The sequence below is a fragment of the Eleutherodactylus coqui genome, chromosome 12 (assembly GCF_035609145.1).
Source record: "Eleutherodactylus coqui strain aEleCoq1 chromosome 12, aEleCoq1.hap1, whole genome shotgun sequence".
NCBI lineage: Eukaryota > Metazoa > Chordata > Amphibia > Anura > Eleutherodactylidae > Eleutherodactylus > Eleutherodactylus coqui.
In genome coordinates this window covers 120,824,507-120,896,595 of record NC_089848.1, presented here as the reverse complement: position 1 = coordinate 120,896,595, position 72,089 = coordinate 120,824,507, and the positions used below count along the sequence as shown (strand labels likewise).

The 72,089-nt window shown below is 45.8% G+C and overlaps 2 protein-coding genes across 2 annotated transcripts in view; one reads left to right on the top strand and one right to left on the bottom strand.

The window, feature by feature from the left end:
* Positions 1-488, top strand: part of C1QL3 (complement C1q like 3) — a 67,605-nt gene extending 67,117 nt beyond the window's left edge. Inside the window, exon 2 of the mRNA XM_066584739.1 lies at positions 34-488. Within this exon, the coding sequence (XP_066440836.1) occupies positions 34-213 (180 nt within the window). The 3' untranslated portion in view covers positions 214-488. The remainder of the gene's footprint in view (positions 1-33) is intronic.
* A 15,273-nt stretch (positions 489-15,761) lies between these two features.
* PTER (phosphotriesterase related) lies at positions 15,762-48,655 on the bottom strand. Its single transcript, XM_066585559.1, has 5 exons — positions 48,592-48,655; positions 41,178-41,629; positions 26,417-26,682; positions 23,770-23,910; positions 15,762-17,758 (listed from the first exon to the last, which is right to left on the bottom strand). The coding sequence occupies exons 2-5, from the start codon at positions 41,607-41,609 to the stop codon at positions 17,548-17,550; spliced, it is 1,050 nt and encodes a 349-aa protein (XP_066441656.1). The 5' UTR covers positions 41,610-41,629; positions 48,592-48,655; the 3' UTR covers positions 15,762-17,547.
* Positions 48,656-72,089: the final 23,434 nt, after the last annotated feature.

Genomic DNA, 72,089 nt, shown 5'->3' with positions numbered 1-72,089 from the left:
TGAATGACTGATTGTTCTTCTTCTCTTGCGCAGGTCCGGGCTAGCGCCATTGCACAGGATGCTGACCAGAATTACGACTATGCCAGTAACAGCGTAGTCCTTCACCTAGAGCCTGGCGATGAAGTCTACATAAAACTGGATGGTGGCAAAGCCCATGGCGGTAACAATAACAAATACAGCACATTCTCGGGATTTATCATCTACGCCGACTGAGGATACCTCGCCTATGGCAAAGACTTGTATCTTCCCATACAGAACCCCAATTCTTTGGGCTGCAGACTCTATAGTGCCGGAAGGACACTTCTTACTATGGACCCTATACAGTACGGAGACCTACTGCTACCTGACTAACCCTCTGTACTCCTCAGAAACCTATACATAATACATATATACATATATGTCGTACAAGTTACACAGATGTGACGCCCCTTTACCACCAAAGCCGAAAATTCCCTGTCTGTGCCTGTGTGAATGAAATCCTATACAATACCGATTTTATATACACCCCCCCCCCCCCCCCGAGAAGATACAAAATATCCCCAACTATATGGTATCAATATCCTATATCCTTGCTGTTATACCCATGTGTCAGCTTTGGACTTTGTGAGTTGCCTGCCAGTGTAATGCTTGGACATCATTAGCGCTATGGCGAGGGGCGGTCCTCGTTTGTTTTACAATACGGAACAAGATGGCCACATTGGGGTAAAGGTGGAAGAGCTGGAGAGGCAGATGGGAAGAAAGATGACAAAACTGTGAAGCTCCTCTATATTCTGTTAATCACATTTTAAATGCATATACAGGGTGATTATAAATGATCCCCCCGATGTGAGACCCCCGTGACTCTGTTTAATGAAACTTAGATGCAAAAATTTGATATCAATGGAAACAGAAACTCAAAAAGTTTCATTTAGCAGAACTGTCTACCATAAGACGTCCTTGCTGCCCAACCAATCACAGCGCGGCTTTCATTTTACCTTGAGTAAGGAACGCTGCGCTGTGATTGGTTGGGCAACAAGGACATCTTACTGTTGGATGGTTTTGCTACATGAGACCCAAAAAGTTTAATTCTGCTGTTGCTAGGGAGATATGAAACAAATGGCCGCCAGCGAAGACAGAAGAGAGTTTGTGTCCTTGATTTCCACATCTGCCGGTCTGTTATTAGTGCCCACGTCATATCCGAACAAAATTTGATGAAGCTCCACCCAGCGGGCGCACAATTCGTAAGCGGTACTCCAATTTTAAGGAAAAAGGTTTATCTGCAAGCGAAAATCATCCGGTGGTCCATCAGTAAGCATGGAAACAGCGGAAAGTCCGTGGAAGTTTCACATGAAGTCCTCAGATATCCACCGTCAGAGTGAGCAGAGAATTGAACGTCCCGCCACCGCCGACTGTGTGGAAGATTCTGCGCAAATGTTTGCAATGTCATCCCTACTGATTGTAATTGTTACCGGCCCTGAAACCGGACAACAAAGCGCGGCGATGTTCTTTCTTCGATAGTATGTAGACTGTTATAGAAAGCGTTGGTTTCAGGGAGTCTTCAGTGTTTAGTGATGAAGCCTCCTTCCTACATTCGAGCAACAAACGTAATGCCAGAATGTGGGGGGATCATCTGTCCACGTGGAGCGTATGTGCGACTCCCCCAAGTTTGCGCAATAACCTGTAGAACGTTGTACGGCCCCTTCTATTTCGATGAGGAACAATCCTGGTGATTTTGTACCTGGACGTCCTACAGATATGGCGTCTGCCACAAACGGAACACGAAAAATCCCAGGTTTCCTCCTCCAACAGGCTGCCCCCCCATGTTAGAGTCTACCCACCACCCTTACCACCCAAGATACATGATCTGACACTACAACGTGTATGGCAGGAACTTGACTCCATGTGTATCCAGTGACGTAGGGGGCCGCATTCATCACCTCTGAGGACATTTTTGAAGTTGTGCACCAAAACTTTTTGAGTTTCAGTTTCCGTTAATATCAAATTTCTGTATCTGAGTGTCATTAGATGTCAATTATGGGGTTCACATCGGGGAGATGATTTGTAGGATCCCCGTACTGAAGAAATGAGACGCGTCTCCACTTGTTCATATAAAGTTTATATTTAATACTCAGAAAGCACCTTGTATTTATTCTGTAGCCGATGCCGGATTTACGGAGTCCTGAAGTCCAGAGGGGTAAATTGAAGCTGCTGGGTCCTAATGCAAAATATGTAAAGCGGCCCCCAGAGTCCGAGTGCAGCTGTGGTGGAGCTTTAAGAGTCGCAGCGAACTTAGGCTGCCTGTCCAGGGGCGTTGCGGTATCCCGCGGAGGATCTCTGCCCTCCGAGAGCAAGAGCCGGCAGACGGATCTCCACGGTCAGCCTATCTGACAGATAGGCTGACCGTGGAGAATCACGGCAATTCACAGCGTGATTCTCCGCTCGTGGAAAGGGGCCTGTGCCTTCCATAGCAATGTTATGGAAAACATGCATTGCGTTCCCCGCAGCCAGATTATCGCCACCGAGAACGCAATGTAAAAACGCCCGTGGACAGGCAGGCTTAGTATAGTAATGTCCGCCTGTGTAGTATCCATTGCAGTAACTAACCCCTTTATTGACTTGCCCAACTCGCATCTGAGTCGCATCGTGGTATACAGTAGTTGTACCACAATTGGCTTATCTCCTATCTATAGCTGAGGTGATATAAGTCTGATCAGTGCAGGTCTTGCTGCTGAGACCCCCACCAATCCCAAGAACAGGTCCCCCTCTCCTCCCTGCAGGCTCACCGCACTCCCGCAGTGATCGGAGTGGTGGTCACACATGCACAGTGCTACTCCATTCATCTTGAATGGGACTGCTGACTGCTTGTACTCCGCTATTTCCATCAGCCCCATTGAAATGAATGGAGCACCGTGACGCATGCGCGACCACCACTCTATTAAATGTGACATCACTGTGGGTGGGCGCAGTGAGCCCACAGTGATGAAAAGGGAGGTACCCCGTTCTCAGGATCGGTGAGTGTCATGGCAGTAAGACCCCCACTGATCAGACTCTTATCACTCATGCTATTGGATAAAAGCCAATTGTGTTAAACCCCTTTAAAAACAATATCCCAGACTTAAAATTGTGTAAAATAATGAAAAAATGACATGCTCACCCCCTCCAGAGGCTCCCCGCCCAGCGCTGCACCACCAGTGCCCACCGCTCGGAGGCCGGAAGAAGCGGCGGATGGTCATGTGCTGGTCATTGAGCACATGACTTTCTATCCAATCACAGGGTTCAGCGGTGATTCTTCCATGACCGATGAAGCCTTTGATTGGCTGAGCAGTCACGTGCACATCATATAACCGCCAGCCTGCTTCTTCCAGGCCCTGATTAGCAGCCATTGGGGCTCCAGTGCTGAACGGAACCTCTAAAATAGGAGAATAGGTCATTTTTTTTGTTATTTTACATAAACTGAATCTGAGAACTTTTTTTAAAATTCAGAAACAAGACTTTCTTAAAAGTTCAGGTTGGACTCTGTGTAGCCAGTCCAATTGTGGAACATCCATATCCTCAACCAATATCTACAATGGTGCAAGGAGCGTCGTCAGTTGATCAATGGAAGAACATTCTATGGAATGATGAATTACACTACTCCATCTTTAAATCAGCTGGGTGTACCTGGGTGTGGAGGAGCCTGGGAAATGCCTTTTGCCTGAGTGTGTTGTTCGAAGAGTTAACTGCAGTGAAGTTTTCGTTATGGTCTGGGAATGTGTTACGTATCATGGTGTCTGGCCGTTGGTTGTAGTGACAAGGACCATGAGCATGAAGGTGTAGTCTGACATTCAGGATAATAATGTGCTGCTGACAATGTGACAATACTCTGGGAATGGTCGGCCATACTTCCAACAAGACAACGCGCCTCGTCACAGATCCAGCGCTGTTTTACGTTGGTTTGAGGATATGAATGTTCCCAATTGGACCGGCTGCACAGAGTCCCAACCTGAACCTACTGAACATCTCTGGGATGAACTTCAAAGAGTACTTGTCACGTCTTTTGGTTGCTGACTCAATCGTAGTTTCTCTTATATTCCTATGCCGCTTTGTACCAAGTTCCTTTAGATTCTGGACCCCAATCTGTCAAGTGAGCGGCCTCCAACACTCACCGACAATGGATGACATCAGATTTGATTGGTAGAGAGCAGTAGAGACTGCCCAAAGTGCTTGGAACCAAATCTAATGGGACTTTGTATGGAGGAACCAGAGGAATAGGAACAAAAGCAAACTACAATAGAGTCAGCAGGGCCATGGCTGCATATTGTGTACCCTAAATGTCATCAGGAACCAGTAGGGAGGTGAAGAGGAGCCAACCCAGGAGCAAGGAGAGGAAGTGAATGTAGAAGTCTGCTTTAAGAGTTGAATTGATTTTGATTGATTTTGGGCCCTGAATTAATTTGAGGTTCTGGAACTTTGTGAAAATTCTGGCAAAAATACAGCACCTTGGAATGGCATGATGGCATAACAGATCCAACAGCCTTCTCATCTCTGATATGTATGGGATTATATTATGGAGATGTTCTCCCCTAGAAAACCTCTGTAATACATTACGTAATGGAGCAGCCACAATTGTTTTTTGTGAAAACTAAAAATGGATGCTAAGCGCCAAACCAGTAAAACTGACCTGATGAAGGTCCTAGTTCAGTCCTGAAACACTCAGCACTCATTTATAATTGTTCATGTGGGTGTTATTATTCATTATAGCGTACCTGAGTTTTCAATAAGTTTTCTGAAGTACACAAGGTTCTTCTTAACCTGCTCATTTGCTGCTATTTGCACCCCATTTCATGTCTGTAAATTCTGATTTTCAGGGGGTCTTCCCCATTTTTCTGCTGTTTGCAATCTACTTTCAGGTGTCAAACTCAACTTTTTAAAAGTTTGCTCATTACCAGTCAGTATAGGAGCTCACTCTTAGGCCTCATTCACATAAGTGTGTTTATGTGCATACATAGGTGCGCACAAAACCACGCACCCACTTACGTGCAAAAACATGGGTGAATGCAGCTCTATGTATCACTGCTTTCAATGGGGCCCCCACTGCTGCTGGCGGCCCCATTGAAAGTAATGGGTTGCCAGCACTCACCGCAGTGATTTTCGGGGAAGGGCTTTAAATATAAGCCCCTCCCTAAAAAATCATGTCTGGCAAAAAAAAAAAAATATATATATACTCACCTCTTTCCTGCCGTCGGGGCTCAGGCACAGCTAGCCGCTTGATCTCCCGGGGGTGGGCGCTCAGCCAATCAGATACAGCCCTTTCAGAAGACGGAGATTTTAAATCCCCACCTTCTGAAAGAACTTCACTATACTGTCAGGAGATCAAACGGCTAGCTGTGCCTAAGCCCCGACGGCGGTGGACAGGTGAGTATATATATATATATATATATATATATATATTTATTTTATTTTATTTTTATTTTACCCAAGCCAGGGATGACTTTCAGGGAAGAGTTTATATTTAAAGCCCTTTCCCGAAAATCACTGCAGGGGTGCTGGCATCCTATTCCTTTCTATGGGCAGCAGCAGCCCTATTGAAGGCAATGGGAGAACATTGCGATCCTCTGCCACAGCTATGACAGCTGTGGCAGGGGATTCTTTACTCCCCGCGGGGAGTCCCCTTGTCACTGAACATGGTGACAGTGCTGTCACAGTATTCAGCGATGAGGGGACTCCCTGGTGAGGAACATTGACGTGCAGCACAGACCCATGGCGCACGCGTGTCCTATGTTCTGCAGCTTCACGTTTGCACTCCTGTAAAATACGGACATGTGAACACACCATAGGAAACCAATGGTTCTAATAGATGCGTGGATTGTGCGCACATATGTATGCACATGCTCGACTGAATGAGGCCCTACAGATTACACCAAAGGACAACTCAGGGGTCCATCTAAGAAGGGTTTCCTGTTTTTGTGAATGTATTTGACTGAGTGGAAACCTATAAAGCAATGTCTATGAAGGAAGGTGGTGATGCCCGGGCTTTGGTGAATCATTCCTGTCTCTGCAGTACTTAGGTCGATGCCCCACTGCTCTGGTAGGAGATGCGGCAAAGTCAGAGATTACACTTCTGAAGCTACAGAGCCGATCACTTAATGCTATTATTGACATTTTAATAAGGCAAAGCAGTAGGTTGTCATATAGCCAACATCTCTCTAATTCAGTTTATTAAAGGGACGTCCACCTCAAAACTATGGCTGACCTATCCTCAGAATACATCATCGATAGTTAATTGGAAGGGGTCTATGTTACTAACCTAGGTCACTGCAATGTGAACTGAGGTGGCTGTTTCTTGCTCCATATGCACTGATAGTCGCCCAGAGAACAGCTAATCGGTGGGAATACCAGACGGCGGACTACCACTGATCAACAACTGATGGCTATCCTGAGGATAGGTAATCAGTAGTTAAAGGTGTGGCCCAATTTTAAACTATTGATGGCTTATTCAATGCACTCATGCATGATTACTGCAACAAACAAACAGCTCCATTCCCACTGCAGTGGTCAGACTTGGTATTACAATTTTCCCATTGAAGTAAATGGGAACTTAAGCTGTCATACCAAGCCTTGCCACTGCAGTAGAATGGCGCTGTCTGCCTCCTCCAGAAATCTGCCCAGTGCATGAGTGCAATGGCCTAGAGAGAATGTGATCAGCAGGGATCCCTGGTGGTGGACCCCCACCAATCTATCATTGATGGCTTATCTGAAGGATGGGACATCAACAGTTCACAACTGGGCAACCCATTTAAGAGGTGAAATTGTTCTGCATAGAAAGTGAGCCCTGGGATAACTTTCTGTAGAGACCCCACCGTGCACCAGTTTCACACCACTGGTAGAGCAAACCTAAGGATTCATTTTCTTAATTTCACTTTGCAAGTAGGATAAACAGATGACCCCTCAGATGTAGCAAGCTTTAACTTGACGTTTAACGTGTTATGATAATCCTCCTCTCCTGGACAAACCAACATGGCTGCAAAACGTCTCTGACTGCCTGGTAATGCATCAGTAGCCTAACACTCCAGACACTGCTCTGATTGGCCAGCACTGCTCATGTGAACAGTGCTGCCCAATCACAGCAGCAATTAATATCTTAGACTACCGATGTGCAGAGCACATCAGGTAGCCAGAAGCGGTGCGGCCACCTTGGTTTGTCCGGGACCAGAGGGGCGCTTTGACTTCAATATACGACAATGGTATAAAACAAGTCCTCACAATGCGGCGGGCACTTAATGATTTCTGCATCCGTGAAACTAATTAGTTTACCAGGTAATACTTTATATTCTAGTCAATTAAAAAAACAGGAATATCTCTAAGGCTCGGTTCACACGAAGGCGGAGTTGTGGCGGCATGTCCGTAATTGGCATTCCGTTGCAGATCAGCCGCGGCGAGCTTACCTCCAAACCGCACAACTTGGTGTGCATTTTGAAACAAGTTTCATTGCGTATTTCTGTGCAGGATTCACCCCCTAATGAGAAGAGGCGAATAAACTGACATTCTGTGGAATTACATTCTGCACCGCGGGTCAATTTGCCGGTTTTGGGCAGATAATTTCTGCAGCTTGTGGGTGAAATTTTCAAAATCTCATCCACTTTGCCGCTACGGTAAATTCCATGTCAAATCCACCCCGTCTGTACCCCCCCTGTAGGGGATGCAGAGGATGCAGTTGCACCTGGTCCCAGGAGCCTTAGGGGGCCCATAAGGCCTCTCTTCTCCATATATGGTGTGCAGTACTATTTGGGGGCCCTGTTACAGGTTTTGCTCTGGGGCCCAAAAGCTTCAAGTTACGCCTCTGCCCCTAAGGATGTCTGTACATACAACAAAGCCAGGTACCGCCCAGCAACCAGCGTACCATCGTAAGGCTGCTATTACACAAGCGCTATTGGCTCCCAACAACTGGCGGTCTGAACCTGCTGCAGCAAAGTAAATGGCGCTATTACATGAGCTTTAACGTGCTGGTGTAATAGCCCCATAGGGAGGAATATATCAAGGGGAGTGTTTCCTAGGCCTGCCTGATATAAGGTGGACTGGAGTGAAATGCTAATTTATTAAGAAGCACCCATAATAAATGATGCACATCTCTGCCCGACCTGTGCCAGCTGCACTACAGCGTAGGCCGGTTACAGTGGAAGTAGTAGTAGATGCGCTCGGCTGTAGAAGTTATGCTCATGGTTTGTTTTTCAAAAGTTTGCAGAAGCAAAATAAATAGACCATCAAAAAGTGGCAGATCTTTGTTCAAAAGCCTGCTTGTGCCAAAATTTCTACTTTTTCATGCCATTCTGGTAGTAATATCCCTGGTGGTCTAGAGTGGTGAGCAGGATTATGGTAATAGCCCTGGTGGTCAAGACTAGTCAAGGAATAAAGGGTAATAAACCTGTTTTGGAGTAATTCAGAGCACCCCACCTGATCAACATCAATGTGGTAGTCTGGGAGGCCGGTGATGTTGACCACCCTCGATCCTCGGGTCCCTGATTTGAGTTCATACTACCTCTATGACTGAAATAAACGGGTCTGAACAAATGATGACTCACACTCAGGAAAGTTCATCAATAGTCTATTGTTGGGGTCTGCCGCTCAGGCCCCTGTCCGCTAGGCCGCTGTCAGAGAGTACCGTATGTAGCTCAGAGCCGACACATTCGAGGTGGCCAAGGTTGGTAATGCAGGCACAGCTCCAACTGAGTTCAGTGGCCCACACCTCTTTAATATAGTATCCAACAATGTCATAGAACCTCTCGCTTCATGATTGTGAGAATTAAACAAATGATCATTTCTGGTTGTTTCACAGGAATATAAATAGGAGCTCATTTCCAGTTTGTCTGAATGCAGTCCCCATTGGGCCACACTCAAGGACCTATTTCCGGAGGTCCCCGTAGACTGCAGCCACACATGTAGTATTGTTACTGACCATCATCAAGTCTTATTTATCTCCTATTTCAGTCCCCGTGTTCTTCCCCATCTCCGTCCACCACAGCAATCTCATATCTGCTTCCAGGATCATGAGTATAATGCCAAAACTGTCAAAACTATAGTGACTAGAGATGAGCGAGCACGCTCGGATAAAGCAGTTACTCGAGCAAGCCTCACTCTTCTCGAGTAATTGCATTCGTGTCCGAGCGTGCTCGGGGGAGGGTAATGGGGGCGAGAGAGAGATCTCTCTTAGTCTCTCCCCCGCAGCCCCCCGCCCCCTCAGCACACTCGGACAAGAATGCAATTACTCGAGAAGAGCGAGGCTTGCTCGAGTAACTCACTTATCCAAGCATGCTCGCTCATCTCTAATAGTGGCTCAGTGGTTAGCACTGCTGCCTTCCAGCGCTGGGGTCCTGGGTTCAAATCTGACTGTGGACAACACCTGCATGGAGTTTGTATCTTCTCTCTGTGTTTGTGTTGGTTTCTTCTACATAACAATCACTTTTATTTACAGTGGATATATAAAGTCTACACACCCATGCTGTTGTCATGTAAAAAACCCGAAGAAGATGAATCTTTTCAGATTTTTTCCACCTTCCGTGCGACCCGTTATCTGTACAATTCTACTGGAAAACAAACTGAAATCTTTTAGGGTGGAAAGATTAAAAAAATAATAATAATGTGACTGCAAAAATATGCACAGCCTAAAACTAATACTTTGTTGTTGCACGCTTGGACTTTATGACATCATTCAGTCTTTTTGGGTCGGTGTCTATCAGCATGGATCATCTTAATTTGGTAATCCTTGCCCACTGTTCTGTGCAAATGCACTACAAATCCTTCAGATAGAGAGAACATCTAATGTGTAGCGCCCTCTTTAGGTCAACCTACAGATTAAATCTTCAATGGGATTCAAGTCTGAGCACTAGTTGGGCCATTCCAAAACGTTGATCTTCTGGTGAAGCTATACTTTTGGTGATTTTGAGGTCTGCTTTCGTTGTTGTCCTGAAAGGTGAAATTCCTCTTCATCTTCAGCTTTTTAGCAGAAGCCTGAAGTTTTGTGCCAAAATGGAACAAGATTCCCTCCATCTTGACTAAAGTCCAAGTTACGGCAGCAGAACAGCCCGAAAACATAAAGCTGCCTCCACCATCTTCACAGTGGGTCCGGTGTTCTTTCGGTGATGCGCAGTGTTGGCTTTACACCGAGCATACCTTTTGCCTCATCAGACCATAACAAGTTCTCCCACTTACGCCTGGCAGACTTGTAGGTTTTGGCAAAACATAGCCGGACTTGAATGTTTTTCTTTGTTATAAAAGTCTTCCGTCTTGCCCCCCCTCACCCCACAATCCAGACATATGAAGAATACAGGAGATCGCCTTGGCCGGCCAGCCTCCCACCTCACCAATCCATATTAAACGTGGCAGCTAGACTCATCCTCCTATCCAGCCACTTCTCAGATGCCTCGGCACTATGCCATTGCTGCACTGGATGCCCATACACTATAGAACTCAATTCAACCTCCTTACCCTCACCCACAAAGCCTTTCATGGCGCCGCGCCCCCATACGTCGCTTTCCCCCTGCGCACACATCACCCAGTCCATGCATTCAGATCTGCTAACACATTCAGACTAAACGCCCTCTAATCTGAACCTCATACTCCCACCTCCAGGACTTCTCCAGAGCAGCACCGGTCCTCTGGAATGCACTACCCCAAAACATCAGGACAATCCCCCACGCAATCTACCTACGGCACCCCACACTTCTCCACCTCGCCTACCATGTACACCTCCAAGCCCTGTACCTCCTGCATCACCCTCTCCATGTTGTGTATAAGCTCGTTGGAGCTGCCCCCCCTCACTTATTCCTAATAATTGATCACTACCTGTTATTGTTGTATCGTCTGTTACCTCTGTTTTAAAAATGCTGTAGAAGTTGGCGCTATATAAACACAGATTATTACCGTGTTTCCCCGAAAATAAGCTATTATTATGGTTGTCACACACACTGCACAACCTGTACTTGCCAGAAATTCTTGCAGCTCCTTTAATGTTGCTGTAGGCCACATGGCCATTTCTTGGAACAATTTTCTTCTGGACTTTTTATCAATTTTTGAGGGACATCCAGCTCCTGGTAATGTCACTGTGCTGCCAAATTTAATCCACTTCTTGATGACGTCTTCACTGTGTTCCATGGTATATGACCCCCTTGTGTGCGGCTGAGCATTATCCTGCTATAAAATGCCTCTTGGAAGCCGCCATGAGAGGAACACATGTGGTTGCAGGATGTCCTGAACATATCGCTGAGCTGTCATTGTGCCTCATACCACTACTTGGGGTGACTGAATGTCATATGCAATGGCGCCCCAGACCACCATAGCAGCAGAGGGCAGTGTCCACAGCAAAGGTAGGATTGAGGTGCTCACCCTGAGGTCTCCAGACATGAACACTGCCATCATCAGTGCCCAAACTAAACCTGGATTCATCAATAAAGTCAACTCGGTTCTATTCCGTAGCATCCAGTTTTGTCATTCAGAGCTTCCTGCATTCCAGGGGGCAAATTATTGGAATGCAAGAAGATGGATGGTCATATTGGCGAATTGCCTGCCATCTGAGTCGTTCTGACTAGACTCTTAGAAGGTGTTGGGACCGGTGGATACGTGAGGGCACACAAGGCAACCGGGGTCAGGATGTCCTCGACAGAACACCAGTAGAGAGGATCTGACAAGCACAAGCAGCTCCAACTGTCTTTTTGTCTGCCATTCAGAGACAGGTGGCGCCATCGTTACACCCCTGTTGGTTGAAACCATTTCCAGGCGCTTGGCTGAAAGACATTTGGTCCTACAGCACCCATCACATGTACTGTCTTTGAGACCCACCATAGTCTCCATTTGCAGTGGTGTGATGAACGACTAAACTGAATGCTACGGAGTGGAACCAGGTTGTCTTCAGCAACAAATCCAGGTACAGTTTGGGTGCTGACGACGGCCGTGTTTGTGTCTGTAGACCTCGGGGTGAACGCTTGCTTCCTCCGAGGTGTCCTTCCTTGAACACTGTCCTTAGTCAGTGTTTTTCTTATAGTGGACACAAGAACAGAGGTTCCTGCAGTTTTTGCTGCAGCTATTTTGCTGTTCCCCTTGGGTTCTTTCTTACAACTGCCAGTTATGCTCTTGGAGTGATGTTAACAGGACGCTCCTAAGGAGAGTAGCAACAGTTACGAATTTTCTCCATTCATAGATAATTTGTATAACCATGGATTGATGGACATTGAGATCCTTTAACAATAGTTTTGTAGCCTTTCCATCTTCATGGATCTCTACAACACATCGGAGGTCTTTGGAAAGTTGTTGACATTGAGACGTGGTTCATACTAACCAATCTTTCTTGAGAAGAACAGAAGTGCCAGTATCTAGGCTTTGTGCGCCATTACTTAATGGGCAAAGCACTTCTAAAACCTGCACTTCCAATCTCATCTCCTTAATTGAAACACCTTTTGGCAATTAGAAGTCCTTGACACAGAGGTCCACTTACTTCTCTCTCCACAGTGGATGTTTACATAATGTGCTCAATAAAGTACATAAACGGTACAACAACTGTCTCTGTGTTATTAGTTACATTGTGTTTGTCTATATTTGAGACTTAGATAACAATCAGACATTTTATTACTAATCAGTGCAGAAATCCAGGTCATTTCAAAGGGTTCACTTACTTTTTCTTGCAACAACATGATATCTACAAGGCTATGAATTTTGCAGAACATACAGACTAGGAAACAGGTACAGAAAAAAACATTGATTATATAAAGTGTTATTAGTAGAGATGAGCGAGCATACTCGGTAAGGCAATTTACTCAAGAGAGCATTGCCTTTTTCGAGTACCTGCTGGCTTGTCCCTGATGAGGGTGAGCGGGGGGCTGCGGAGGGGATCGGGAGGGAGAGAGAGATCCAGAAGCAATGGGATGAAACTGAAAGGGAGGAGACACAGATTAGATATTAGACAGTTAGGGGGATCAATGAGTGGGACAGGTTGCCACAGAAGGTGGCAGGTTCTCCTTCAATTGAAGTGTTCAAACAAAGGCTGGACAGATATCTGTCTGGGATGATTTAGTGATCCTGCACTGAGCAGGGGGTTGGACCCGATGACCCTGGAGGTCCCTTCCAACTTTACGATTGTATGATTCAGCACCATTGACGACTGCTAAGCCCTCAGATTCCCCTATATCGGTGGTGACAAACCTATGGCACACATGCTAGAGTGGGTACTCAGAGGCCTCTCTGTGGGCATGCGTGCCGTTCATTACTAGTACTACTAGAATAAGGTGAGCAAATGTCCCACTTAGGGACCCCATGTCCCTCTTTCCCATGGGTCATGACGACTGTCACTCTTTTATCCCACTTTCAGGACGTTGGGTCACCATGAAAGTCATTACTAGCTGGGGTACCATGGCTCCCCAGCTGGTATCACTTAGTGGCACTGCTATGGGGGGAAGAAATGACATCAGTGTTTGCACCCAGGTTCCTCCTCCCCTGACCTCTTGACCTTGCTTCTACAGTGGGAGAGGAGAAGGGAGGAGGCGTCCTGGAATGCACACTTCCACCTGCAGCAGCGCCGAGCAGAGGAGCATTGGTGCTTTGAAGACAAGGGGTCACTCTGCACATAGCAGCATACCTCAAGTAGACTTAGGTCGCTTTTACATAGCCAATACATAGAGGTCCGGCAGCACTCAAAGACAGCTTTGCCAAATGGGCGAGGTAGATATATGCACAGTCAGCAGTCAATGGGATCATGGACCTTCAATCCCGGGTCAATCCTTAACAGTAAGGCAGAGGCGGCAGCATCAAAGGTGTAGAATAAAGATTAAAATCCTTTTATTGCTTCCGTATAGTAAAAGGCAACGTTTCAACGACATGTCTTTTTCAAGGCTTGAATACGCCTGCTTTGGTCCCACTGCCAATGGGTTGTGTGTGGTATTGTAACTTGGCTCCATTCTTGTGAATGGGGTTGAGTTTCAGTGAACGGGGCCATTTTTTTTAGAATTCTGGACAATCCCTTTAAGTAATTTACTGTTTCTGAGTGACAGCGTGGACTAGCTTGAAATGGGCTGCTTTTTATATTTTACAAAGGCGGGCACAGACCACTGAGCGCCCTGGTGCAGGCAGGGTGGCATACTTGCAAGATACACAGATCTATAGCTTTTAATATTAAGGATGGATAATAAAACATTCACATTAATTTACTGCACATTTTACTATTATTTTTGAAGGTGACATCTGATTGCTCAGCCCATATTCACTGGAACCTTCTCTTTACAATACGGTCAAGAGGTGATCAGAATGAGCTAGTATCCCCGGGAGAAGTATCCCTGCTTTGTAGTTCCACAGGTCATAGCACCTGATCATGGGGAATTCCATCAGAGTAGTGACAGGCGTAATATTAACAAACATGGTGGTGTAGGGTAGTGAAAGGGTAAAGCCAATATCTCTGGTTGCTTAGGGTAGTGGAGGGGTTGATTATAATATCCTTAGTGATATAGGGTAGCAAGAGAGTTCATAATATAATCTTTGGTGGTCCATGGTAGTGACAGGCTGGTCTAGTGTAGTGAAAGTGTTGATTATAATATCCCTGGTGGTCTAGGGCAGGGTTCCCCAACTCCAGTCCTCAGAGGCCACCGACAGGTCATGTTTTCAGGATTTCCTCAGTGTTGCACAGGTGATGTAATTATTGTCGGTCCTCAGACATTGCCACAGGGGTTCTTACTATAGGATATCCTGAAAACATGACCTGCTGGTGGTCCCTGAGGACTGGAGTTGGGGACCCCTGGTCTAGGGCAGTTAAAAGGTAATGTCAATACATCTAGTCGTTTACGGGTAGGGAAAAAGTTGATTTTAATATTCTTGGTGGTTCAGGGTAATAAAAAGGTTGATTATAATATTTTTGGTTGTCTGTGGTAGTGACGGGCTTGATTATAATATCCCTAGTGGTCTAGGTTAGTGAAAGGTCAATGTCAATAATATCCCTGCTCTTATACTCGTAGAGTAGTGAAGAGCTTGATTATAGTATCCCTGGTGGTCTAAGGTAGCGAAAAGGTTGATTATAATATCACTGGTGATCTAGAGTAGTGAAAAAGTTGATTGTAATGTCCCTGGAAGTTTAGGGTAGTGAAAGGGTAATGCCAATATCCCTGGTGGTCTATGGTAGTGAAAGGGTTGATAATAATATCCCTGGTGGTCTGGGGTAGTGAAGGTGTCGATTATATTCCTTGGTGGTGTTTAGTAGTGAAAGGGTTAATTCTAATATCCCCTGTGTGTCTAAAGGTAGTAAAGGAGTTACAAACCCGGCAGCACCTATATTGAAGGTTAGGCTAATCACACCAATCACAAAGCAGGTAAACTAATCAAATTGGCCATGCATTTGGCTGAAGAGGAGTGTGAGCAGGGATGGGGGTGGGGGTACATTAGTAACTTCCTATAACAAGAATAGGTCCCCCTCATGCTCTGGGCCCGGTGTGGCTGGACCGGCTGCACAGACTCCGTGTCCGCCCCTGCTTTTTCATCAGTTTGAGGCGTACATATATCTCATACAGGCTTGTCCGCAGTCTTTAATTAAAAGGTAGTGTCCTAAGTTGAAGCCGGAAAGTAATTTAAATGGCTATGTTCCATATCAGGCATTAATTAAAGAACAGCGGGATAATTACAAGCATCATCAATATTACAAGGAACATCAAATTGTTCCAGAGGGGAGTCATTTAATTGGAATCACTTTACTTTTCTACAACTCGTGCATTATTATTATTACTGGCTTCAGAGTCGCTGTGATTATCACCGCCGCCTGCAGGAATTCAATTCAAGACGATTGTTTAAGTGTTTATTTCCGTGCGCCAAAGGCGTCCAAAACCTTTTTTTTGTGATTTGCACATACAGTAGTAGTTTATTGCAGGTTTCATCGACAGATGGAGGAGTAGAAAGACAAAAGGAAAAGGAATTTAGAAAGTCCCACGATAAACAATGATATAACGAAGAAGAAAACAAACCCCGATACACCCTGCAAGCTGGTCCTCAAGTCACTTACAGACTACATAACACATATATCAAATAGGACAAAATGCAACCAAATACATAAAAATCATTGATTTGTGCATTTCTCTTAAATAGTTTTCACCAGGACAATCCTTTTAAGTCCTATTCCTAGGACAGGTCATCAATAGTAGATTGGCAAGGGTCTGTCACCTGGGACCCCCACGATCAGCTATTCACGGACGCCAGCACACATGTGCACTGAGCTGATTTCTTCGGGAAGCAGACAGCTCCGTTCTCACTGCAGTGGTCAGACTTGGTATTACAGGCATTGAAATGAATTAGAAATTTGCCTGTAATACCAGGCCTGGCCACTACAGTGGGAACGGAGCTGTCTGCTTCCTTCAGAAAACAGCTCAGTGCAAGAGAGCAGCGACCCAGCGATCAGCTGAAAGGCAGGGGTCCTGGGCAATAGCCGATCTACTATAGATGACCAGTCCTGAGAATTATAAATAGTTTACAACTGGACAACCCCTTTAAGAAGCATAGTGCTTTGATCCTAAATGACCAGACATGTTTAAGCAATTTTGCACACATGGTGGATTAAAGAGGTTGTACAGTTACTGGACAAACACCCCCTTTAGTGCCCTTTATTCCTGAACTCCTGGCATCATGGCACCCAAAATGTGAGAGCTGATGCCAGGAGAATGACCAGTAAGGCGGCAGTCTCTCATTGGCTGCAGCAATCACCTGACATCTGGTGAAATCATCTGTCACAATGAATACCGGGACCATGACAGCGCAGCGCTAGATTGCAGGGTGCGTATTGCTCCTTTCCTTATTTCAGCACAGGGGGCAGTAAGGGGAGCATGCTGTCCAGTGAGCGGACAACCCCTTTAACACATACTATAGGGCTATGTTAATACTTTTAGAAACTTTTGTTATAAAAATGCTTTGGTTTCTTCCACTTATATTAGGTGTAATGCGTACAAAATGTAAATAAATATGCTTTTCCCATTAAAGAGGTGGTCCAGGACTTTGCTATTGATGACCTGTTCTCAGGATAGGTCATCAATAGATGATCAATGGGAATCCACTGCTTGGGATCCTTGATGCTCAGCTGATATTAGGCCAGCTGTCATTGAAGAAAGAGCTCTGACATCTCTTGGCCATAGTGCAGAAGCCTGGGTTGATATTGAGTTGTGTCTACCAAACTGGCCGTCACACTACAGATAGAGCGGTCTGCTTCCAAGCTCTGTCCACAATGTTAGCTGGCCCAATATCAGTTGATCGGTGGGGATCCCAAGCAATAGACCCCACCGAACAACTATTGATGAGCAACCCCGAGGATAAATAAGGCCATTGTATGACTGCGGTCAACCTGCTTCTTCACTCTATCATGGTGCCACGTTAGCCACCCCTTCGCAGAGGATTTAGGTTGGAAAACATATCGCAAAGGAGGCAGAGTAGGGGCAGCGAGCTCGATAGCACCAAATCACACATCGTCCTACTGGATATAGGAATAAACAATTTCGGTAAAAAGAGAAGTAAGTGGAGAACTTTTTAGATTTGTTCTTTCATTATCTGAAACAAAAACATTCCCAGAATTATCACCCACATCCCCTACTTGAATGTTAGCCATCTTTTGGGGTTCTCCAGTAATATCTTCTCAATGCTTTGCTGGCTTATGCCTCTCAGAAGCATTTTGGGTACAATATTGTTGAGGATGTGTGAGTATCCGTGTCCTCCATATTTCACCAGTCTGTTTTTGGTATGTATATCATGGGAAATGACGATCCTTTCATCATAGCCTTCATTAATCAAAGAGCAGATCCTGCAAAACAAAAAGACTTTAGTGGTCATATTACTTGGAAGCCTTTAGTTACCATGAAGAACGCTGCACTCAAAAAGAAGTCCAGAGGAGCAAAGAAGGATAAATCATAATAGAATATTCCAGAAAATGGTACAGAAGCCATGATCAATGTTCAAGACTCCATTGACCCTCCATTGGGAGCCAACAGAAACCTTGTAAAATCCTTCTGCTAGTGGCCACAATGGTTAAAGGAACTACTGATTCAAAAAGTTACAGTATGTCTTATAAGAACAACCAAAAGACTTCTGTCACATTTCAATAAGCTAATTGGTGTGCTAAAAGACCTACAGCTCAAAATGAAGCAATGGTTCGAACTAGTCAATACGCCTGACTCTGTTAAAAAGCACAAAAGTAAACTATTTTGGAGTTGAACTCAAAGTTTAGTTTGGAGGCAAGTCGCAAGGAATATGCTGATAGATGAAAGGTTCTCACTGTAGTGGCCAGGTTTGGTATTACAGGCAAAGTTCTCATTTATTTCAATGTACCTGTAATACCAAGACTCACCACTGCAGTGAGAACAGAGCTGTGTGCTTCCTGCAGAAATCTGCTCAGTGCAGTAGTGCAAACAGTTCATCACAGGAGGTCCTGGGTGCCGGACAACAGTCAATCTAGTATGGCTGGCCTATTCTGACAGTAGACCATCAGTAGTGTACAACTGGACAACCCTTTAACCACACACTGTTAACCATTGGGGGCTCTTCCACTCCTTTCTATTACATCACACATAAACCATCAACACTGCACCTATGACCCACCTGTCACTGGGGGTTTTGTAGCGGTCACTGTTACTAGAGATCCTGTCTAGTGATGAGTGAACTTTTGAAAAGTTCAGTTCGGCTGCCTCGACAAACTTTTGCAAAAAGTTGGGTTTGGTCCGAAATAGTTTGAACTAAACTGAAAATTCATCAAAACCACTAAAACTGGTGTATAACGCTGTCTAAAAGCCATAAAAGCCTGTTATAACACTATGAAGGTGACTGTTATACACCGGTGGTCAGGACTACTGTTGAGCGAATTCAACCAGTACAACCCTGTTTTGGGGAGACCTTTAATAAAAGCTCAGTTTGGGTTTTTGCAGAACCGAACTTTTAGCAAAGTTTCACCTGAAACAGGGTTCTACTGACTTGGTTTGCTCATCAACACCAATCCTGATATTACTTGGGGCGCCGACACGGGGATTGCTGTTTCTGGCTAAGGCGATGGTTCTCCCTAAACCACAGTGTGGGAAAAAGTCAATCACAATGAACCACAACCGAATTTTTTTGCAATGGTCACAAAGTTGCTTGCTATTTCTTGTGGAAGGGCAGCAGCTGCAATAGTTGATGCTTTGTTCCAAGTTTAGCGGGCAGAGACCTGTCAGCACTACGGCACTTTCTATAATAGCGCCTCAATGAGAGGGGGGATTACAGACGGTTTAGTGAGTAACAGCCGTTGATGAATATACAGGCGGTAGCTGCGCTGAAAGATACCAACAAGTCAATGAAAGAAGAATCCAGCCATTAATCAAGTTAATTAGCAGAATAAGTGCTGGAATTGACTGCCAGAGACTCTGTGATTGGTGAACATCTCTAAACCCTTCAATTATCCGCAGCGCTCAATACAGATAAATTACAGACACGAGTCTTCGGCCGTAAATGTTTTAAGAGGCGGCCAATCATTTCTGATCAAACAACAACAATCAATGAGAAAAGAAAAAAAAATCTGAGGAGTAAACATTGGCAAACCCGAGGCCTCTCCACAAGAGCTTACGATCTAATGGAAATGACATGAGATCCAGGAGATATTATTATACAATAATACAAACAGAATATCCCGTCTGCACCGATGAGAACATTCACAAAGGTAACGAGAAAGAGAACCTTGGCGTTTAACATAATGGCGCCAAGCCGCCAGTGGCCTAGGGCGATTACTTACATTAATCTATGGGTTACATGGGGGTAATATAAGACGTATAAAGTGCTAGTGATGTCTGACAGCGATAGGAGGTTAAGGATAAGATTAGGGGCCCTTCATCACGGGGCGATGAATTGTTTAGATTTTCAGGAATCTGAACAATTATTGTTCTGTGTAAATGCCCCGACTAAACAACGAATGAGAATTCATTCATTTCCCATTCATCATTCAGTTTCTGCATACAGAACAACTCATAGACCCGCCAACCAGGCAGTATCACTTATGAACAACTGCCTGTTTACTGTGAATAAGGCAGGCGGGCCGGAACGATCCCCACTCCTCCACCTCCATTCACTAGTGGGGTTCATTCCTGCAAAAGCTCAGGAATGATCATCAATGAGACGACCTGTCGGGCATCTACCCCCAACAAGTCATCCAATGTAAAAGGGCCCCTAGATAGAAGGAGTACCAAGTCATCATGGCAGGGAAATAGGCATCATCCCTCATATTTCCCATTCTATATACCGTGTAGAGTTGGGAAAGCAGGTCTGTACTTTTGCCTTGTTTAAATTGGTAACTAGTAATTATTAGGAAATTATATAGTACAGGTGTTTCTGGTGGCGCAAAGCGCCGCACAGCTCTGCTACATACACGTAACACGCACAGCTCTGCTACATGAACATCACATACGGCTCTGCTGCATACATTCTTCATGCAACAGGGTATTCCATCCCCTACAAACCCCCGCTGCCTCAGTTGCTATGGAATACTAATGAACACCTAGCCATGTACTTACAGGACCTTTTTATAACGTCACCGTCATGTGATTGGGCACGGATCATGTAACTCAACTCACTTGGGATGGAGAAACTTTGATGACGTCACCGTCATGTAATCAGGGTAGGAACATGTAACTCACTCACTTTTGCTGCACCCCTGATTATGCAGAGTGAGTGAGTTACATGCTCCTCCCCTAATCACATGACGGCGAGGTCATCACATGTCCTTTATCCAGAGGTCATCCTGAGTAAGTGAGTTATGCACCCCTTACAAAACCCCGCAGCCTCAGTTGCTATGGAATAGGACATGTGATGATGTCTCCGTCATGTGAAAAAGGGCAAAGCATGTGACTCCCTCACTCACGCACAGACAGACAAGTGGTTGTTAGTAGTTGGATATAAAGAGAAACATTATGGTGGTATAAGTGGGAGGACTTGCAGATTATGTCTACTTCTAGATATTGAATAGCTTCTCGACACTATTTGAGGGTGAAATGGGTTGTCCACAGAGGCATTAGTGTGGCTTTTAGCTGCAAGGCCTGACATTAATCCAAGTTTAATGAATAACCTGAGATGGAACTGATTTGTTGTATATCTTGAAGCAAGGCTTATAGATATATTTTAGGGCTGTGGCCCATTAATAGGAGATCATCTGTGAATGCCGCTGTACGCAGCTCAAAGTTACCCAACACAAAGCCTCTAATAAAAGAATCCATTTTATCTAGGTGAAACAGCAAGGGATCAATAGAAAGATTAAACAAGGGTGACAGTGGGCTGCCCTGTCCTGCTCCACAAAGAGGTCTACCAGGGGTATTATTACGTTGTTTATCATCAGGGTTGTGGTGGAATGCTTTTGGATATTTGAGAGGTGGCAGAGGCAGACCAGGCCGAACCCCTCCTAGTCAAAGTGACCGATAAAAAGGACCAAAAGGCCTTATTGAAGGCCTTTGCAGTATTTAACCTTAGGAGCATAGAAGGGAGCCTGTCTGAGTTCCCTGCTGCTATCGTAGCAGATCCTGCCCTCCCGATATTTCTAGTGCAATATCTATTAATTTAGAATCCTGACTGGGATGGGATGATAAGAGAAGGAAGAATTAGCTGGAATCTGTTTGACAGTATCTCGAATAAGTATTTATAATCCTGGTTGAGAAGAGAAATCGGTCTACCGGATTGAGGAAGGCTAGGGCCTTTCTGTGGCTTAAGAATCAAAATTGTCTTGGAGTCCACAAAAGAATCTACTTGGGAGTATTGCCAAGGAGTCAGGGCCAGGAGTTTTGCCAGATATCTGCCTCTAGTAATTCCTGTTGCTCCTTGAAGAGCCCCGGGAGAGTTAATGAATCTAGGAAAGTATTGATCTTAGCCAGATTGGTAGATTCTGCCCTGTAGTCCTCAAAATAATCGGATAAAATCTTGATAGGGTAGGGTCTTGGATTTTAAGAAGTGGGTGACATGCCAAGTTCAACTAAGTCAAGTGTGCTAAGAGTGGGCCAAATGTATTACCCCATCTGAAGTATATTCTGAGTCATTCTGATTTGGAGTTGAGCAGAGCCTTTCAGAAAGATGGGATAGTGCCTCTAGAAAGTTGGCTTAGGCATCAGGTGTTACGAGTAGAGTGTCCTGCTTGTGTTCTCAGAACATCTGCAGGGCATCCCAAAATATAAGGACAAAGAAGCAGCATCAGAGGTGGTAATGGGGCTGATTTTTGTATCCAGTATCTCATGGAATAAAGCATCTGCTGAGAGAAGTAGATCAATTCTGGAGAAGGAGAATTCCTTACTTGACAGGTTGAAGAGTCTCCAGGCATCACAGAGAGATAAATGTTGCATAAATTGGGGGTGTAGGGTGGTAAATAAACCTGACGAAGTAAAGCAATCTAATACAGTTGGGGAGCGAGATTGTAATTTCCTGCCACTTTTAAGTTAGGAAGTGGTTTTTGTAGTAAAAAGTACATGCTTAATTTAATGCCATAGTATCAAGGTCTAGAATCATTTCTGAGGCCGGCTTAACACAACCATCATAAAAGGCTTCTGAGGGATCCTTAAGGACCTATGTAAGATGGCGATACACTCGGGGTCTTCTTGCAATGACAATAATCTTTATTTCTGTAGTGCCAACATATTCCGCAGCGCTTTACACATCAGAGGAAACATAGACAAGATAATACCTTAAATACAGTATAATACCTATAAGTAGATTGGGCGATGGCCCTGCCCACAAGAACTTACAATCCATGAGAAAACAGGGTGGGAGGGGGAGGACACAAGACATATTTTCAGGAAACTCATCAATATTTGATGGGCAGGGGTCCACCACTCAGGTAACCAGCTAAAATTGGGCCAGCTGTCATTGCGGACAGAGGCAGGAGCTGACAGCTCTGTCAGTAGTGCAGTGGCCCGGGTTGGCATTGCAGGCGCAGCTGCTATTGAATTCAATGTAATACTGTAGTGGCCAAGAGCTTGGGGTCCCGTCCAGCATCTCAGAATGTATATTTTATGTTCGTGTCGTGCATTGTCTTGTCTGTGGAATGCATCAGGAGGCCAAGAGGTGGTCTACCGTTCCCACTTGGGCCTATTCTCCCCACGAAACTCCCCACCGTAACTAGCTACCAAGAGTGCAGGAGCCCGGACACAGGAAAACACACCGAGGAACCACGTGTGTCCGGAGAAGTAGAAGAACAGCCAGAGGGCGAGAAAAACAGTGACTGACTGACAAGAGCGAGAGAATTACCGGGGGAGTGAATTCCTACTGATAACTAGAGCTGTAGAGGTCCCATTACCCCGTGGATCCTGCCTGCTTCACCTCTGTAAGAACCGTTATGGGGTTACTGGCTATTTATGTTTAAGTAAGCGGTCCCGGTTCTTGTTCAGAAAAGACACTCTGTATGCGTGGACTACTTTATTTCAACTTAAAGCTTCACCGCAGAGAATGGAACATTGGCATCACGAGTGGCAAACAGAACTTCAGGTAACCACTGATACCCCTGTTAGTAACGAGGTCGGGTGCCGAGCTACCACCAGGTGACGAGATGGTAGAGCCCCGTGACAAGGTTTTCTCTCTACCCCGCTGTCTCCTTGGCTGAGGGCCAGCTCCTCGGACCCTGCAATACCAACCCGGGCTGCTACACTATGGACAGAGCTGTCTGCTTCCGGCTCCGTCCGTAAAGATCTCGGCCCCCGGGAACAGCCGATCAGCATGGATCCTGAGCGGCACACCCTTTGAGGACAGCTCGTCAACAGTAAAGTCCTGGACAACCCTAAGTGTTCGGCTTCAGGTCGCACCAGTCTAAGTGCCTCTACTTACCTTCTGATTCTGTCATTATCGCTAGGCATATCCACAGCCGTATTAAACTGGTAGTTCAGCATTTCTGTTCCAAACAAATCATATTCCAGGTACGACCCGAGTGTGGCAAACTCCAGCAGTTTCTGCTCATCAAATATCGTCCTAGGACAAAGAAGTTTTATTACTTAAATGTTGACATTCGGTATTTCCTATTAAGAAGGATTAAGTCTCTCTATATAAACAGACAGGTAGTGATTACATAGTGTGGTCACTTTCCTCACACCCAGATTAATTACACGGATGTCTTTAATCAGAATGATCAAGGCTCGTCCGGGCTCTCCATACTAAATTTCATAGGGGAGATGCAGGATATTTAATTTCCCCTGGTAGTTTTATTCATAACTGGAGGAACTGTCAGTAAAGTGTAATGAAATTTCTTTTCATTGTTAGGAACCATTAGGTGTGGGCTACATCGTCTTGTATGGCAGATCAACACACTTGCCAAGAGCACAATGGCAAAAATGTACTGGACTACAAATAGCCTGCAGGACTACAACATTGACCTGTAGACAATGGAAGGCCGGACCCTAAACTGCTTCCTGTCTTACAGTCATAAGGAGCATTGAGCGATTGGAAAGAGTCGATCCCTGTTTCAGGTCAAACTTTGCTAAACGTTTGGCTCGGTCGAATCTTCCTTCCTTCTTTCTCTTTCTTTTTCTTCCTTTTCCTTCTTCTTCTTCCTTCTTCTTCTTCCTTTTCCTTCTTCTTCTTCCTTTTCCTTCTTCTTCTTCTTCCTTTTCCTTCTTCATCATCTTCCTTTTCCTTCTTCATCATCTTCCTTTTCCTTCTTCTTCTTCCTTTTCCTTCTTCTTCTTCTTCTTCTTCCTTTTCCTTCTTCTTCTTCTTCCTTTTCCTTCTTCTTCTTCTTCCTTTTCCTTCTTCTTCTTCTTCTTCCTTTTCCTTCTTCTTCTTCTTCCTTTTCCTTCTTCTTCTTCTTCCTTTTCCTTCTTCTTCTTCCTTTTCCTTCTTCTTCTTCTTCCTTTTCCTTCTTCTTCTTCTTCCTTTTCCTTCTTCTTCTTCTTCCTTTTCCTTCTTCTTCTTATTCAGTGTTATACACCACTTTTAAGGGCATTGGTAAACTAATTCGGACGAAACCAAACTTTTTGCCCAAATTTAGAGAACTTTTGAAAAGTTTGCTCATCATCACTTAATATAAGGTTTGTCTTCAGTCACCACTTGGGTTGGGCTTTACTATATGTTCTACACTATATATGTGTGATACTGTGTGATTTCAGTTTTGGAGGTTTCATGATGTCTTCCCATTGGCTTTACCAGAATATTGTCTCCCTCATCATCTACACTTAAGACTAGCGGCACATGACATACGAGTACAAGCACTCTGTTATCTCCAGTGGTCTCATTGAATGGATCAGCATCACATCATCTGCTCCTCTTGTTTATAATGTAATGCTTCATCTAGAGTATTTATACAGAATATAGACAGCTCATGTACTATGCAGACTATTCATATGGGCCCGTTCAATGTGTGTCACTATAAGAAGCTTAACAGACTGCCAAGAACCCTAATCAGCAAGAAGGTTTTCAGGCAGCTGCATGGTTACATGTAAATCTTTCTGCTAATTGGAGCTTCAGATGTTGCTGGGATTTGCTGCTGTGAGAGAGACAGAGAGATCTGGTTCATTTAGTGTTTGGGTACAGAGCTGCCTATATGACTGCTGCCATAGAATAGAAGTTTACATGGGGTTACAAATGGTTCTCTTTTTACATAAATGTTACTATTTTTTCCATCCCAATCTCTTTAACATATGTGGAGAGGTATCAAAGGCTTTGTGCCAATTTCTTGGCATAAAAAGGTCATATGTTTTTGGCACACACTGTATGGGCACATACGATTTTTGACCTTTTTTGCCACTCTTAACACTTTTAAAAAGTGAGTGAAGTTTAAACAACCCTCCAGTCTGGGAATAAAATTCTATCCATGGACCAGATATATGACTTGTAGACGATCTTCTCTGCCATTCCTCCATCCCACTAGTTCTGGAAGCAACTGGAGTGCTGCTTTAACCAGGAAGGGGTAGGGCCATCAAAGGACTGGCGGATTTATTAGGTTTTACATCTGAAAATGGCACAAAAAGCAGCATAAATCACCTGCTTACAGTCGGAGTAGATTTCATTTTCTGGCACATGGATGCACCAAATTTATTAAGAGGCATACGCCTCGTTTCTGAATTTTAACGCCAACATGTTTTGGATTTAGACTGGTGTATAAGTAAATTAGAGCCATTACATAGTCTTACAATTTAAAGCCTAGGATCCCCGCTGATCAGCTGATTCTTGGTGCCACTGTCATGACAGTTAGTGCTGACTATAGCACAATGGCCTGGGATGGTAATGCAAAAGAAGCTCCTATTGATTCCAATGCAATACCAACCCTTGGCCACTGGTCTACTCTGTCTGTAGCGGTGTTGGTCCTGAGGACAGGTCATCAGTTAAAAAAAATCCAAAAAGTCCCAGACAAGCCGTCTGATTTGGGTATTTAATACTTACAGTTACTATCCTTGCCATACACAAATAATCAGACAAATGCCAAGAAGCTTATTATAAAAAGCGCGATTATCAAGAGAGCGCTCGGCTTCCACTACAATACCTATCAAGATGAGACATCACAGTCTTGGAGATATCAGCCCCGGCCTCCTGCAGAACGCGCACAATCTGGAAGGGAGACTCGCTGTTTCTGCCAGGATGAATATTCACAGGACATCCAAGCTGTGTCTGAGCCTCAGCCGTCGCCTGAAGAATTTTCTTCTCACTGTCAGTTAGTGGCCACGAGCATCCGATCTCTCCGATTATTCCACATCTTATATCCGTCCCATCTGCTCCTCGGAGAACTTCATCAACTAAAACCTCCGTCAGCTGGTAAGAAGACACATGAATACAGAGGAGAGGAAGAAAGGCAGAGAAGGCATGGAAAACAGCAGAAATAAGTCAACGTAATTATACAAGGGTAGTGGGAAATAGTAACATAGTATGAAGGCCGAGAATAGACCTGTAACCATCCAGCTCAGCCTATTACCCCCCCTGTGGATCCAGAGGAAGGCAAAAACACCAATGAGGTAGGAGCCAATTTTGCTCAATTTAGGGGAAAATAATTTCCTTCCCGACACGAATGGTGCAGATCTGGAACTAATTTCACTCTTTTAATGCGCACCAATGGTTCAGGGAATTCGATGGTTCAGGGATTTCGATGGTTCAGGGATTTCGATGGTTCAGGGATTTCGATGTAGTTTTTGGCACAGAAACAATACGGAATTTGATGTGGATTTTCCATTTCAGAAAATCTCTGCCATTTTCAGCCACATGTGAACGTACCCCAATACAAAAAAGTTCCCACCCACCATCCAATAGTCCAGAAATGTGTGAATGTCTGGAATGTCACAATTCTGAAAGTCTTTTGATTAACCCCTCGAGGGCGCAGTACGTTTTTTATTTTCATTATTGTTATCTCCTCCCACTTTGAAAAAAATCTTAACTTTTTTTTGAACACTATTTTCATCAGCATTTTAAAGGGGGGGGGGGGGCGACAACATTGCCAAAAGTTTAACTCAATTTTTCTTACGCCATTTACCATGTGAGATAACGGACATAATATTTTTATAGTACACTCATTACAAACACAGCAATATCTTTATTTTTTGTTCTATGCTGAAGGCAGTTTGCAGGGGGGACGAGTGGGGGTTTGTTTTTTTTAATAGCCTTTATTTAACGCTTTATTGCACTTTTTGTTGAAACACATTTTTTGGCCCTACAAGGGACTTGCAGATGTGATGACTGGTACACTACACCGTAATACTTATGTAGTGCAGTATAGTATACTTTTCATCAATCAGTTATCACAGAGGCAAGAAAGTCTAAATTTAATGGATGCCCTTCACAGACTAGAATTCGCTAAAACACAAATTTTATTGAATAACTATTTGTTAAAAACAGACACTATTGGGCACAGATGCCCCCCAAGAAATAAAATGGATCTGTTCTGATTCTTGGGTAAAGAATCTTGGTTTTCATCGATCAGCAATCAGACTGTGCTGGAGGCTGGCATGCCCGGCAGATCCAGAGGCCTTCGGCTGGGTTCTCACAGGGCGGATTCTCGGCGGAAATCTCGCGGTTTGGCTGCAGCGAAAAACCGTGAGATTTCCGCAGGGAGAACCGCTGCTGCAAAACCCGCAGTGGGTTGAAGCACGGCCGCAGTGAAAAAAAAAAATGGACATGCTGCGGTCGGCAAATCCGCGCCACAGTGGCGGCTTCTACCGGCTTAGCCGCAGCGGATTTGCCGTCCCGTGTGGATGAGATTTCTGAGAAATCTCATCCACATGGCTGGCTAATCCCGGGATTAGTGGCTGCATGCAGATTTGCCGCGGCGAAATTCCGCACGGAATTTCCGCGGCAAATCTGCCCCCTGAGAACCCAGCCTAAAGGGAACTTTCAAGTATGTAGATGGAAAAAGTACTTGAAAAAGACGCAAGTCGAAACGTTGTATTACCATCTGTGAAGGAAATAAAAGGAGAAACCATCTTGAAACCACCGTGTGTGCGGCCATCGCTTTATACTTCACTTCATAAAGGGAACTTTCACACGTGACAAAACTAGTGTGTTGGACATCTCAGCATCACAATGTTAGCCCAATGGGGCTTGAGCTCCGCAGCTGCTATAATCCACCCATTTTTGCTTCAAAACCGCAAGATTACATCCCGCAGTGGAAAAGCTTTCTGCTGCAGAATTAAAGGCGTCTTGTGGAATTGTTGCTGCAGATTTCTAACATACAGGAGATGCAATTCCGCAATTAAAGTTAGTGTGAAAAAATTCAAGAAATTCCACAAGACGTTCCACAGAACGTGTTCTGAAGTTAAAACCGTCACAAAATGCGCACTAATTGACAAAATCTGTTTCTGCGCTGCGTCCTGCAAACAATTCTGTCCCGCGTGGAAATATGGGAATCCATCGACACTCTGCAATCACATTGTAGTTAGCCAATGGATGAGGGAAGGAGCTACCACCCTGTCACCCACTTAGGCCTCATGCCCACGGCCATGACGGACTCCGCCAGCGGAATATCGCAGCGGAGTCCGCCATGGTGCCCCCTAAATCCACTATAGTCACCACTATGGATCCGCTGTACGTGTCCCGCCTGGCGGGCCAGCACGCATGCGGACGGCGGTGGGCGGGGACGCGTATTCACGCGATACTTCCGCTGTGCTACAGGCTTCCATTGACTACGGCAAATAGAGCATGCCATGGTTTCTTTCATGCTGCGTAATTCTGCAGCATGAACATTTTGCTATTAGGTTCAATAGAACCGAATAGCTCCAGGGTAATGCCACGGATTTCCGCCACGTGAAACGCGGCAGAAATCCATCCATAGGCACTAGCCCTTACATGCTGTGATTGATAAGGGCCAATAGGGGCTGTAAAGAAATTAATAAATGTCGCTTATCAAAAATAGTATATATGCTTATCAATCTATTTTAGCAAAAAGAATATTTTAGCAATATATTGTATGTGTAACAGAAGTCATGACTGATTTTGAGGAAGTAACCTGTGGTTTCTGTCTACACTGAAGGTCTACGTCTGATCTAAGTGGAATCAGGAAGTTCTAAGGCCAGATGTCTCGGGATGTAGCAAGACAGGGCCTAACCGCAAAGAGTTTTCATGAATCTCTGTCTAAAGTTAAATGTCTAAAAATCATATGAAATCAGCTATTTTCTTTAATGTCATTAAGTCATGTGTTTTTATCAGATGAATGTATGTATCATGAGGTTATTCCTTGTATTACCAAAGGTCGCATCCCTGCGTGGGCGATCTTCTATATAAACTGAGACGATACAGACAATAAACAGAGTCACTTGTTTCAAACCATATACTGTGTGTATAGGTCTGTGCATGGTCTCTCAAAGGAGCGCTCCTCCTGCTTAGGTCAATTCGGAACCGACAACATAACTGACCAGTCTGTTTGAACAAATTAACCCTCGACAGTTCTTGGCGCCCAACGTGGGGCGGGGCTTACCTTTACGGGACATCGCAACCAGTAGACTGAAACAAACTCCTGGCCCGTTGACGTGGATACTGGATTCGGAGACCCCAGACTGCAAACACCGGTGTAACAGGTAAGAGCTTATCTTACTATTATACAGTCTGGATTCTTTTGATCTGTGTGTCTCTAACGGACTAGAGGTATGTTGTTGCCTGTTTCCTATATTTTCTGCCCCGTCCATATTTTAGAGTGAATAAGTTCATTTAACTGTCCTAGACGGAAGAACTCACTCATTGGGACTTAAAGAGTCATGTTGTCTGTATTGGAGATTGAAATAATTGTTATTGTTATAGTCTCATTTCTGGCAGTCATATTCTTACTCTGGATCTGTTATAATATTACTAAAAGTTCCCTAAGAGGTGAAGTCTGGTCTCCCCTGAATCCTAGTGTTTGAAGTTGACCACGTTTTAGTTCTGTAAATCTATTCCGGGACAGGGAACTGTGTGTTCCCAGATAGTCTCAGTGATTATCTTAGTTTACTGTGTGAAATATACGTCCTGTATACTTAGTGAAGAATAGTCGGAAGTGGTCAAGATGGGGTCTGAACAATCTAAGATATATCAGACTCCTATTGAGATAATTAAAGATAGAGAAGGGGAGGACATTTGCAGACAAGCCTATAAAGTTTACAAACGTATAGGCCTCAAGAAGGTGGGAACATTCAATTATGAATTTTGGTCACAATATGAGGATAAGCATAGAAAGGAAATAAGAAATAAGGGTTTGGAAAAAGGCATGAAGGCTATTCTGGACTGCTCTAAAACAGCAGAAGACGAACACTGGGACTCCGAATCCCGAGGCAAGGGCATTTTAGTTTATTGTCCTATGCCCCGGCCACCAATAGACGTTCCCATGGAAACCCCTACGGTTCCATTAGTCTCTCCTGTCGTCCCGGCCGCTCCACCAATGTCTCCAAATAATCCCTTTAATTCTCTGTATCCCAATTTGCCACCCTTGCCTCCTACGTATCCACAGGCTACTGCCCAGATGGATACACCTCCATACAGCCCTCAATCAGGATCCCCGGGCCCTGAAGTAAATAGAGGTCCGGCTTGGGATTGTCCACGTTGTGGTCAACAGAATGCCTGTTTTAAAGAACTCTGTACAGTATGTGGGACTCCACGTCCCAGGGATCAGTGTAGACAACCGATTCCCTTGTTCCCAGTTACAACCTCCACTACCCATTATAGAGAACCAAACAGACCGAGTCCACCATTGGGCACGGTCAGACAAGAGGACACTGACAGACCATCGTCTTCTAATGACAGACCTACGGACGCACATAGACCAACTCCCGGGTCTACAGTCACTACATGGCGACCCTGGAGCGCCACAGACCAGATGGCACTGTGTCAGCAACTGCCCGATCCCCAGACAGAGCCAGCAGCTTTCCATAGAAAGTTGGAAGTCATACAGAAAAACTACTCTGCCACTTGGACAGATATGGAATGTCTTATGAATGTAAAATGTCCTCTGGGCCTTTACAATAGTATTGCTCAATTTTGTGGTCTTGAAGATCGCCCAGATGACCCCCAGACATTACTTAGTGGTACTCAATATGTTGACAAGGTTAAGACCTGGTTTAAGGACAAAGCCCAAGAGAGACGTACAGCCCTAACCCAGTGTAGACAGAACAAGGGCGAGTCTATTGAATGTTACTTTGGCCGTTTAGAGGAAGTTGGCAGAGATCTGGGTTTATATGATTGTCCAAAAGCAATACGTAATGCTGCTTTTTGTGAAGCCTTTATGCAAGGAATAGATAAGCGCCTGTCTGAACGCGTTAAAGCATGTACCCCCGATTGGCGACAGGCCAAACCGCGTGATCTATATAAGAAAGCTGTAGGATTTGTCATGGATACAGAAGACCACGCAAAGAGTGTTATGATTAAACATTACACCATGGAGGGGGACACAGTCCGACTTAACGACAGCAGGCGGGAGACCCGTAAGTGTTATAACTGCGGGAAGACTGGACACTTGGCCCGTAATTGTAGAGCCCCTAAACGCCCTAGACAGAACATGTCAGACGAAAGGGGGCAACAGGGAAGTACGGCCACTACCACATCATCCCGCCCACAGGGAAACAACGGGTATACCAATTACCAATGAAGGTCTGGCACTCCTTCCCCCGTGTCCCTTATAGTTACTGACGCACGTGGGCCACAAATTTTTCAGCCTCTAAAAATCCAGGGGAAGGAGGTGCCCTTTTTAATTGACACAGGGGCCACTAAATCATGTGTCAGTACCTCACAAGTCAATGACCTTAGTATTCCCCTCTCAGACTCCATAGCCATAGCCGTTGGAGTGTCCGGTGAACCAACACCCATGCGTGAGACCGAGCCCATAGAAGTCTCTTTTCAAGGGTCACGAGTCCTCACTCGCTTCCTGGTGTCACCCGCTGGGGATTGCATCATGGGAACCGATGTGATGGGACCCCTGGGGTGCTGTATTCAGCTCCATCCTTCCGGTGAGGCTCATGTCAGTACCTCTGCGGCCGACCACCAAGTATTCTGTCTCATGGCAGCAGACTTGGTCACTCCGCCTCCTTCTTGTACTGTATATGTGTTGACCCCAGAAGATACACAGGTTCTCTCAGCAGTGCCAGAGACCCTTTGGGCAAAAGGGAAGACAGACTTGGGCCATCTCCACGTACCCCCAGTCATGGTATATCTCAAAGATGGGGAAAAAGCCCCCATGATCCGCCAATATCCCCTAGCCATGGCACAGGAAGACGCAATAGCCTCCACTATTACAGAGTTATGTGCCTTGAATGCTTTAAAACCTTGCGTCTCACCCGCTAACACGCCACTCTTCCCAGTTAAAAAGAAAGGGAAGAAAGGCGAACCTGATACCTACCGGATGGTTCACGATCTAAGAGAAATCAATAAGGTGACCATCCTAGAAACACCTTTGGTCCCCAATCCTTACACTCTGTTGTCCACCATACCTTCCGGAACCTGTTGGTACACTCTGATCGATTTAGCCAATGCATTTATGTCCGTCCCGATCCACCCCGATTGCCAGTACCTGTTTGCCTTCACATTCCGAGGAAAACAGTACTGCTGGACTGTCCTACCACAAGGGGCACAAAACAGCCCAAATCAATTCACCCGATGTATGAGGCTTGTACTTGATGCATGGACGGTCCCACCAGGTGTGGCCCTGCTTCAGTATGTTGATGATCTCCTACTCTGTGCACCGGACAGACCCACCTGTGTTGCGGCTTCACTCAGCCTCCTTTGTTTTCTTGCAGACAGTGGGTGTAAAGCCAGTAAAGACAAATTACAGTTTTGCAAATCTCATGTTGTGTTTCTTGGTCACTGCCTAGGTCCTGGTACAAAACACCTCACGCCAGAACGTACCAAGGTGGTGGAGGACATGCCACTCCCTACCTCCCATGCTCAGTTGCGGACATTTCTGGGGTTAGTTTCATATTGTCGGCCGTGGATTCGCTCTGCCTCCATGACCATGCAGCCTCTGTACGACTGCCTGAGTTCTGAGCCATTTGCTTTGTCTCCGGAAGCCGAGTCAGCTTTCCATCAGCTGAAAATACAGATTACCAGTGCTCCAGCACTGGGTCTGCCTGACTATGATAAACCCTTCCAGATGTTCGTGACTGAGATGGCGGGACATGCTACTGCCGTCCTCACACAAGAGCATGGTGACAAAAAGCGCCCTGTAGCATACTACAGTGCACATCTTGATGCAGTAGCCAGGGGTTCACCCTCCTGTGTAAGAGCAGTTCTGGCTGTACAAGCACTACTTGAGAAAGCTTCTGAGGTGGTCCTAGACTACCCTCTTGTGGTCCTCACGCCCCATGACGTACATGGAATTCTGACACAAGTGAGCCGTAGACATCTTTCTCTTGCTAGACAGGTCAAAATGGAACTTGCAGTACACTCTTCATCCAATGTCTCATTTCAACGTTGCACAACTTTGAATCCGGCCACCTTACTGCCATTAGGTGACACTGATTCAAAAGGGGGAGTAAGCACAGGGGATCAACTTTTTGTCAATTCCCTAGGCGAAGAGGAAGCTTTTGACGCCGAGCACCAGCATGACTGTGCTGCTCTGATGGAGCAGGAGACAGCTGGATTTGCTCATGTCACAGATAAGCCTCTCCTGAACCCCCACCTTGAAATGTTTGTGGATGGATCACGATACCAGAATGAGATGGGCAGATTTGTGACAGGGTTTGCTGTAGTATCAATGAATGAAGTACTGATAGGCCGCGCCTTGCCCCCACATATGTCAGCACAGGAAGCGGAGCTGTGCGCTCTGACCGAGGCCTGCAAGTTAGCCCGGGGAGTCACTGCTAATATCTACACGGACTCCAGGTACGCGTTTGGCGTTGCGCATGATTATGGGCCGATTTGGCGCGCGCGGAGCTTCCTAACAGCTCAAGGCAGACCGATAAAGAATGGTGAGGCAGTAAGTAATTTAATGTCAGCTATCATGCTCCCGAAGCAGGTAGCCATAATAAAGGTAAAGGCACACACCCAAGGGGACTCCTTGGAAAGCAGAGGCAACGAGAAGTCAGACGGAGCAGCTAAGGCTGCAGCCCTGCTGGACTGGAGGGCACCCGTGTGCAGAGTTCAGACCAGGTCCTGCCCAGCGGAGGAGGATCCTGATCCCCCTGCCAAGGACCAGACCCTCTCTGTCCCACCACAGAAGGAGGTGGACCTACTCCCCTCAGGGCAAGAGCAGGAGCGCTGGGCAAGTGCAGGGGCAGTAAAAGGAAATGAAGGTTGGATGATGGGTTCCCGTATGTGTTTACCTGCGGCTGCCTATCCTAGTATGGCCCTTTTGGCTCATGGAAAGGTGCACGCTTCTCGTAATGCCATGGTAGCCCTGGTGGAGAAAATGTGGTACGCTCCGGGATTTGACAGGATGGCAAAGGCATACGTCAAGGCTTGTGAAATCTGTGCACTACACAACCCCGGTCAAGTAGTAAAGACCCCTCGGAAGTGCACTCCGCGACCTTTGTACCCCTTCCAGAGACTACAGATAGATTACATCCAGCTGCCCAGATCAGGAAGGTATGAGTATGTCCTGGTATGCATTGACCTCTTTTCCGCGTGGCCCGAGGCCTACGCGGTCACGAAGGCCACTGCCCAGGCCACTGCAAAGAAACTTGTGTCAGAGTTAGTGTGCAGATTTGGGGTACCAGAGACCATTGAGAGCGACCGTGGTACTCACTTCACTGGTGAGGTAATGAAGGAAGTCATGTCCGCCTTAGGAGTAGAGCAGGCGTTTCACACCCCCTATCATCCGCAGAGCTCCGGAAAAGTAGAAAGACTCAATGGCACCCTCAAACTTAAGATACAGAAAGCCATGGTTGAAACAGGAAAACCTTGGCCCGAGTGCCTACCTCTGGCCCTCTACTCAGTACGGACCACGCCAAATAGGAAAACAGGACTGTCTCCTTATGAGATTCTCTTTGGCTCCGTGCCCAGGTTAGGACTGTATCACCCCCAAGCTCTATCCCTGGGTCATGATAAAGTTACTTCCTTTGTGCAGGACTTATGCCAAAAGCTAAAAATAACACACGACCTAGTCTTCTCTTCTATTCCAGACCCTGATAGTTTGGAAGGATCCCACTCTCTGAATCCCGGAGATTGGGTGGTGGTAAAGAGACACGTCAGAAAGACTTTGGAACCTCGCTTTGACGGACCATACCAAGTGCTGTTAACCACTCCCACCTCGGTCAAGCTAGAAGGCAAACCCACTTGGATCCATGCCTCACACTGCAAGAAAGTTCCAACGCCTCAGCACCACGAGGGGGGTGGAGAGTAAGCCCAACCCAGGGTGGGGGAGGAGGATGGCAACCTGGACACCAGCATTGATAGTCTGGATAGGTGTATTATTTACCCTTTGTTTTCTTGGACTACTCTCTTTTCGGGACAATTCTTCATCAACTGTCGATGTAAGAAGAAGATGGACTGTTTGGGCGGAAGGACACCCCAACATGTGGGAATACTTTGCAAAAGACGTACTGAATATTTCCCACATGTGCATGCCCAACCTGCGGAGTGGGGAAGATATTTTACGGACTTGCTTACTGTCTATCCCCACTCCAATAAAGACACTTCGCGATATATATTCAATAGTGCATAATGATAGTGATGTGGAAGAAAGCAATGTTATCCAGGAAAATACCTTTCTTAATGTATATGAATATTGTTCCTATTGTGATGCGGTCAAACATACACTTTATATTTCACACAAACAAATGGTAAGAGATTTGTTTAGATACATGAAGACAATAATACATTTTAAAAAGTCAAATGTCGGCTGTGATCTTGGGACTTGTTCCGATCGCCATATTTGGGGTCAGGAAGGAATTTTTCCCTTTTATACAAGGATAATTGGCTTTTTCCTAAAAGGGTTTTCGCCTTCCTCTGGATCAACTCAGCCTCAAAATTCCCCATAATTGTCATTCCTGTGTGTGACTTCCTGATGTCCAAAATGGGGGAATGATAAGGGCCAATAGGGGCTGTAAAGAAATTAATAAATGTCGCTTATCAAAAATAGTATATATGCTTATCAATCTATTTTAGCAAAAAGAATATTTTAGCAATATATTGTATGTGTAACAGAAGTCATGACTGATTTTGAGGAAGTAACCTGTGGTTTCTGTCTACACTGAAGGTCTACGTCTGATCTAAGTGGAATCAGGAAGTTCTAAGGCCAGATGTCTCGGGATGTAGCAAGACAGGGCCTAACCGCAAAGAGTTTTCATGAATCTCTGTCTAAAGTTAAATGTCTAAAAATCATATGAAATCAGCTATTTTCTTTAATGTCATTAAGTCATGTGTTTTTATCAGATGAATGTATGTATCATGAGGTTATTCCTTGTATTACCAAAGGTCGCATCCCTGCGTGGGCGATCTTCTATATAAACTGAGACGATACAGACAATAAACAGAGTCACTTGTTTCAAACCATATACTGTGTGTATAGGTCTGTGCATGGTCTCTCAAAGGAGCGCTCCTCCTGCTTAGGTCAATTCGGAACCGACAACATAACTGACCAGTCTGTTTGAACAAATTAACCCTCGACATGATCACGATTGATCGCAGCATGTAATGGCTTAAATGGTCAGGAAAGGAGGTTTCTCCGCTCCTGGCCATTGGTGCGGGGTGCCGGCTCTTCCCTGCACAGGATTCCCACGCTGACCTTATATTAGACTGACGTAAAAAAACACGACGGCCTAAGCCAAGTCCGCTTTGGTGAAAACTCGTATGGCTGGTCAGTAAGGGGTTAATTGGACTTTTTGCACAGAACGGTCATGCTTTAAAACCATATTCATTACGTAGCCTCCTCCATTTTATTTGCTATAGCAGCGCAAAAAGCGGATCCCTCCTTTAATAGCAAGATTCTAAGGACGAGTCTTCAGAGACTCCATGGAGAAGCGTCTACGGGTGATACAATGTCGGCATGGAGACTCATTGTATTATGAAGAACAAAGAAGATCCTGTCAGCCTGAGCGAGCCCTGAAGATGACGACGTTCTGCAAATTAGAACCGTTTTAATGAACGCGTCTAAAACTTGCAATCCAAGTCTGGAGTTCTGATCGTTAACATATACGAACACTTCTGCCTATAATGAAAACAACTGGAAATTGAGTCCTTCTGGAAATGTTGGGTGACAACTAATATGACTGCCATTAGGACTCCTCCGGGGTGTCATGTAGGTGGAGCTTAGTTATAAAATAATGTGCAGTGAGTGGAAGGCAAGAAGAGAAGCGGGTGGCATCACTAAAAGGATCTGGAGAAGTATAATTTGGGGGTGTAATGAATGCCGCCTGGTTTCCTCATAAATCCCAACAACCCAAAATGTTAAGGTTTTTTTGTAAATGGGACCACAAAGAGGTGTGGCTTATGCAAATTTGCATAAAGGGGGCATTCTCTTGTGCAGCAGAGCTTACAATATCCTTCGACTTGAGATTCAAATGTTTAGGGGTTTGCGGCTTTCTTCCTTGTCTGATTGTGTTACAGCAATGATTTAAACCAAATGAATGTAAAGTTCTCACTCTAAAGTTTCCCGATTTGCCAACTCAGCTGATTCTACAGACAGTCACACTATTTTCAGCCTCCTTCAACCAGTGATAGATGCATTTCACCCTGTTGTTAGGGATGGAGGGTAAACATAAGGGGCAGGCAGAGCCGTACTTGCCTCTATGCAGTGAAGGTCCAGTGCCTCGGGTGTCCAGCCAAGGAAGGGTGGTACTAGGAAATTTTTAAATCCTTTTTTACCCTGCTACGATCCCCTGCCTCCCATCAGACTGACAAGGGGAGGGGATTCATGTTGCCGGAATGCACTGTCATTGAGGGAGGGAGACAAGAACAGCCTTCTCCTCTCTTGCCCAGATGGAGTGCTTCGTTGATTGGTGGAGCATTGATAGAGGCCAGAAGTCTATGTTGCTGGCCCCTCCATAAGTGTCATACATGTAATGTCTTTTGTAGGTGCGCTGTGCAAAAGTGTCTTGTCATTCTGGTATGTGTATTGCACAGCTGCAGCAAATGAGGAGTTAAGTGTTTGCAAGAGACTAGGAGATGCTTGCAATGTATCAATTTGTCTTGTCACATGGTGTGAGTGAGGATATAAAAAAAGAGACTGGTGGGGTCTTCAATTCTGGGATTTACATGGAGAGTGCCAGACACATGGGGGTACCTGCAACTCCCATGTGGTCAAGAATGGAGGAGGAAGAGCGGTTCCTGAATATCTGTGTGCCAGTGACTATGGAGGAGTGCTGGTGGTGAGTTAAGGCCAAATGCCCGTGCGGAGGTACTTGCTGTTCCTATGCAGCCGCACTGTGCCTCGAGATCACCACGTAGAGGTACCTTAATTCTGCTGTTCCTACACCGCGTCCTGTGCCTAGGGATCACCGTGTAGAGGTACTATAATATTTTTGTTTGCCTGCAGGTCCGTTCTGTGTAAACTGTGCCTCTCACCATTGTTTCTGCAAAGTAAAGTTTTGCCAGTCCCTGACTATTCCCAGGGACCTGAGGTATGTTACTCCAGTCTACGGGTTCAACTATTTACCACCAAGGGTCTTTTGGTGTGTAACGGAATGGTGGCGTCACCCGTGACAACCCCTATACCTGTTCGCAAAGTTATTGGGCATCCCTTTCCGAGGGGTGCCCAAAAGAGGTCCAGCGCTGCCCTGGCCAAGGCCATATGTGTCCCTCCGGAAGGGAGCGTGGTAAGTGCCACCGTGACCAGTGTCCATTCTGCCCTCCCAGCTTCTCAACATATGCCCTGTGTCCGGGGTCACCCTACGGGATGCTGCACAGCAGCTGTCAGTTTGCTGCTCCACTAATCAGAGCTGGGTGCACAAGCCTGTCACATGGGTGACCCGGAAGTGACAGTGGCGCATGGTCCTACTGAAAGGACACTGGACCTCTTCTCCACTCATAGAAAAGACCCCGCCCTTAAAGGGAGTCATAAAAAAAAAAAAATACAACTATGTACTTGCATGAAAAATGCGCGGGAAAGATCGCTTCCAATAGATCTTAAAAGTAAAAATTCCATTGCACTCGCATGCAAATTGCATGTCATGTAGAGATGAGCGAGCGCGCTCGGATGAGTCAGTTACTCGAGCAAGCCTCGCTCTTCTCGAGTAACTGCATTCTTGTCCGAGCATGCTCGGGGGGCAGGGGGGTGAAGAGAGAGAGCTCTCTCACTCTCTCCCCCGCTATGCCCCCCTCGGAGCACGCTCGGTCAAGAATGCAGTTACTCGAGAAGAGCGAGGCTTGCTCGAGCAACTGACTCATCCGAGCGTGCTCGCTCATCTCTAATGCCATGTGATTTTTTTTTTTAAGATCCCATAGGAAATAATAGGTGATGCCTTACTAGGAATCGCCCAAAAATAGGACATGTAGTGATTTTTCAATCTTATTGCAGCTCTGAGTGGAAAATCACTCGTGCAAATAAACTTCAGGTCACCCATGTGACAGGCTTGTGCAGCCGGCTCTGATAAGTGACTTAAACTTACGCTTGCCAGTTAAAATACGCGAGCTCAAACCGCCCCCAGAGGAACACATACTCAAGCATCGTAGGCCGATCCTGCCTCGCCTACCCCTACTGCGACAATGACCTTCATAGCAGTGGGACGGAGACTGGCGACCTGTCAAACTGTGGCAATCAGTGCCGGCACTATGCCAGCTATCACAGCTGACATCAGGGGATGGCTGGCAAATTTTAACCTTTAGGACAAGCACACAGCACCGACCCAAGAGTAGCAGTCCACCCCAAGGGCTCCTGAAGACGAGCGTGGGCACAGATACTCTTGTGATAGCGTGACTTTTTGAGCTGTGAAGGTTGCGCTATCGAGCGTATTGGCGCCTTTGATTGCACTTCCTGCGCTGCTGGACACACTTTATACTCAGCGGTGACATCCCGTAAAAAGGGACAGGTTTACCGGATGTCGCTGCCCAGCATGAATCAGTGATGCCACTTGGCACGTGACCCGCTCTGCGATCAGTGAAGGGGCACACTTGGGGATAGTAATTAAATAGCAGATTTCATGCTGGCAGAACAGAAGTTGATTTGGACATATAAGAAAATAACTCGGACAACCCCTTTAAGGATCCATAAATACAGATTTGTACAGTAATACGGCCACGTGCATAAGAACTTAGACTCAAATTTAAAGTCTCCCGGGATGCGGTGCCCCGGGACCCTAAAAAAGGAAGAGGCATCATCTAGGATCAGGTCAGGCCTCCGGCATGAAATTCCGACAGATTATACCATGTTTCCCCCAAAATAAGACACTGTCTTATTTTAAAATTTGCCCTAAAAGAGGCCCTAGGTCTTATTTTTGGGGAATGCCTTATTATCCCTCCCGCTGCTCTCCGGAGCCCCAACGCAGTACCCACCGTCCTCTGTCGGCCACACAGGTTCACTTTCTGGTTACGTGGCTCAGCCAATTCATAAATCCTGCATCCTGGAAGCGATGGCTGTGATTGGTTTTTTGAGCACTGCTCAGCCAATCAATGCAGTGCTCAAATTACCAATTACAGCCATCGCTTCCAGGATGCAGGATTTATGAATCCCGTACCCAGGAAGTGATCTTGTGTGGCCGGACGAGGACTTCGGGAACTGTGTCGGGGCTCTGGAGAGCAGCAGGAGGGACCTGAACCGAGCCTGCTAGTTTATGAATTCCTTTTTTCAGGGTAGGTCTTATTTTGGGGTAAACAGGATATCATGCGTCAGAAACTATGTGAGTTCTGGTAGTTTAGTTATACCAATAAGGGTAAAAATGAGAGTGAAAATTATAATTTATGTGTTGTCGATATGCTAATATTTTGTGTACCTGCTCGACAGACTTTGACCGGGTTTCAGGACTGTGAGTTGCATCTATGTAGAATCCGGCACCTGAGATAATGTGGACGCCAGTTTCCTGCGCCAGCCATTTAAGCGTCTTTACGTCTCTGCTGATTCCACTAGTGGTGTTTTCCACTATACAGCCTCCTCCTGTGGCCTTAAAGGCAATGAGCTCTTCTTTTATTGCTTCCACCTCCTGGTTCAGGAGAAGGTTGTCCTTATTACTGTATGGATTTTGCTTGACCCAGAACAAGTTCTTCATAACGATGGGTCCATCAGCCAAGTTGGCTTGGTGCGCGGGTGGTGGACAATAACAGCATTCAAAAGTCATGGTCAAGTGTTCATGCGTCAGGGTGTATCCAAGTTGATCTGGAGGGATGAACCCTAAAACAGTCTGTATTTTGCCGCTTAGAGAGGACATGTTCTATGGTCCAAATATTACTAGGGGAAAAAGAAACAATGAGTTAAAGGGATAAATGTCTGATTGTTGGGGTAAGTCTGACCACTGAGACCCCCAGCGATCTTGATACCGATGCACCATATGAGTAGATCAGCAATGTACATGACTGATCATCCATTCACTTCTATGGGATGGAGTGAGATTGCCGAGCACCACGATCTCAACCACTCTAATTCTAGGAGGCATTTGGTGAGCCAGTCTTGGGATCACTGAGTCCCAGCGGTCAGCCATTTATGTGTGAAATGACTTTTACAAGAGAGCGAGATTAGATACAGCAGCTCCATTCGGAGTTACCGCCAGTGCTTGTAGGTGACGTCTTCTCCGATTGTGGTCCCACAAAGTAATAATGTCCCCTCCGTGGCTCTACTTGGTAATAGTGCTCCCTGTGTGTCCCAATTAGTAAGATAGGCCTCACTTAGATATAGTGCCCCTTCTATGACTCCACTTAGATATGGTGCCCTCCCTGTGGCTCCACTTACAGTGCACCCCGTGTTGCTCCAACATTACGCATGACAGACCCAATCTTCTGCGATCACACGCTACTGGTGGCACTGCATGCTCCATGGAGAGCATAACCCGACTCTTACTATTGGTACAGTGTGCCGGAGACCGGGGGGGGGGGGGGGGGGCAGTCCATTTATGGTCTGTATAGAGAGCGTGCGGCACCCAGCAAGTAGCAGAGAACGGAGGACAGAAAATTGTACTGCTGCTGGAATTTGGAATGGGATTTGCTGAGTTGATGTTGGGACATTCGGCTCTAGGCCCCCCTACACGACGGGCTCTATAGCGGCTGGGTGGTCTATTGCCATTGGCAGCAAGCCACTGATTTAGACTAATAATACTGTCAGCTCATCAAATTTATTGTTTTTACATGTCCGACCTAAATTTTATACTTGTAGCCTGATTATTTTTTTTCTGCAGATCTGAAGTGAACATGGTCTCCAAACGTTATAGCAAAGCAAGCAATGCTGCTCCTCACGAGGTGGGTATAGGCACCAGAAACTGGGGCATCTTCACTTTGAAATTCTGGAACATGGGTCTACTCACCTGATTTGCTAATTCCTGGTCTCCTTTTGAGTCCTCAAGGCTTGTGGGCCGAAACCAGGCTGCTACATCAATTTATGTGGCCTGTTGGCTCTGAATGCTGAAGAGCCTCATCTAGATCAGAGGGTACTGAACTGTGCCAGGAAGACCCTATGGCACTGTGTGGACTCATTTGCAGCCCTGCTGGGTAGGAGGATCATGGTGGCCATCCAGAGCACTGTGGACTCAGCGCTGTGACTACTACTGCCCCCCCCCCCCCCCCCTGAGTCTTGGCCATGCAGTCTCCGGTCTACTTCCCCCACTGAGCCTTTCCTACAGTACAATGCTTGCCAGTGCTCAGACTGAGGCAGCTTGTACGCCCAGCCGGTCCTCGCTACCATGCTGCAGAGGACAGTCTGTTCCAGCCTGCCTGTCCATATTCTGTAAGCCTGCTGAACCGATTGGAGAGGACGTTGTGTTATACTGTTGCTCAACCCAAAGGGTAAGGTCTCTGCAATAAGACATTTTTTGGGAACCTTTCACCAAGTTCTAGTAATTTCCATAGTTTTTTCCTATCTCCGACTCCCTGGCAGTTTAGAGTCAAGTGTCTGTGTTGGGAAACTTGTGCCCCAATTTTTCTGGACCACTACCTTTGCTCTGATCCATCTGTAATCCCCAACTTCTCTTCCTTTTTTATATATCCTTTAGAATGCAGTCTTTACAATCACTGGTGACCCTTTGAAGGCGACCATAATCCTGATGTTGCCCTCGGTGAAAAGGAGTTTGACACTCCAGGTCTATAGCACGGAGGCGGCACATGTAGTGCCAGTAGCCCAATAGTACCAGGCCTAAAGCCTAAATCATTTTATTGAACTAACATTACAAACTATGACTTGCCCAACCGCAAAAAAAAATGACACAGCAACAAGTATACCATAAAGCAAAAAGTCTGTCCCCACCCGAGCGCGATACTTTACTTTTGTTTTTGACCTATTGCTTGAAGCTGAAAATTCAATATCGCACTGTGAATCTTCGAGCCCAACTTCACAAGGTCCCATTTAATCCAGCAATGTATTTTTCCATGCCCTTGAGATCTCAGAAAAATTCACCACCGGCTTCCAGGAAAACATTGCTGGAGACTGATAAATAATCTAGATTACAAGAGAATATTCCATTTATTGTGTCCCCTTAAAATACATCCGCCAGGCTGCACTTACAGTATTGATAAATTTACTGAATTCTGCAATCTGCAAATGTCAAAAAGATACGGAAAAGCGGAATTTTTCTTCCTCCGGAGGATATTGCACTACTCCTTCATGCCATCAATGTTTACGATTCTGAATAAGGTTTTATAACTGAGCCAGAGGACTTCATTCTGGGAGCGGAACATTTTACAGCCGGAGATGAATGTGTTTATAACCCGCTCTATAGATGGAATGGAGCTGAAACTCTTCGCAAGTTAGGAAGAAGCCCAAACTTTCTTTTTTCTACAAGTTTTAATACAGATACGATAATTTTACATCTTCCATTAGGAACCACAAGAACTGAGATGTCGGTAAATAACCAAAAGGCCCAGAAGCTGGAACAATAGCCGTGAGCTGCTGTTCGTTTACAATAAACACTATCCTACCAAAAGTAATTGCACCCCTTAGCGGGGCTAATTTGGCCCTAATGACATCGGATACTCTCTGTGGTATACTTTCTATGAACGTTTGATACACTTCAGCTGGTATTTCCCTCCATTCATCCTGCAAACGACTGGTGAGTGCAAGGAGCGTCATCATTGGTCAGTTGAGCAATGGAAGAATGTTCTATGCAGTAACAAAATAACAATACTTCCAACAAGACAACGCATCTTGTCACAGATCCAGCACTGTTTTACATTGGTTTGAGGATATGGATGTTCCATGATTGGACCATCTGCACAGAGTCCGACCTGACATTACTGAACATCTTTGGGGCAAACTAATATGTCATGTCAGGAAATATGAAGTGCATCCATCTTCTTTGGCCTCATGTGGCACAGAGTGTTAAGGCAGCAGAATGCAGTCCTAAGCTCTTACTCATGACCTGAAGGTTGCGGGTTCAATCCCTATATGGTTCAGGTAGCCGGCTCAAGGTTGATTCAGCCTTCCATCCTTCTGAGGTCGGTAAAATGAGTAACCAGCTTGCTGGGGGGCTAACAAAAAAAATTACATAAAAGCACTGCAGAATAAGTTGGATAACAAGCCCCCTTCCCCCTTCTTTGATAGAAATCGCCAGACATTTGTAGGATGAATGGAGGGAAATACCAGCTGAAGTGTATCAGACATTAGTAGAAAGTATACCATGGAGAGTATCTGATGTCATTAGGGCCAAAGGAGCCGCACTAAGTATTATCATATGGAAATAAATACTACTTGTGATTCTTACTCAGGTGTTCACTTACTTTTGGTAGGATAGTGTATACACTATATGGAAAACCAGATTCACTGAACCATAATATGGTCACAACACACAATCATAACATCCAGAACTACTGTTGTTTTATCCTGTGGCAATCTATCTATGGGAAAATTGTCATGTCACGTTTCTGGAAACTGACTTTTTGGAAAATTATGGCAAAAAATATGCTGTGACCGTGATGTGGGAATAAAGCCCAGCATGCAATTTTTTTTCTCTTAGGGAGATATTAATGCTGTTCCCAAGTCATAGCAATGCCATCAAAATGCAAGCAGCTCTGTGCTGCATGGGAACTAGTAATACAGCATCAACAGCATTGTCCTGCCCCGCATCTCGGACCGGGAGTGAGGCGGGACCACCTGCCGCAGTCACAGCCCGCTCCCCCAGCGTCTGGAAGCTGCTCCATTCTGTAAGGCGGAGCGCTGTGCAGCCCCAGTCTCTTACATTTCTAGCTGTGTCACATATTGTATTATCTTGCTATAAGACCCCATCCGCCCCTGGGAAGACAAACAGCATGTATGGGTGTGTGTGATGTGCAAGGATCAGGGGCGTAACTATAGGGGATGCGGTTGCACCCGGGCCCAGGAGCCTTAGGGGGCCCATAAAGCCTCTCCTCTCCATATAGAGAGCCCAGTACTATCAATAAACCATTATAGTTGGGGGGTCCTGTTACAGATTTTGCATTGGGCCCGGAATCTTCAAGTTACGTCTCTGGGTACAGATGGAGGAAGGAGGGCCCCAGCTGAACTTTTGCACCCAGGCCCCTGAGCCTTTAGTTACGCACCTGGCAAGGATGGATTCATAACCAGACCGGTTCGGCGTGCCCTCCCCAGACCGTAACGCTGCCACTATCAACTTGTGTCCTTCCAGCGATGGCTGCAGAGTGCTTGTTCTCTGATGTTTCTCGCCTGATACACCAATGTTCATCCGTTTGATGAAGCAGAAAACTTGACTCATCAGAGAAGGCACCCTTTGCCAATCAGCGGCGGTCCCATCCCGATACTGACGTGCGTTATTCGTGTAGGTGCAGTGAGCACCCCTCGGCATCGGAGCCCCATATGCAGTAGGAACCGCTGTGGTATTAGACACGTCTGGTAGCCCCCTGGTTCATTGTCATGAGCTGCTCGTATCGGTTGGCCCTCGCACACCTTTGTAGCCAACGTTCACCTCTCACATCAACGGCACGAGGTTCTCCGCAGTTTCCACATCGGTTAGTCCCAATAGCGACATTTGTTACTAGCGATACACCTTCACCACAGCAGCAGGCGAACAGTTTACAAACTTCGCTGTTAGAGGAAAACCGCCATCCTCGACCCGAAAGCCAATAATCATCACTTTTTGCAACTCTGATAAATCGCCCCTTTTACCGGTGACAACCAGTGATCTGTGAGCAGACGGCCTGTGACATACCTTATATACCCACCAAGCCAGCCAACCGCACATCTCTTCCTTCAGGGGCTAATAGCTGCCGATGCCGAAAGTAGGAGGGGTCATAATAATGTGACTCGGCTGTGTATTAGGAGTAGCTCTTTACATCCCCCCATGACTCCCTTTCCATTATCAGTAGGGAAGTAACTATATGGGATATTCAAAGGTGCCTGCACAAACGTCTGCGACTGAAAGGCTCTTCCATACATGTGAAATGTGTGTAATACCTATAGACCCTGATGCAGTGTCATAACCGGCAACTCCATGTCAGGGCCCGCCGTGACTGAGGGGCCCACCGGGCCGTGGGATCGAACCATTCTTTCTACTTTGAAATTGATTGTAGCCATGTCTTAACCCCTTAAGGTCACAGGACGTAGAGTCATGGGATTACAGTTAGGATTTGTATGAAGGGAGGTCACGGGGCGATCTTGCTCTATACAATGCGGGTGCCGTCTGTTTCTTTCAGCTGACACCTGCTGGCAATAGCTGTGATTCTGACAGTGGCAAACTCCCTAATTGGCATTCAGGGGGTCCCGAACCCCCCCAGCCCAAGATGAGATCACGGGGTGCTGTTCGGTTGTCATGGCAGCTGGGGGCCTTCTGAAAGGTCCTAGGGCTGCCACCGTGGATTGCCTATCAAGCCATGCCCGTGGCGTGACTTGATAGACTGCCTGTCAGATCATGGTATAATGAAGTACTATGGCATTACATCATACTGCAGGAGTGATCAAACCATCGCAGGTTCTTGTCCTCTTGGGGGACTAAAAATCCATTTTTAAAAGTTTTATTATTTAAAAAAATAAAAAGGTAATAAAAGTTAAAAAACTAACAAACCTTTTTCCATATTTATAATAAAAGATTCTAAATAATAGAACAAAAATACATAAATGGTATCGCTGCGTCCGTAGAAGTCCGATCTATCAAAGTAGAACATAATTCACACGGCACGGTGAACGTCGTCAGAAAAAAAGGCCAGAATTGCGCTTTTTTTGGTCACCCCGTCTCCAAGAAAAAATGTAAAAAAAACCAATAATATGAACTCCAAAATGGTACCAATAGAAACTGCAGGACGTCCCACAAAATGGTCCCTCAAACAACTATGTCAATGGAAAATGTAAAAAGTTCTGGGTGTCAGAAGACGGCGGCAGAAAATGGTATAAAAAACATTAAATATCTCTGGAAAGCAATAAAAGGAGTTCAGCAAAAATAAAAACTATATAAATTTGGCATCGCAGAAACCCACAGAATAAAGTTATCATGGAACTTTGGTTGCACTTTGTCCGCCATAGAAACAAGACGCACCGAAAGATGGCGGAGTTGTGCTTTTTTTTACTCCACTCAAGAATTTTTTGGTCACTCTGTCTTCAAGAAAAAATGCAATAAACAGCGATCAAAAAGACGCATGTATTCCAAAATGGCACCAATGGAAAATACAGGACGCGCCGCAAAAAATGAGCCCTTACAGAACTATGTCAGTTTTGTTGCAGTTCGTGCGCCGGAGAAGCACGACGCACTGAAAGATGGCGGAATGTTGTTTTTTTTTCATTTCACTCCACTTAAGAATTTCTTTAAACTTTTTCAGTACATTAAATGGCACCGGTGAAAACTACAACTCGTCCCGCAAACAACAAGCCCTCATTTAACGCCGGCGATGGATAAATAAAGGAGCTACGATTTTTTGGACAGTGAGGAGGAGAAAATGAAAATGAAAAAAAAGAGGGCGGCACTTAAGGGGTTAAGGGGGTGGATACAAATGACTCTGACCGCAGCTCTGCAGGCACCGAGCGCCTCCGGTTCTGCCCTCCGCCACTTTCTCACGTTCCTTTTCTAAGTGATGTCCAGTGCATTTGTTTGACGATTACCATGAGGCTAATTTCACGCACTGCGCAAATGTCTGATCGGCTATTAACCCCTGAGGGGTCTGCAGTGCGAGCATTTCTGCAAGCTCCATTCACATGAATGGGACAGTCTGGAAAGTTCTGCAGCAGCGCTGCTCCACGCGGACACGCCATGAGGACGCTCAGCGGCGCCCCACAACTTCTGCTCCTACCTGCTTGCTTGCTGCAAAGAAAGTCAGAGAAGTTTTCTTTGCTCTCCTTGAGCAGCAGGAAGACGAGTCGGAATGCAAATCCCGGAGTGATTGGAGGATGCGAGGTGCCAGAGGATTGGTCAGCGGCTGTACTTTGCCCAGAGAGGCTTATGTTGTACCGTGTGCCCTGCTGCCCGCCGTCCTGTCGCCGCGCACAACTCATCCGCCATTCATTACACTCAGCTGCAATTTTGCAACTTTTGTCTGTTGTTTGTAAGTAAAGAGATTATCAGAATTTTTCCGCAGATTCTGAAAATGACCTTCAAAATTTCGTGTCACGTCAGGATTTTTCACAAATCACGAAAATGTGAAAGTTGAAAAAAAAAACACGTAATTTTAAAAGCACATTAATATATGACAACGTTTGTAATGTGGCGACCGCCGTGTCCACGTTCGTGTCCACGTTCTGCTACATCCGCTGTTTCGCAGAATGCTACTTGGTGATTACCTATTGGGGCTCATTCACATAAGCGCGTTTGTGTGCACAAAAAACAAAACGTGACATGCTTTCTTTTTGTGCGCATTTGCACGACAGGAGTCTATGAACTGCGCAATTTTGTGGGGAAATCAATTACAACGGAGACTAATTAAGCTGCACGGCTTTTTCAATCACAGCGCGGGTGTGTCTTGCGCCAATGTGAATGGTCCCCAGCACCCCAGAAAGTAGAGTTAGAGGCTCCTTCGTGCGCAAAATAGCTTACGCTAACCGTATCCAAAAGGAGTGTTGGCGGTGCGCACCCCGCCTGCACAAAATCTCACTCTGAATGACTAATTAGGCTGCCCCGCCTGTTCAAACATGGCGCAGGTGTGTCTTGTGCTGATGTGAATGGGCCCAACAGCGGAAAAACGTACAGTTAAGTGCGAGAGGATGTGATAGCGCTCTACTCAGAGAGCGCAATTATGTCACAAGTGCGAGCGTTAAAATATCACGCTCGTCTGCAGGAGCCCTGAGGGCTTCTGTCCGCTGGCATTTTTGCGCATTGATTTCAATGGGTTCGCTCTCACTATGCGTTTTTGCGTATAAATTTAGCATGGGCGACAATATACGCGATAGGCACGATTGTTTTTACCAAATCCCCATAGGAGTCTGTAGGGGTGCGTGAAATCACGTACTGAACTGCGCACTTTCCAGGGAAATCTATACCAACGGGGATTGTTAAACCACGGCGCGGGCGTGTGCTGCGCCAATGTGAGAGGTCCTAGCACCGCAGAAAAGTAAAATAAGCAGATTTACGTATGATTGCCCGCGATAACGCTGCCGTCACAGCACTATTATGTCACGCTATTGCGAGCGTATCTACCGAAATGGGTACGCGCTGGCATGGCCCTCACAGCGCAAAAGTTGCACAAGAGTATCTGCGCCTATGGTCCCGGCAAGTTGAGCGATGCGAGACTCACAAAACCCGCGCAAATATAAATTCCATTCTTTTGAGGAAAAAAATCGCGGCCTGTTCTATTTTTTTCGCGTTCCTCAGAAAGCATCGCCATTGCTTCCAATAGGAGCTTTGATACCTTCCATGACGCTCGTATGCCGTGCGATGCCAGGTTTGCCATTGAGATCAATGGAAAACGCTTCCGATTCTCTACGGCGCGTGAAACTTGTGCGACAAGATACGAATCTCACAGAAGCGAGGCGTTTTTCGCCTGGAAACCGCTTCACATCCGCATGTAAGTCGCACGTTGCTGAGCGCGATATCGAGCGCGCCCGTGTGAAGTTAGCCTGCGGCCTAAACAGAGCGGCATGTTTGAGCCCCGTTATGCGGATGTGAAAATCACGGATTATAACGGGACGAAGCGACGCCATTGATTTCAAAGGTTTCGTTTACACTTTCGGGATTCCCGCGTGTTTTTACGACGCGTGACGGACTTATCTTCCTGCTTTTTTTAAAAAAAAACTGTTAAAGCTTGAATAGCCCAGAAAACAAAATGCGGTTCACGCGCCAATGTACTCTGTAGCGGCGAGTGTAATAGTGCTAATTGGAACTAATTACACTAATTGGCCGTTTCAGTAGCCGGGACCGTGGAGGCTTGTTTTTTTGCGCACAATTTACACGCGTAAAAAATATAGTAAAAAGAAGCAAAAAATGCAACGCAAATACGTGGCGCAAATATACACGTAAATGCGCATACGCCCGTGTGAATCCGGCCTTATGCTGCACGCACATGGTGATTGTTGTGACAGATGATGTCAGAGGAAATAGGATGGCCGCTGCAGCTATCCTACCAAAAGTAATTGCACCCCTTAGCGGGGCTAATTTGGCCCTAATGACATCGGATACTCTCTGTGGTATACTTTCTATGAACGTTTGATACACTTCAGCTGGTATTTCCCTCCATTCATCCTGCAAACGACTGGTGAGTGCAAGGAGCGTCATCATTGGTCAGTTGAGCAATGGAAGAACGTTCTATGCAGTAACAAAATAACAATACTTCCAACAAGACAACACATCTTGTCACAGATCCAGCACTGTTTTACATTGGTTTGAGGATATGGATGTTCCATGATTGGACCATCTGCACAGAGTCCGACCTGACATTACTGAACATCTTTGGGGCAAACTAATATGTCATGTCAGGAAATATGAAGTGAATCCATCTTCTTTGGCCTCATGTGGCACAGAGTGTTAAGGCAGCAGAATGCAGTCCTAAGCTCTTACTCATGACCTGAAGGTTGTGGGTTCAATCCCTGAATGTTTCAGGTGGCCGGCTCAAGGTTGATTCAGCCTTCCATCCTTCTGAGGTCGGTAAAATGAGTAACCAGCTTGCTGGGGGGCTAACAAAAAAAATTACATAAAAGCACTGCAGAATAAGTTGGAGCTATACGGATAACAAGCCCCCTTCCCCCTTCTTTGATAGAAATTGCCAGACATTTGTAGGATGAATGGAGGGAAATACCAGCTGAAGTGTATCAGACATTAGTAGAAAGTATACCACGGAGAGTATCCGATATCATTGGGGCCAAAGGAGCCCCACTAAGTATTAACATATGGAAATAAATACTACTTGTGATTCTTACTCAGGTGTTCACTTACTTTTGGTAGGATAGTGTATACACTATATGGAAAACCAGATTCACTAAACCATAATATGGTCACAACACACAATCATAACATCCAGAACTACTGTTGTTTTATCCTGTGGCAATCTATCTATGGGAAAATTGTCATGTCACGTTTCTGGAAACTGACTTTTTGGAAAATTCTGGCAAAAAATATGCTGTGACCGTGATGTGGGAATAAAGCCCAGCATGCAATTTTTTTTTCTCATAGGGAAATATTGATGCTGTCTAGAGATGAGCGAGCGTACTCGGATAAGCGGTACTCGCTCGAGTAATTGGCTTTATCCGAGTACCGCTGTGCTCGGGGCTAAAGATTCGGGTGTCGGCACGGAGCGGGGAGCTGCAGGGGAGAGCGGGGAGGAACGGAGGTAAGATCTTTCTCTCCCTCTCTCCCGCCCGCTCTCCGCTGCGACTCACCTGTCAGCCGCAGCGGCACCCGAATCTTTAGCCCCGAGCACAGCGATACTCGGATAAAGCACATTACTCGAGCGAGTACAGCTTATCCAAGTACGCTCGCTCATCTCTAATGCTGTCCCTAAGTCATAGCAATGCCATCAAAATGCAAGCAGCTCTGTGCTGCATGGGAACTAGTAATACAGCACCGACAGCATTGTCCTGCCCCGCATCTCGGACCGGGAGTGAGGCGGGACCACCTGCCGCAGTCACAGCCCGCTCCCCCAGCGTCTGGAAGCTGCTCCATTCTGTAAGGCGGAGCGCTGTGCAGCCCCAGTCTCTTACATTTCTAGCTGTGTGATATGTTGCATTATCTTGCTGTAAGACCCCATCCGCCCCGGGGAAGACAAACAGCATGTATGGGTGTGTGTGATGTGCAAAGATCAGGGGCGTAGCTATAGGGGATGCAGTTGCACCCGGGCCCAGGAGCCTTAGGGGGCCCATAAAGCCTCTCCTCTCCATATAGGGAGCCCAGTACTATCAATAAACCATTATAGTTGGCGGCCCTGTTACAGATTTTGCATTGGGCCCGGAATCTTCAAGTTACGTCTCTGGATACAGATGGAGGAAGGAGGGCCCCAGCTGAACTTTTGCACCCAGGCCCCTGAGCCTTTAGTTACGCACCTGGCAAGGATGGATTCATAACCAGACCGGTACGGCGTGCCCTCCCCAGACCGTAACGCTGCCACTATCAACTTGTGTCCTTCCAGCGATGGCGGTACTCGCTCGAGTAATTGGCTTTATCCGAGTACCGCTGTGCTCGGGGCTAAAGATTCGGGTGTCGGCACGGAGCGGGGAGCTGCAGGGGAGAGCGGGGAGGAACGGAGGTAAGATCTTTCTCTCCCTCTCTCCCGCCCGCTCAGAGGAAATAGGATGGCCGCTGCAGCGTCACCGCCCGTTCTCTCAGCATCGGCGCTCATACCCCGAGCGCCATGATGCCAGGAGTTCAGGTACGTGATGCTGCAGCGATCACCTGTGACATCAGCGATCACAACAATCAGCGGTAACACAGCAGGGCTGCAGCGCTGGATCCCAGGGACAGCTGAGAGGTAAGTAGGTAAAGGGGGTGGGTGTTTCTTGGATGTACCCCAGGGTTAGGGCTCCTAACCACGGTTGGATATTTGTGGCGGATCCACCACAAAAAACCCCTATAGCATGCTATGGGAAATCGATTCTTCCTGCACACTTGTGGAAACCAGATGCAGTTCTCCAAATCCCCTGCAAGGTAGATCTTCTGCCCTCCAATTACATTATAATTATGATGTCAGTATTACTTTCTTGACGGGCGCAAGTGCGACGGCCCTCACGGACATCACCAACACGTCAAACCTTAATGTCCGCAATGGTTCAACATATATATGAGTTAATAGACCAACATCATTGCATCAACATATACATGAATTAAGACACCAAGACATGGGAATCACCAATATAGGAATGGGAGCGCTATACCGAACCAACTTCAGCTTGCCGGGCCCTGCCTAAAAGTAGGGTGATCATCCTGATAGGGACGGCTCCACATCACAAACCTGGGGGGCCTAGTCTGCCCCTAGCTGGAGGGGAGGGAAGGATATACAGTGGATGGAAATACTATTTATATAGAGCTAGGTAAAGGTGAATAAGAAGTATCACCACCAGATGAGCGCCGCCACATCAGAGACATCAGGCCGGGAAATAAGCAGCCCCCCCCTAGAGGCGAGCCCCCAAAATACACTTCCATTATAACTGAATACAATCAGGCCATACACCAAGGGAAATGTTGTAACATGGAAGAGAAGAAGCAAACATTAAACACTGAGGGATTGCAGACCGACAACACCTAAAGGAACTTCTGCAGTGACAGGAAACACTGATGGATTCCTGACAGACGACTCCTAAGGGAACTTCTGCAGTGACAGAAAAGAGGCATTCATTGGCACCGAGCTCCGAATGACAGGGGGCATCTGCCAAAGGTGTGATCACGTGGGCCTATCTGAATCCAGTTGAACCTCCTAGACTGAGAGGTTATTTGCTAAAAGGCATTTAGCAATTAACCCCTTAAGGACCAGCTGTTTTGAACCTTAAGGACCAGACACTTTTTAGGGAATTTACCCATGTGGTAGTTTTATTGCCTTATTTTTTTTCCTTCAGCAAGCAAAACTACTTTAGCTGCATTTTTTCTGTGACATAGAGGGTTATTTTTCAATATCTTTTTCACTAACTTTTTGTTTTCCAATTTTTAGTTTTATTGGGAGTAAAAACCTAAAAAAAAAAGATTTTTTTAATTAACATTTCATTTTAAAAAAAAATTAGTTTATTTACACTAAAATAAAGTATGGGAACGGATTTCTCATTTGGTTTCGGGTGTTTTGATATATATTATGTATGGTTTTGGTTTACAGGGTGCATACGGCGACGGTTTTTGTTGGCGTCGGCTTTGGGTTATTTTCTTTCTTATGTATGTATTGTTGTTTTATTCTGTAATTCTGTTTTTACCATCTATGTCCTCCATCACATCATATAAGACCTCTGGAGGACATTCACATGTTTTTTCCTTAATTACACACTTTTCCCCTGTAGGTGGGCATCCATAGGAGCCCCAGTTACAGGACTTACCCAAACTTGAGGTCTAAAGCAAGTAGATATTCCATTAAAGGGGTTGTCCAGTTGTAAACCTACTGATAGTCTATATCCGGATAGGCCACCGACAGTAGATGGGCAGGGATCCACTGCCCAGGGCTCCCAACGATCAGCTATTTGCCGGGCTGATGTACTCAGGGATGAAGCTCATTTGTGCAGGAAGCAGACAGCACCATTCCCACTGCAGTGGCCAGGCTTGGTATTACAGGTATTGAAGTGAATGAGGACTTAGTAATACCTAGCCTGGCCTCTGCAGTGGAACAGTGTTGTCCGCTACCTGCAGAAATCAGCTCAGTGCACAAGCATACCAGCCAAATGAACAGCAAATGAGCGGAGGACCTGGGCGCTGGACGTCCATCAAGCTACTGTTAATGGCCTTTCCTGTAGACATACTATGCATAGTTTACAAATGGACAACCTCTTTAACATATGGAAGTCGTCACTAACCTGTCACTCTGCAGCAGTTGGGAAACTACAACTCCCAGCTTACCCTGACAGCCATAGTTGTCATCAGTTGGAGAGCCACAGACTTCACAACCATTTGTATATGGGATAGTGTATGGTATATATAGTAATAAGGATGTTAGAAGTCCACCTACAGTTCTGTGAACAGAGGCTTCATTAAAGGGGTTGTCCCACTTCTAGCTGTTTTCAGACAGCGCTGTACATTTTACAGTGGCCTAGGTTGGTACTGCAGGCTGAGTCCCATTCATTTGATGATTCGGCATGCAGTACCAGCCTACCTGGGCCACTGTGCAATGTAGAGAGCCCTCTGAAACCAGCTAGTGTAAAAACACCTTTAACCCTTTCCCGCTATAGGGGCGTACAATTATGTCCTGCCGGGTCAGGGTATGTATGAAGGGAAACGCGGGGCGACCTCCCTGCATACGGGGCAGGTGCCACCTGTTTATTACAACCGACACCCGGCAGCAACCACTCTGCTTAGCCACGTAGCTGAGCAGAGCTATTAACCTTTTAAATGCTGCGGTCAATTTGAGGAGATCACAGGGTGTCATGTCAGCTGGGAGCCTTCTGAAAGGTGCAAGGGCTGTCATAGCAGAATGCCTATCAAGCCGTGCCTATGGCGTAGCTTGGTAGAATGCCTGTCAGATCTCAGTATAATCTAATGCTACAGCATTACATCGTACTGCTGGAGCGATCAAAGCATCGCTGGTTGTTGTCCCCCCTGGGGACTAAAAAAAAAGAGTAAACATGAGAACAATAAAGTTTTACTAGTTGTTAAAAAAAAAAAAAAAAAGTCTAAAAAAAACTTTTGCCACATTTACAATAAAAGAATCTAAATAATAAAACAAAAATACATATTTGGTATCGCTGCGTCCGTAAAAGTCCGATCTAAGTGACGCATTATTTACCCCGCATGATGAACGGCGTCCAAAATAAAAATAAAGAATGCCAGAAGTGTGTTTTTTTTGGTCACCCTGTCTCCAAGAAAAAATGCAATAAAAAACGATCAAAAAGTAGTATGTATTCCATTATGGTACCAACGCAAAGTACAGGACGTCCCGCAAAAAATGAGCCCTTACACAACTACGTAAACAGCAAAATAAAAAAGTTATTGTGCTCAGAAGATGGCGCAGAAAATAATAAAAAAAATGTCTTTGAAAAAAAAATAAAAGTAGCACAGCAAAAAAAACCCCAAAAACAATGTAAGGGCTTATTTACAGGAGCGTATATCGTCTAGCATTTTCGCGGCCGGCCGATATATGCTTCCATCTAAGCAGTTACCTCCCTCTCACCAGCTTTCTGCCTCTCTCCTCCCCTCCAAGCTGTTTGCAATAGGAGTGGGCGTGACAGGGGTGAAGCTAAGCTCCCGCCCCTTGTCCATAGCCAGCAGTGGGAGTGAGTAGGACAGAGCAGAGCTTAGCTCCACCCCATCCCCGCCCCCTCCCATTGCAAACGCCGGACTGGAGGAGAGAGGCAGAGAGCCGGTGAGAGGAGGGAAGGGGGGACTGCTTAGATGGGAGTGTAAATCGGACAGCCATGAAAACCCGAACGATTTACGTTTGTGTAAATAAGCCCTAAGTTTGGTATCGTAGTAATTGCACCGACCCTCAGAATAAAGTTATCAGGTCATTTCTGTTGCAGTTTGTGCGCCGTAAAAACAAGACGCACTGAAAGATGGCGGAAGTTGTATTTTTTTCTTATTTCACGCCACTTAGAATTTTTTAAAAGTTTTTCAGTACATTAAATGGTACCATTGAAAAATACAACTCGTCCCGCAAAAAACAAGCCCTCAGACAGCGACGGCGATGGATAAATATAGGAGTTATGGGTTTTTTTTAAAGGGGAGAGAAAAAAACAAAAATGGAGAAAAAAGGGCCTCTTTATTAAGGGGTCAAAGTTATTTGTTTATGTTTGTTATACTACACAAATTTTACATTTTATGATTTACATAAGAATGACATCATAATTCATTAATCACAAGTGATGACATCAGAAATCCCTGACATTAAGTGATGATAAGAAGTCATAAGAAATGACATGAAGACATTGATAAGCAGTGTAATTACTTTAAAGCTTACAGACAATAAGATGACATATAAGGATGACTAAATGATGTCATCAGAAATCATCAACAGGAAATGATCAAATAATCTCTTAACTATACGGGATGACATCACAGATAGTCACTGATAGCTAAAAGTAATAACTGACACATCGACTATAAGAGGTGATATCAGAAACCTGTGGCAATAAGTCACTGCTTCATGGTTCATCAACTACTGACATTGATTAGAAATGAGCCAACGTTTGAAATGCTTGGCTGGTTCACCAAATTTTGGCAAAAAGTTCAGTCCGAATTAGTTTGAACTGAAATGTTATCAAATCCCCTAAAATTAAGTTACCGTATAATAACAGAGGAGGAGGAGGTAACATAGTGGCTAAGAAAATCTGCCCGAGGACAACATCTGCATGGAGTTTGTATTTTGTGTTTCTTCTTCTCTGGAGGAGGAGTTGGAGAAGAAGGAACAAGGCAGAAGAAGCATGGTGGCTCAGTGGTTAGCACTGTCGTCTTGCAGTGCTGGAGTAAAAAATCTGACCAAGGACAACATCATGTGTTTGAGTTGAAGGAGGAAGGAGAAGGCAGAAGGAACATGGGAGATTTATGAAACTGTCCAAAAGAAAAACTATTTTAGTTGCCCACCAACCACAGCACAGGTTTCATGTATTATACTGCTGAGATAAAAAGGAAAGCTGTGCTGTGATTGGTTGCTATGGGCAACTAAAACAGTTTTTCTTTTGGACAGTTCTATAAATGTGCCCCATGTTGGCTCAGTGGTTAGCAGTGCACTGATGTCTTGCAATACTGGGGTCCTAGGATCAAATCTGCCCAAGGACAACATCTGCATGGAGTTTGTAGTTTGCGTTTCCTGTTGAATGGCTTATTGGCTATAAATGGTTCTTATAAATTATTACTTTATAGCTGAATGAATATAAATAGTGACATTAAAGCTGAATGCCTACAAGTGATGACATCAGAGCCCGTTATGTATGATGCGCCTACAAGTGATGACATCAGAGCCCGTTATGTATGATGCGCCTACAAGTGATGACATCAGAGCCCGTTATGTATGATGCGCCTACAAGTGATGACATCAGAGCCCGTTATGTATGATGCGCCTACAAGTACTGACATCAGAGCCTGTTATGTATGATGCGCCTACAAGTGATGACATCAGAGCCCGTTATGTATGATGCGCCTACAAGTGATGACATCAGAGCCCGTTATGTATGATGCGCCTACAAGTGATGACATCAGAGCCCGTTATGTATGATGCGCCTACAAGTGATGACATCAGAGCCCGTTATGTATGATGCGCCTACAAGTGATGACATCAGAGCCTGTTATGTATGATGCGCCTACAAGTGATGACATCAGAGCCCGTTATGTATGATGCGCCTACTAGTGATGACATCAGAGCCCGTTATGTATGATGCGCCTACAAGTGATGACATCAGAGCCTGTTATGTATGATGCGCCTACAAGTGATGACATCAGAGGGCGTTATGTATGATGCGCTTACAAGTGATGACATCAGAGCCCGTTATGTATGATGCGCCTACAAGGGATGACATCAGAGCCTGTTATGTATGATGCGCGTACAAGTGATGACATCAGAGCCCGTTATGTATGATGCGCCTACAAGTGATGACATCAGAGCCCGTTATGTATGATGCGTCTACAAGTGATGACATCAGAGCCCGTTATGTATGATGCGCCTACAAGAGATGACATCAGGGCCCGTTATGTATGATGCGCCTACAAGTGATGACATCAGAGCCTGTTATGTATGCTGCGTCTAGAAGTGATGACATCAGAGCCCGTTATGTATGATGCGCCTACAAGTGATGACATCAGAGCCTGTTATGTATGATGCGTCTACAAGTGATGACATCAGAGCCCATTATGTATGATGCGCCTACAAGTGATGACATCAGAGGCCGTTTTGTATGATGCGCCTACAAGTGATGACATCAGAGCCTGTTATGTATGATGCGCCTACAAGTGATGACATCAGAGGCCGTTATGTATGATGCGCCTACAAGTGATGACATCAGAGCCCGTTATGTATGATGCGCCTACAAGGGATGACATCAGAGCCTGTTATGTATGATGCGCGTACAAGTGATGACATCAGAGCCCGTTATGTATGATGCGCCTACAAGTGATGACATCAGAGCCCGTTATGTATGATGCGTCTACAAGTGATGACATCAGAGCCCGTTATGTATGATGCGCCTACAAGTGATGACATCAGAACCTGTTATTTATGATGCGTCTACAAGTGATGACATCAGGGCCCGTTATGTATGATGCGCCTACAAGTGATGGCATCAGAGCCTGTTATGTATGATGCGTCTAGAAGTGATGACATCAGAGCCTGTTATGTATGATGCGCCTACAAGAGATGACATCAGGGCCCGTTATGTATGATGCGTCTAGAAGTGATGACATCAGAGCCTGTTATGTATGATGCGTCTACAAGTGATGACATCAGAGCCTGTTATGTATGATGGGCCTACAAGTGATGACATCAGAGCCCGTTATGTATGATGCATCTACAAGTGATGACATCAGAGTCTGTTATGTATGATGCGTCTACAGGTGATGACATCAGAGCCCGTTATGTATGATGCGCCGTACCATATACCTCTGTGATTGTAAGCGGCTCTGATGATCTGATACTAAAGGTCAATAATGAGTAATGAAGAGTAGAGAACGGACTTTCACCTGAGCCGCTCAGTGACTCTTCATAGTCTGAAAGTCTCATATGAAGAACCATAGAAAGTCTTTACACAAAGTGAACTTCTGACTGCCCCTTATATCAGACCCCCGGCCCTCTAATGATCGGGGTTTCCCTGTATGGTAATTCCCCCCATGACCCCGGAGTGCAGCATAAAATCACGTGACAAGTTTTCCGTGGATCAGTTTCATTGTGAATCCACATTAGATTGGAAAATCCCATGATCGGAGCGACTTCCAACGAGGCCGGACATCGGTGCTGGGCTAGCCAGGGGGAAGGCCAGGGTGTCACTGCCAACCTTGTGGGGTTTTCTTGTGTAACGGCGGGGAGAGTACACCGAGAATGATGTGATGGAGGGAAAACATCCAGTGAAAGGCGATCCTGTGGCCGTAGAGAACTCATCACTAAAAGGGGTCGGAGGAGGATGTCAAGAACTGTTCTAATAAACAAGCTGCACAGTTAGCAAATTTCTGCCAAGTACAACGCTGGTACTAAGCTAACGTCTTCGAATGTCCAGCTCGTCGTTCCTCCGCACGGATGGGCTATAAAAGCGGACAACCAGTTCCAGCGCCATTGTGTCTAAGCGAAACAGACAGCAGCACGATGTACCGATCAGTAGCGCAGGGTACGGCTCAGTGCCATGGTGTACAGCTCAGTGGCGCAGGGTACGGCTCAGTGCCATGGTGTACAGCTCAGTGGCGCAGGGTACGGCTCAGTGCCATGGTGTACAGCTCAGTGGCACAGGGTACGGCTCAGTGCCATGGTGTACAGCTCAGTGGCGCAGGGTACGGCTCAGCGGTGCAGTGTAGGGCTCAGTGGTGCTGTGTACAGCTTAGTGGTGCAGGGTACAGCTCAGTGCCACGGTTTATGGCTCAGTGGTGCAGGGTACAGCTCAGTGGCGCAGGGTACGGCTCAGTGGCACAGGGTACGGTTCTGTGGCATGATGTACAGCTCAGCGGCGCAGGGTACGGCTCAGTGGTGCAGTGTATGGCTCAGTGGTGCTGTGTACGGCTCAGTGGTGCAGGGTACAGCTCAGTGGCGCAGGGTACGGCTCAGTGGCACAGGGTCCGGTTCTGTGGCATGATGTACAGCTCAGCGGCGCAGGGTACGGCTCAGTGGTGAAGTGTATGGCTCAGTGGCGCTGTGTACGGCTCAGTGGTGCAGAGTACGGCTCAGCGGTGCAGTGTATGGCTCAGTGGCGCTGTGTACGGCTTAGCGGCGCAGGGTACAGCTCAGTGCCGCGGTGTACGGCTCAGGGGCGCAGGGTACAACTCAGTGCTGCGGTGTATGGCTGCAACATGTTTAGAGGGGAGCGGATATTTAGTTATTAAGCTATTAAGTTCTAGACGGAGAGATCAGCAGCGGTGCGGATGGTGCAGGCGGCGCTCAGATGTTACTGCGGCTTCACGCTGATCCTGATTTATTGGTAACTAATGTATCCACATCGGATCTTTTATCACTGCTGCTGCAAACTGTGTGATTGGGAAGATATATGCCCCCCCCCCCCAAACGCACAGCGCAATATCAGTGGGATAGCGGCCAGAAACTGCGAGCGGATTATAAAATATGAACTTGGCTTTATTGGGACCGTGTAAACTACGGAGGGCGAGAATCCGCGGCCGTCATATAAGGAAGGCGCATGGCGTACATCAGTATGTCTCAGGGTGGCGTCAGATGAGCGTTAGCGTGAATACGCTCGCCATATTTGCGCATGAACGATGTCTGAAGAGCCGGGTAATGCTGTACTTTTTGTGCGCAGGGCCAGTTCACACGCGCGTGATACTCCCTTCCGTGAAATAGATTGGCTAATGAGGGCCAGTTGTCTTCTTTCCTGCATTTTGCGCACTCGCACTCCCTTCCTCTTGCGTCAGTTCGCACCTGACAGACGTCTATCGCAGTTTTGCTGCACAAATGGAGGGAAAAAGCAGGTCCTGTTGTTTTGCGCCAACAAAATCTGAGCACACAAAATGCGCTTCTGAGAAGGAACCGCTGAGAGCAAGGAGCAAGCAAAAAACAAAAACAAGCGCAAACGCCCGTCTGATGGAGCCTTAAGGTGATTCACACGGGCGATCCTCACGCGCAACATCTGACCGATTCATCACATATCACACATGCAAAGAAGCCATTGCTTTCAAGGAACCTTTCACACGGTGCGAAATATTCTGTAAGAGCGTGGCGGTATACGCCCTCCTGCGAAATATTCTGTAAGAGCGTGGCGGTATACGCCCTCCTGCCGAATATTCAGCTCCATAATCTGCACTGCTAACATGCAGATTTTGATGTGGAATTGAAAACAGCAAAATCCTGCCGGCAAGTAAAATCTGCAGTCAGCGGTGCAGACTTTAGTGCAGAATTCAAGCTTAGGGAGAGTGCCCCCAGACCGTTGGGTTGGTAGGGGTGTGCAACCCCCCATTTTCCCTTCCTCCTTTTTGGGCACCCACCCCTTTGTCTCCCTCATTCCCCATTTTGCCCCCCCCCCCCCCCCCCTTTGGCTGTTCTAATGCATCAGCTGTGAATGGGTTAATTTGTTCAACATGCTTTCCCCTCCCAGGGGTGTTACCTCCCTCTTCTCCCAGCAGCCACGGCTGGGGCAATCTCCTGCCTCTTGCAGTATCGCCTCCCTCAGGTCGGTGCATTTCCCCTTCCTCAGCGTCTTACTGGGGCCTTTTGGGGCCCCTTGTGTTTGCTGTCATTTTGTATACGTTACTTATATTTACCAACCAGTATTCTGCTCCTTGGTTAAAAAGCAGGTGGTTTTTGATCATTTATTATTTTGTCATTGTTCGGATGGTTTCACACGGGCGGAAATATCGTATAATGCGAGAGTCAGTAAAAAGCAGAATATGAAGCCAATGGTTTTCAATGGTTTCCTTCCCATCTGCGATGTTTTCACTGATGTCATGTGGAGTGAAAAAAAGATAAAAAATAAAAATAAATAAATCGCTGCCTGACCTCTCTTTCTGTGTTTTTGCGTTTTTTTACCTCCCATGTTTCCCTATGGAGCCTTCTTTTTACCGCATCACAAAGCACAGACTTGGGATTTTTGTGCGATGTGTTTTTAACATTATAAAGCCCTATTAACTTTCACATAAAAAAAAACGTGCGACTCCAACGCGGCGGCAGCGATGCGATATTATCCTGAAGACAAAGCATGGCTGCCGCTCAAAAATCACAGCAACAAAGATGCGATTTTGCTGTGATTTTCTCATGATCGCCCGTGTGAATCTAGACTAAGTCACAGATGGCGGTCTCCTAGTAATCGCTGATGTGGGAGCTTGGAGGGCGGACTTCCTGGGGATCAGCCTCCGGACGGCATTTCGCTTCCCGAGGAAAAATTAGGATGTTGATGGTTCTGGTTGGCCTTTAATAAATGCTGCGACCAACTCCCACCCAGCAAGAGTTGCATCTCGGGGCGGGTGCCCTGGTGGGCAGGTGGATTGGAGTACGGTGGTGTTACAGTATCAGACAGCATGCTACAAATCTCAGCATGCAGATCCATCTCAGGCAGATATACAAATGATGAGAGTTGTGGTGATTAGATGGACGATCACCGGAGGCCCTAAAAGTGGTTCCCCCTTGGCCTATAAGAGGCTCTCGGAGGCTCCTTGTGTGCAGTGACCTCTTCTTCCACTTGTGTGCAGCTTGTTGACCACACCGGGGACCAATTAGGCAGCACAGCCTTTTAAATCAATGTGAACAGTTCCCAGCAGAGCAAGATGTACAATAAAATGCGCAGAAGTGTGCAGAATAGCGGAACATACCCAGTGCAAAAAGTCATGATATGCATGCGGCTTTGTGCATATGTTCATGTGAGGCCGCCTTAAAGGAAAATCACAGGAAAAGTAGCAGATGTCAATGTGGCGTGTCCTGCGCGTCGGGCAGCACACCGATGGGAGCATCTACCCTTTTGTTTTATTGTTCTTATTAATCTTATCACCCATGTGACGGCACCCGCACCGCATTGCTCCCCCAGTGTGAGCGCTGGAAGCTGCTGCTCTTCATTGCACGGCGCTGTTAGGTAGTCCGACCATTATAAAATTAGAACCAACGAACTACTTAGCAGCGCTGCTGACTGCACCAGGGAGGGGGGTAAGTATTACGCTTACAGCCCCGGACTCAGTGGGTCACCTTCAGCCCATAAACGTAACTTATAGGGCTAGGAGTAGGTGACAGTCCCTTTAAACAGTCCTCCCCCCCTTTAGCCTTGTCTTTACTCCTCTTGAGATAGAATAGAACATTTTGCAGGTGTGCATGGGGTGGGGGGATTTGTTGAGGGAAGCATTGATGAAGCCTGACTTACCTCTCTGTTTCCCGGGTAGGTCTGAGGCGACTCGTGTATTCTGGCATGTAGGTAATATTAGACAAAGTTGGGCCAAAGTCACCTGAGATGAGTTAGAGAAGTTTATTAATGATGATGCAGCCACTGAAGGGGTTAACGGCGCCCGGCTCGGATGATTATATTGAAGCATTCAGCTGTTTATTTAGTTAATATGTTTTACCAGACAGGAGAGCGATGGGGAATACTGAGGAATGAGCTGAAAAAGAGACAATCACCAGGATTCATCAAGCAGTGATCTTCCAGGCAGCAGAGGGACCAAACGCTGCAGACTGAACCCAGGTACGCGCTATTTCATTAGGAAGTACAAGTTTAACCCTCGACAGGCTGCAGCGCGGCTCCGAAATATCATTTTATGCAACTGCTCAAGTAGCAAAAATGGTCATTTACAAACAGGAGCGAAAGAATGCAAAACATCCCAAAATGTGGTGCTGACATCACGATGCATTGAGATTACTGTATGTGCAGGGCGGAGGGGGTTAATTTATTGCAAGTTGTGGCTTAGGCCGGCTGCACACGGGCAGATTTGCATTGCGTCCACCTCCGGATTCCGCAGCACATACTGCCCATACCACGCTATTGAAATTCGCTTTTTCCTCTACATGAGTAGAAATCAATTGCAATTTTCTGCTCATGGAAGAAAAATGGCAGCAGGTCCCATATTTGCGCGGATTCCATGCAAAGTCATTGAAGTCAATTCAAGCTGACCGATCTGCGGCCGTTCCGCAATGACCATGTTGTGGATTCCGTGTCACTGCGATGACACGGGAAAAGCAGAGGTTAAAAAAAATCTGTACAGCACATGTTCAATGACCCGCTGTGCTGACCATCCGCAGTACAGAGAAGATTTCAGAAAGCCAGGTACAAGCAGAAGCCAGCTGGGCACAGAGTCAGATTATGCATGCGGAATCCAACCTGCCCGTGTGCAGCCGGCCATAGGCCTCATGTCGATTGGCAGATTTGATTTGCGGAATCTGATATCGCCACCCGCACGGAAGACTCACAGTTCAAGCTGGCTGTATGAAAGCATACACACATGCAGATTTGTTTTGCGGATCTTGCTCCATTTTACAACGAATTCCTTGCGGATGGGCTCCATTGATCTCTATGGAAGTGAACAATCTGCAATTGCATTGTGGATTTGTAGGCAAACACCTCTCTGGTTGCTTGAGGACCAAGTAGGGAGGAGGGGAGGGCAGGCACCTTGAGCTTGCATTTTATTTATTTTTTCCACACGAAGAAACCGCAGTGTATCCGCATACATCCACGCAGAAATAAAATACATCCCAGAATTGTGTTTGTCTTTTTGGCTGCTGCATCACATTGTTGACTCATGTTCAGTCTATGATCTATTAGTATACCCAAGTCTTGCGCTGCTACTTAGCCCAATTCATCCCATTCTGTATGCACTTTCTTCATTTTTCTTGCCCAGATGTAGGACTTTGCATTTCTCCTTGTTAAATACCATTCTGTTAGTTGCCGCCCACTGTTCAGGCTTTTTTAGATCTTTTTGAATCCTCTCCCTCTCTTCCCTAGTGTTAGCTATCCCCCCTAGCTTTGTGTCATCAGCAGATTTGATCAGTTTCACATCAATTCCCTTCTCCAGATTATTTATAACAATGTTGACCAACAGTGGGCCTAGGACAGAGCCTTGTGGTCCCCACTTGATACATTCTTCCACTTAGATGTGCAGCCATTTATGACCACTCTTTGAGGACGATCACTTAGCCAGTTGTGAATCCACCTAACAGTTGCCTTGTCAATCCCAGATTTGGTCATTTTTTCAATAAGTATGGTATGAGATACTTTGTCAAATGCTTTACTAAAGTCAAGATATACTATATCCACCGCATGTCCCTGATCAACCCAGTCGGTGATTCTGTCATAGAAGGAAATTAGATTCATCTGGCATGACTTGTTTGTTACAAACCCATGCTGGCTTTGGTTAATTACTCCATTCTCATCCAAGTACTTGCATACATGCTGTTTAATAATTTGCTCAAAGATCTTTCCCGAAATAGAAGTCAGGCTCACAGGCCTGTAGTTTCCCGGATCCACCTTTTTCTCTTTTTTGAAGATAGGGCATTTGCCCTTTTCAATCTTCTGGAACTTCTCCTGTTCTCCAGGAATTTTCAAAGATTATGGCGAGCGGTTCAGCAATTACCTCTGCTGCTTCCTTTAGTATCCTAGGATGTAATTCATCTGGACCTTGAGACTTGAATTAATTTAAGTTAGCTAATGTTCCCTCACCATCTCTCTGCTTACAAATAGCCTGCATTCTTGTATTCCCCCCCCCCCCCCAATAGCACAGTGAAGATCAGCTGATGTTACATCTACTTTCTGAGAGAAAACAGATACAAAATAGGAATTTAAAAGTTCTTCCTTCTCAACATCAGTCTTAAATAATTCACCATTTTTATCTTGTAAGAATCCAATAGCATCTTTGACTTTTCTTTTCCTTTTGACCCCCCAATTCCCTTTTTATTGCTTTTGGCCTCTCTTGCAGGCCTCAATTCATTCTCAGCTCTAGCTTTTCTGACCCTTGCCCTACAGTTCCTGCAGACCCCATTATATTCTTATTTAGATATTCCCCCCCTCTTTCCATTTGATAAACATATTTTTCTTCCTCTTTAACATGTGTACAAGTTCTGTGTTCATCCATCCGGGTCTCTTTAAATGCTTCCCCTTCTCCCCTCTTTTAGGGATTGGTAACGATTGTGCTTTGAAAATCTCATTCCACAATATTTCCCAACCTTCTTGGGCATTTCTGTCCTTAAGAACATCCCGCCATTGGTTTGTTCCTCTCTTTCTGAGTTCATTAAAATCTGCCTTTCTGAAACCCTTGAGGTCTGAGTCTTCTCAGGTCTTCCTCCCCTTGTTATCCAACATCCAAGGATATCATGATCACTGCCTCTTATAGTTCCGACCACCCTTACTTCCTCAACCATTCCCTCCCTGTTGGTAAGAATTAAGTCCAAGATAGCAGATCCCCTTGTTTTCTCTTCTGCCTTCTGGAAGATAAAGACTTGAACTTGCGATTGTTTGATTGCTTATGGAGTATAATATAATAACATAGTATTGCATTATACTGCATTCTTATAGCTAGTCTTATCAAACCACACTACAGGCTTGTCTTGATAGTCAATCAGTCATGGCAGCCCTTGAGAAGGTTCCAGGCTGCCACGGGGTCCCAAACAGCACTTCATGATCTCATCTCATCTTGGATGGGTGAGGGGGGGGGGGGGGGGGCTGTTCAGGACCCCTGAATACTGATCAGTGCATTTAACCCTTTCCAATCCACTGTCTGACGTCTGAAGACATTATGATTTAAGGCTGTACAGCTCCGATGTTGGAAGACTTCCATCAGGGTTCTCTTACTGTATATTGTCAGCCTCTCTGCTGTCAGAGCCTATCCAATGTGTCTTCTCATGCAGTACTGGCTTTAGCCAGTATATAGTGCCATTGTAAATCGGCTGAAAAAGAGTAAGCCCCCTAGGAAAACCAGGATACAAATTGGATTGGAAAGAGTTGAATGCCACTGTCAGAATTGACATTGTCATTTAAAGGGATCACAGCTGCATTTGGTGTTCACATTGATCGCTGCTGTTGCGAACGAATTTCAATTGTCAAAGACAGTCAGCATCCACATTGTATGAAGTGGGATCGGCTCCCGTTCCATACAACTATTGAATCCCTAGGACAAAATTGTACACCATGTGACATTAGGGGTTAAAAAAACTGTGCTGGCGAAAAAAATTGCTTTTTTTTTACACACGTCCCACTTTTGGTTTGGGGTTTTTTTGGTTTGGGGTTTTTTTTGCCCCCCACTAGACTACATTATTGTTTCCGTGGAAGAAAATGGAAATCTGGCAGAACTGACATGAACTGGGACAAACCGAGAGACCCAAAAATCCTGTTGAAAACAATGGGAAAGTAACTCTGGAACTGCCTGACTTTCCAAACCCCCTAAAACCACTGCTGGGCAAAAATGTGCCTTGGGTCAGCTACGTGTCTTTTTATGTAAGAGCTGTATGTTTTTTGCATTGAAGAGACCCTCGGATGATCAAATAACATTTTTTTATTTCAAACATCAAGTGTGGTCATCTCCGAAAGTTACAGTTTTTAAATATTAAGTGTCATCATTGAGCTTCATCTCCGGCTGTATCCTGGTCCTCATCGACATCTTGCAGAATGCCAAATGGTTAGTAAACCTACTATAATGGGTGTGTAATGTGTGCAGAGACAGACAAAAACACTCTAACAGCAGGAGAGGCAGCGACTGTGAAGATACTTATCACAGTGTCTGCAGATCTGTCAGCCTGCACCCTGTAAGTGCACAGGAGCTGCAGCTAACAAAAGAGAGTGGATTGCAGAGAAGTTGGAAGGGAGACCCCTAGTGGCAGCTACATCAAATGTGATTTACACTGGTAAAGCAACACAATTTTTAATGCAAATATATCACATAAATGATGTGACTGACACAAGATAGTAGATTAGCAGAAGTTGTCTGAAAAGCTGAAAAGTAAAAAAAACAACTCCACCTTCCCTTAAAACTAATTAGAAGAGAGATGATTTTAAGTATGAAATGGGACACAAATGTCGCATCAGTGGTTCTAATGTTAAAATGAATCATTTGTTTCCAGAACAGAAGAACAGATCCCCTAAAGACAGATGTGAACGGAGCCCAACATGCATCGCTGGTGGAATGATGGCGGAGTCTGGCGGGCTCGTGTGAACGCCGCCATCAAGAATCTCAGTGCAAAAAATGGCGCACTTAAAAATTTGAAGGAGACGATAAAACAGGCGCGTCCTTACGGAACAAGAAACAATGATATTATTAACTTCCCCTTTCATGGAGGCACAATGTCTTTGTGCAGAAAACATTTTGATTTTTTGTTACTTTTTGGAGCAATTATGTGTTTTTCTTTACAACTTTAATTTATTTTCAGAGAGTGAGATGGTGGAGCGCCGCAGACTTCCTCAGAGGAACCCTATTAAATCAAAGTAAATTGCAGCAAGTAGCTTAAACTGGTCCCTGTCTGTCCTAATTTTATTGATTTATCCAGCGGCAGCTTTGTGTAATAGTTGTTGTATTGACCTATTACAGAGTAATCTGATAAAAAAATGCTCTTGTCACCTCCAACTTTATTGGTCTGTTCCTGCACGAAATGCGCCTTTATAGCGAAGACCAAGAAGAGACATGTCATCCATTACGGAGATGCAGCCGATATGTATGATGCATAAAAAACTTGTCTTCTCCCCATCCTTTCACACCGGCTGATTCTGAAATCAAATCACAGGGCAGGTAGTAATAGATACAATCCACTGCCGTCTGTCTCACTCACTCTTTCTTAGTGCTGATAGTGTCCGCCGCCGCTGTCCTCAATGGGACGCGGGTTCCTGATTTAGAACAGAACAATATGGGTGGGCTTATTGAGTATGCATTACAAGCTCCGGGGCCGAGATCAGCATCTCAAAAGTGTCTCAATAGCGAGGATATAGCGGAGCGCACTGGTGCATGTTACACTGGGGAACAAAAAAAATACATTTTTTTCATGGCGCTTGGATTTTTCGAGCTGAATCTGGTTATTTTTGTGTCGCTGATCCCAGAAATGCTGTACTTTCTTTGGTAGGTGCTGTCGTTTATGAGATATCGCTGATATTATGGAGTATCATCCCTTTATTTCTGCAGCAGTATTTGTTTACTGTTCGTTTGATACATTGTATCCTTGATCTTGCAGACGTTCATATGTTTGTTTCCAATACAGACAGATATGGCAACATCAAGAAGAAAATGTGTCAATTTTGGGATTTTTGTTTCATTCGCAGTTCCCTCAGCAGAGACAAGCTATGGGCCTCCAGTCCACGGGCGATATTCCATTGCGTTATCTGCGGCCATAATCCGCACGCTGGTAACGCAATGAACGCTTTCCATAGGATAACCATGGAAAGCTCAGCCCAATGTACATGAGCAGAAAATCACTGCGATTTTCTGCTGGCGCATAAAAATCGCGGCATGCCACAGTTTGGCTACGGTTTTCCAATCATCAATGATAGGTTCATCACAGAAAATCGCGGTGACTTTAGCATCCACGCTACGCCCGTGGACAGCCGGCCATAACAAATTTTGTAGGACCAGTCTTATATGAACTTTTGGAATCTGCGATCGTCACCTGCCTAGACGATCCTCGGCATTCCGCACACTTTACAAGCATAGAACATTTGCGTAGATGAGCGTAGAGCCATTGTAATTTCTGCGAGCAGAAACTAAATTGCAGTATGTTCTATTTTTGCGTTGATTCAACACGGACGGCTTTCTTTGAAGTCAATGGAAGTCGTCCGACCCGCGGCCCACTTGCAATTGACATTGCAGATAGGGCATAGGTACTTCTGTCATCGCCTAGTGACGGCGTGGGAGGAACAAGCATTAAAAAGAAAATCTGTACATCAATAACCGATTGCGAGCATCCTCGGTCATCCGCAATACAAAGAAAATAAGGTACGCAAATTCGCCAGCTGGGGACAAAGATGGATTCCGCTGCAGGCTCCCGCATGTAGAATCCAACCTGGCCGTGTGAGACTGACCGAAAAAGAGCTTATTTAGGTTATGAGGTGACCATGTTAAGCCTTAGGTACCTCATAAAGCATGAACAGAGCACCTGCGACAATGGTGGAATGGGAAAAGGAAGCAAATGAAATTTGGTATACCAATGTAATAGTGAAGGCAAAGCAACCGCAGCGATGACTGTTACTTCTGTTTGGTGAATATAAAGGGCATCAATGGGAAAAAATGGAGTGAGTGGATATATCCGGATATAGCCTCCACTAAACGCCCCGTGCAACATTCAGAAGATACACCTGTCCCAACATGTAGCAGCCTCCCAGAGCTCTCCGAAGAAACAGATGAACCGGGTGATGAGAAAGAAAGCTATGAGCAACATGACAGCGATTTCCAAGGACCTTCATCAGGTTTAATCAAATAGAATTGAGCGAGCTCATCATAAGACCAAAATCTTCCAAAGAAAATGTCTGAGTTGTTGGCTTTCCGTGATGGCAGAAAAAGGTTTACTGTTACTGGGAACTAAAATCGCAGCGTACCGCGACAGAGGAGTAGAGTTTCTGCCATTCTTCACAAAAGAAAATGATTTTATTGTATGCCACAATGTGAATTCAGGCCGGTGTCACACGGACGGGGTGGATTCTGCAGCAGGATGCGGCTCTGACCCCGGCTGGCGACCCCGCGTACCTCATTTGCTCTGTATTGCGAATAACCACAGATGCTTGCCATTGGTCATGGCAGTACAGATTTTATTTTTAAATGTTTGTTTCCCCTGCACCATCGCAGGGCGATGACATGGGTACCCGCAGCCTATCCGCAATATCGAGGGGCTGCGGGTCGGTCAGCTTCCATTGACTGCAATGGAAGCCGTCCGTGTGGAATCCGCACAAAAGTAGAACATGCTGCGATTTAATTTCTGCTCACAGAAATCACAATTGCTACGGATATGCAAATGTTCTATTCAGGCATCATCCACGTGGGTGACAATCGCAGATTCCCCAATAGAAATCTGGTCATGTGAGAGCGGCCTTACTCATGAAGCTGAATGTCAGCGAATACACCCCACGCTAATGGCGGATGTTTTTAGAAAGCTCAACACGCAGCCTACACTGTTCTAGCGCACGCATTGTGTGAGCGCCTTCCATGTGTGCGGACTGCGCCGTTCTC

Coding starts and splice junctions, on each gene's coding strand:
- PTER (XM_066585559.1), bottom strand. CDS start 41,609: ATGTCCTCTCTAAGCGGCAAAATACAGACTGTTTTAGGGTTCATCCCT. Junction 26,683..41,177: donor GGTCAAAGTCTGTCGAGCAG/GTACACAAAATA, acceptor TCTTCTTACCAG/CTGACGGAGGTTTTAGTTGA. Junction 17,759..23,769: donor GATAATGACAGAATCAGAAG/GTAAGTAGAGGC, acceptor TTTGTTTTGCAG/GATCTGCTCTTTGATTAATG.